Below are 72,089 nucleotides of genomic sequence, written 5' to 3' on the forward strand. Positions count from 1 at the left end.
GAATTATTTTCTTTTCACCTTCACCTTTGGTCAATTTTATTTTTAAAGGTACTGTTTTCTTCAATCTATTTTTCATAATTCTTCTGCATGAATCTAATTTCTTTTCTCAATTCTTCTTTGCTTCCTTGGTTTTTAAAATCCTTTTTGAACTCTTCCAAGAAATCTTTTTAGATTTCAGATCAATTCATAATTCCCTTTGAGGCTTCACATATGGGCATTTGTCACTGCTTTTCTCTTTTGGCATTTTTATCTTCCCTATTAGAATAGTAATTTTCTATATTTAGCACTTTTTGGATTTTTGCTCATTTTGGTAGTTGAGTTCTGATCCTGGGGCACAGAGGATTTGGTCCTGAACTTTTTTGTTGGAGCTTGGGGATTGGTTCTTGGCTTTTCACTCTGGCATCTCATGTGCTATCAGTTTGAATCCTGCCTTAGGGAAGCACAACCCCACAACCCAGTCCTGTCTGCTGCATTAGTTTCCTGGGCTTGAACTGTATCTTCCAAGTTTGGAACCTCACTGCTGGCCAGTTGTGCTGTTGGTCTGCTGAGCTAGCACCTGAACTATGCTGTAGCTAAGAACTTCCCACTGGCTTCCCAGCTCTCCCACATAGTATGGGTCACACTGTTTTTATCCATGTTACTTTTCTTTTTCTTTTTTTCTTTTGATTTCTTTTGATTTTTGCAAGGCAATAGGGTTAAATGACTTGCCAAAGGTCACATAGCTAGGTAATTATTAAGTGTCTGAGGTTGAATTTGAACTCAGTTCCTTCTGACTTCAGGGCCAGTGCTCTATTCACTGCACCACTTAACTGCCCCCATGTTACTTTTCTAAAGTTTCTCCAAGTATCTTGAGTTAAAAGTTGTTTCACTCATTTTTCTTCTAGGTCCTGTTTATTTGAGTCTGCTTACTTCATTGGCTTTATCCAAAGTTCTTTTGGGAAAAGCTCCAGGAGTTTACTAGGTTACCAACACCACCTTGGCTCTGCCCAATAAGTACACTGATTTTCTTTTTCTTGGATTTCCTCATAAATAATTGATCTGGTACTTTTTCCAAATTTTTGTGGAGGAGCTGTGTGAAAGAGCTAGGTTGTGCCATCTTTGATCCTCCCTTAAATCAATAGTTCTCAGAGTGTGTGTTCTGTAGCCTAATTTCCTTTTCTTTCTAAGGCTCCATTTTTTATTACCCAGAGGCATAATCCCAGTCATTCTCTACTTATCACCATCTCTTCCTCCACATTAATCAGTTGATTTTGCTTTCTCCACATATACTTAGTCTCTATACTTTCAAGGCCACCAAAGGAGTTTAGACCCTCAGCTCCTCTCTCTTGGACTTAACTGTGTACCTGATACAAATCTCTCCAAGTCTTTTTCTACAGAGAGGTCAAAATGATATTCCTTGAACACAGGCATGACCTAGGCACTCCTCTGTTCAAAAGACTCCCAGTGGTTTCCTAGTGTTCTAAGATCAAATACAAACTAATCTTTTTAGTTTTTAAAACATTTCTCCTTCTGGCTCCAGACTCATTACCTATTACTAGATTGTTTTAGGGCCCTGTGTAGTTTTAGATATATAATCTCATGATTCTTATGGGAAGAAGATGTCATGAGAGGAGTATAGAATATAAAAAGGTCCTTTGGGAAGGCAGTAGGACTGAGGATAAATGAATTAGGATCAATCACTAATAGGGAGAACTGTGAACCAAAGAAAGACCTTAGGAAAGATAAAGAAAGAGAATAGTCACTCCCCAACTGATAAATAGTTAATGGATATGAACTGGAAGATTTTTATGAAGGAAACAAAATAATTTATAATCATATGAAAAAATGCTCTAAATAATTATTGATTTGAGAAATTCAAATTAAAAAACACCCCCAAGAGGTTATTTTATACCAATCAGATTGACTGAAATGATTTGAAAGGAAAAATGGCAAATATTGGCGAGGATATGGAAATTTGGGAGACTAATTCACTGCTGGTGAAACTGTGAACTGATCCAACCATTTTGGAAAGCAATTAGAATTATGCCCAAAGAGTTATTAAGCAGTCTATATCTTTTGACTCAGCAATACCATTATTTCCCATTAGGGAAATTAGGGAAAGGGATTAGGGGAAAAAGGAAAAGAACCTAAATTGTTCTAAAATATTTAGAGCAGCTCTCTTTGATGTAGCAAAAAACCAGAATTTGTAGGGATGCACATCAATTAGGCAATGACTGAAGAAGTTGTGATATATAATTGTGATGGAATACTACTATGTTATAAGAAATTATGTGTTGGTTAATTTCAGAAAAACATGGAAAGACTTGCATAAAATAATGAGAAGTGAAATGAGAGAATCAAGAGACCACTGTAGACAATGACAGAAAAATTGTCCTAAGAACAACTTTGAATGACTAATTCAGTTTGAATAATATAAATACTCAAATTACCTTAAAGGATTTATGGAGGAAGATGCTATTTACTTCCACAGAAATAAACTGACAATAGTAGAATATATATTATATATATTACTATTATAAGTCTTTTGAGGGAGAGGAAAAAGGTGCACAGCAGAGAACAAAAAATGTATAAGGAAGCACAGAGAAACAGTAGCTTTGAAAATGATGTGTAGTATGTATTATATAGTTGTTAAAAAAAAAGTAAATAGTATGAAAGGGAAATTTAGGATATTTTTCTTGATGTGCTGTGTCCATAGATATGTTCTTTTTTTCTTTTTATATTTAAGTTTAAAATGAATTTCAAAAAAAATTTTTAAAGAGAGAATCCCTTAGAATCCCTTAGTATGTTGTAGCAGAAAGTGAATTTTAGCAGAGCTGGAATTATGAAAATGTAGAGAACTATAACAATTGTTGTCCTAGCAGGTAGAAAAAAAAAAACTGAGTTTATGCCTTGTTAGCAAGAATGTCTCCCTCCTCATACTAGAAGTCTTAGCTTTCTTCAAGACTCAGTTCAAGGATTATCACCTGTCTGAAGCCTTTACTTATTCCATATTCATGTGTAGTTAGGTGGCATCCCTGGAATCAGGAAGGCTAATCTTCCTGAATTCAAATCTGCCCTCATATACCTATTAGCTTTGTGATCCTAGACAAGTCACTTAATCATCTTTGCTTCAGTTTCCTCATCTATGAAATGATCTGGAGAAATAAATTTCAAACTGCTCCAATATTCTTTGCCAAGAAAACCCCAAAAGAGTCATGAAGAATCAGAAAACTGATCCAGCAAGAATAATTAGCACCAGTTTCAGTTTTCCTACTTACTGGTTATTTAATGTTGGGTACTCAACTTTCATTGCTTCTGTTTCTACATCAGCAAAATGGAGGAATAATGCTGGCCATGCTTATTTACCTCCACAGGACTGTCTTTACAAAGCACTAGAATTTGAAATGAAATGGGAGTGGAAGAGTGAATTCATTGTTATAGGAAGCTTTGGCTAAGAAATATTCTTCTACAAATGAATACCAATGTCTTTGCAAACTGATAAGTCTTAGAGAATTGCCAGGAAATTTAAGAGGTGAAGTGATACCACACAGTACATATGTTCTGGTGTTTTGCATATTGTATTTCTTGAGATCCTTTCCTCTATGTCAGGGGCTGATCCCAACTCATTTCATTTTTAATATCTAAAATATATTTGGGGATGAACTGAGACCTGGAAGAGCTCTGATAGGGTCATCCAAGTCACCCCTTCATTTTAAAGATAAGGAGTTAAGGCCCAGAGAAGTTGTAACACACCTAAGGTCACACAGAGAACTAATGATTGGGTCAGACTTGAACTCAGGTTCACTATCTCCAAATCTGTATTTCCCATGGACAATGTATCAAAAAAGTGATCTAAACCAGTCCTGACATTTTTGTTTGCTGACATTGTTGACATTTTACATAGATACTAAAGATTTCCTCTCTTTTGAAATATTGAGTCTTTTTGCTAAGATGAAATGATTTTAAGGGTACCTTTCACTTCTTAAATCTTCCATCCTGTAATTCTTAATACAATTTCTGATTCATTGATCTTTCTTTGGCTCTCAGTTTGATACCAATGAACTCCTTTCCAGAACAAGGTTCTAAAAGCATAAAATAAAATACACAGGATCATAAAGTAAATCACTTATGCTGAAGAACAATTATTAAAATGTAAAACAACCCCAAATTCTTGGATCCCTGAAATCTATTCATTGACCTCCTATGGAACTCAGGTTAAGAACTCCTTGCTTTTAGCTTGTATAATATTTAGAATTCAAAGCTTGATCAGGTTTTGTGGCTGTTAGTAATTCTGGGTTACTGATGATTCATCCTATGATGGTAGTCAGTTTGCCTTTCAATTATTTAAAGGACTGTGTGGCTATTCAGTTTATGGATTACTTAACTTTTTCATATTTCCTCCTTCTCAATACCTGCTTCTTCTTCATTTTGTTCTTATTAGAATCAATTTGGTTAGATGTTGAAAAGAGGAGAAGGAACAACATTAATTTAAAGTCACTCAGTCCTGCCATCCTTTGGTAACTCATGTGAAATTACACATCAATATGTTAAATATATGCAATTTCACTGATGTGGTGGTCTCTCTACACCTTACTTAGTAGATAATTTTTTGGCCACAGTAGCTCATGAAACTTTCACCAGGCAATGATTTATTTTTTATTTTTTTGCCTCAGCAGCTCATGGAAAATCATTTGTCTAAAACTTCACATTAGCATAAGATGCAGTGTAGAGCCTTAATATCATTTTTTCCTGATAACCTGGTCAAGGATTATCAATAAATGAACTTTTGTTAACCTTGTGAGTGGGAAAAAATAGGAAAAAATATTATATAGAGAAAAATTTAAATAGGCTATATATTCTAGAGAGACAGCTTGGTTTAGTTTTAAAAAGAGACAGTCTAATTTAGTTTAACAAAAATAAGGCCATTAGTCTAGTGACCAGGAGACCTGGGTTCTAAGTCTGTCTCTGCTATTTACTGTGCCACAGTGACTATAGCAGTATATTTGGAGTTATACTTGAGTTCGATCCTGACTCAGATACTTAGTAGCTGTGTGAGAGTTATATAATAACCTCTAGTTTGCTCTTCTGTAAATAAATAGCATCTACCTCACAGGTTTTGTGAGCACCAAATATGATTTACACAGAAGTAAAGATAGCTGTGTGACCTTGGATAGTAACTTAATTCCTCTGATCCTCATTTGTAAAGTGTGAAAGCTAAGATCACAGCATGCTAGATTATAGTTGAAAGGGACCTTAGTTATCTTCTAATCTGGCCTCATTGTTGCATGGTTGAGGATATCAAGACACAGAGAAGTTAAGTGATTTGTCCAACATCATATTGGTAGTAGTGTTAGAGGTAGCTAGATTCACATTCAAGTCTTAGAGGACTACTAATATTTTTTATGAAAATTGTACCTTCTTTATTAAATAACCCCTCCCAATAACAAAAGGCAATTCTCCTCTATTCTTATCACATTCAGCATTGACAATGAGTAAGTATTAATTAGAATTTATGACGTGCACAGGAATTATCACTGATATTGATACAGAGAACCATGGGTATGGGAAATATTGAAATCAATTGGAAATAAATATTGTAAATTTTTTGTTTGCACCATTAAAAAATCATCCTTCTGTCTTTATCCCTCTGTTAAATACTCCTCAGTCTAATCTAAGTCAAGGCATGAGCTTCAATCTTATCTAGATTGTATGTTCTTTTGGTAAGGGGCTACCAGGTTGTGCTGGAAACAACATCTGAAACCACTCATACCAGAATCCCAGATCCTTTAACCCCTCCCTAAAAGGCAAACTCTCTAATGCTGGACTTAGGCCCTTCCCAGGTCACCACCTCTTCTCATGGACCTGAAGGGGAATTTAAGGAGATTTCAGGAGGGGCTTGGCCACGCTTCCTTTCCAGACTTCTGCTGAGCCTGGCAGCTGGCCTGCCAAGATTAATTAGCAATCCACATGGCTTTTCCTTAATCTCTTCTTAACTTTCCTATTACTTTCTTTTGTGTTGTACTTCTTTTAATAAATCCCTATTTTCTTTTTACACCTGCATTTCCAGGTCAAAAGAGTGATTCTTCAGGCGGTTAATCAAAAAACAAACTGAAAACAACTTTAAAAGTATTGAGAGAGAAGTTGTTAGGGCAGAGGGGGCCTGTAGGCTTAGCAACCAGGGAGAGTCCAAAGGTCTGCCAGCAGAGGTGGAAATACTAGCTTTTCCTTATCAACCATTCCATTCCTTTTCCAAAGATTATGGCCAAAGATCAGTGCTTCAGGGGAAATCCCATCTACTGACCCAGTACTGGCCAGTCACACACTATGCAGTTATGCCCAATAACATCAGGAAGATAATGTCTTGACTTGCAAATGAATTGGATTTAAGTGAGGGAGGGCTATACAAAATCACCAATATCTCTCCTCCAGAGTCTTTTGGGTCCAGGAACAAGATATAGATAAGGAGGATTAAAGATGACCCAAATGCAATGAGAGATTTTGAACTTTTTAAGCTAGTCTTTCAGAAGTCTCAGTTTGTCTGAGGCAGCACACAATGATAAAGGCTAGGTAAGAAATGAGATAAATGATTGTCTCTTTTACCTACACAAAAATCAGTCTGAGAGAGAAAGATCTTCAGGGTTCCTGGCCAAAACAGAGTTATTTACACTCTGAGTCATCAAAACCCAAACAATAAGCAAGGGAAACTTGAGCTGGGATTTATTATTGACCAATCAGAGAAAGTCAGAATGATTTGGGTTTAAGGCATAGGCATATACTCAAGTAGCTCCATTTAAATCCTAATGGATTTTACTAAAGCCTGTTTTTTCAAGCAAACTACTTTCCACTGGGCAGAGCACCCACATGTAAATCCATGATTTGCCATGTGGACAACAGGAGGGAGGAAGGAAGGAAGGGAGTAAGGGAGGGAGGGAGGGGAGGAAGAGGGAGGGAGGGGATAACTAGAAACTAACACTACTACACTAACTAGGTCTTTATGCTACCAGTAAATCTGGCAATAGATAGAAGCAGACCTTAACGGCACAATGAGAAGGGATGGGGGTACCTCCTTTTAAAGCAGCTTCAAATTTTGTCACTAACAAATGTCTCCTAGTGGACTCAGACTGTAGATGGATGTCACTGATCTTGTATCAGAATATATCATGCTCCTGGGCAAGATTACCATGTCTATTGTTATTTTTGTTTCTGTTTCAGAAAATTGCAAGGAATCTAGGGATAAGGAAAATTAAAAATTCAATTCAATAGACATTTCTCAACTACTATTGCAAGGTACTTTTCTAGGTACTAGAAATATAAAAATGAATAAGTCCCTTAAGTTGCATATTAATCCATTGTAAAATATTTGGGAAGAGTGACTGTGCCACCATTGAGAAGGGATGAGGTGAGAAAGAATGGTTGCCACTGGAGAATAATATATATATACATATATATATATATATATATATATGTAAATGAATAATATAGGAAAGAGAGAAAGGAGCAGTTTTTATCCCAGAGCCTATATGACTTTTCAAAAAAAATGATGATGTTCTTACTTAGTTCTGTCTCTTGTTCCTCACATTTTCCTGCAGGAAATATATCTCTGAGAGCCTATGTTGCCATTCTTAATAGCTATTCTTCTTTCTTTTACACATACACAATTAACCCATCACTCCACATTATTGCAATTATGGACAAATTGAAAGAACCCTAAATTTTGAAATCTGAAGACTTGGATTGAGTTCTAGCTCTGCCACTTTATTAAATGTATGACTATAGACAAGTGATAGACTCTGGAGCTGAAAAACCTCAGTTTCTTCCTCTTTAAAATGGAACTAATGCTTACACTAATAATATTTGTCCATGGTCATGAAAGTAGCAATGAAGGGAGCCAGGACTTCAACTCTGGTCTTCCCTAATAGAATCCACACTATTTCTAATTATATTATGCAGTTTAGTTTTTCCTTTTCCATTCATCCTTTTGATTTCAGTTGGGTGGGGAAATTCATGATATGGAAACTTACCTTAACCAATATAAATGAAATGGGCATTTAAAAAGGTTTGTGAGACATAATTAATGGGTAATTGAATCATTTTAATAAAAGGATGGTTATTTGGTCATCTCTTTTTTATACCAAAGATAATCATGGTGGCCTATTCAAGGATTACATGTTCTTTTGGAACAGAATTTTCAAAAGGACGGCAATCAGTTCTGATTGGTCAATAATTTATGAGAGAATGAATATTACAATGAGGATTGAGCCTGAACTTTGATTATGTCATTTAGTTCTTAAGTCCCCTCTACCTTGGACAATATATTTCAGGAATTTATGTCCCACCCAAGCCTGAGCAGAATCCAATGGCTGCCTTATCTGAGTGGGGATCTACATAAAGTTAGCTCAACCCTCAGAGACTGAACTTTGAAAATTTGGACTTTAGAAAAAAGATAGGATTTCTGGATTTCCCCAAAACATTGGCTATTAATAATCCTTTTTCTCACAACAACTCATCTGTAATTTATTGTATATGAATTGTAGAGAATCACCTGGGGACACTGAAATGTAGAATAACTTGTCCATGTTCACAAAGCCAGCACATGTCAGAGGAACAATTTCAACCATATTCTTTCTAACTTTTTTTTAAATCCACTATGCTCTATAGTTTCATTCTAAATAAAATATTTCAGGGATAGGAGATCATCCTCATATTAATAAGAATGTTTGAACCAGTTGGGAGTTGAGAAAGGATGATGATGAACTTAATTATTTGTCTACACTTTCTTCTTCCAATATGTATTTGGTTTGTTTCTATGCTAACTGATGAGGCTGGTAGACAGACCAAACAGTTAGACATCTTTAGATAATATCAGGATCAACAACATCTGACCTTATCCTTGGATAAACTTGCTTTCCTCACATCAGTCTTCCATTCCCTGTGCTTGCCTCTGACCTTCTGATAACTAACACTGGGAAAATATTGTTTAGTAACTTTAATATTTTGAAATCCATGAATGACATGAGTAGACAAGTTTGATAAGTTTATGTCAATTCCCACATTTTCCTTCCTTCTTATTAGGGGGAGAGATTGGACTAGGCAATCCCTGAGCTCTGCCTTTGATATTCAGACTGTATTTCCAATGATTCTTTCCTTCTCCCTTCTTCCCTCATCTTCACAGGCCTTTACAATTCCTGACAGTAGTCTTGGACTTGCTGAAAAGGTCACTTATTATAGACTCTTCAAGCACCACAACAGCCACCCTGTTCTCTCTAAAATTATTTTCACTTCTGATTGTGAAAGACTAATTTTTATGGGGAGTTCATTCTCAAATTAATAATAGATATGGTATTATAAGACTCAAAAAGTGCTTTATATCCATTATCTCATTTGATACTGAAAGTAATCTGATCAGGTAGGTGCTGCTATTATCCTCATATTATAGATGAGAAAACTGAAACTGAAAAAGACTAAGTGAATTGCCTAGGTCATACACCCAATAAAATTCAGTCCACACTTGAATTCTGAGCTTACTGACTCCAAGACTACCTTTTAATCCATTAGAAGGACCTACCAGCATTAACAATGAAGAGATACTCTAAAGACAGACTTTATGAAGTTTTCAAAACTTTTTGGGAAAATGAGAGAAGGAAAAAACAGAGAAAGGACAGAAAGAATTTAAAAAGGAAGAAGTATAAGACTATGCTAATTCAGTTATCTCTTTCTTTTTCTTTTAAGTGAACTCAACTCACTTAACCTGTACAAAAGAATTCTTGAAAAAGAATAGGGATCCAAAGATTGTCCAGACCCTATTTAAAGTAAGTGACAAGATACCAAACTGTGACACAAATATTTATTAGGTGAGAACAAGACTTAATAAATTATTAAATTAATCAACCAAAGATTTTCGATTAAGGACAAAAAAATCCTGAATGAATTGGTGTGACAGTGAAAGAAGATGGCTAGCTTAAGTGAGAAAACTTGGTCATACCATATGTGACCTACAAAATAGAAAATTAATCCAGAATCCAAGTTATTCTATCATTGGAAAAAAGAAAGGAATGGAATGGGAACATCCAGAGATGAGTCAAAGATAAACAGAAATTCAAGGACAATTAGGGAAAAGAGACAAAGAAAACAAAGATTTGGCTTTGACAGAGATAGGAGATAGTGAGGTGGGTGATTTCTTATATAATTTCCTACATTATTATCATGTTCAGATTTTGGGAGTTGCCCTGTTATTCTGAGAAATCTCTAACTCTTAAAATGTTTCTATCTATCCTGACTTTGAAATCAATATACTTCATTTATATAAAAATCATGTTTTCTTTTAACCTTTTTTAAAATATATTTTTCTTCCACATTGTCCTTCATTTCTACATGTTGGTATTCCAAATCAATTATTCTTTCCTATTTCTTTGGTAAAACTTGTTCATTTGAATTCAAGTTTTTCTATTCTTCCAATAATTTCTGCAGTATAGGTCATAAATTCTGCTCTCCCCATACTTATTACTCTTTTAACCATTAATGAACATTGTGTTTAGTACTTTCTCTAAAATCCACAGATTTTAAATAATTTCTTTACCTCACAATTTTATCCATAGATTTCTAGACTCTTTTAGCTGATTAGGAGTCCATATTCCTTTATGGTTATCTTCCCTATTGGTTCATGTGCATGTCCTCAAGATCTTTTACTGGATTTTCTTCCTTTTGTGATCTTTAGTAATTTCAGTCTTTTTACCTTATATTTCCCTTTTTTCCTCACCTCTTACTCTGTTCCCTTTGATGGATCTTTTTGGTTGGTTGGATCTTAAAGCCATCTGTCTCTTCCCCACCTTGGGAATTCACATTTCACCAATTTAAGTCTCTCTCCCAAATGACTTCTAGGAGGAGAAAACTAGCCCTAATTGGATAGTTGATTCATTCCCTCAGTTTTAGTACAGGGCCATAACACTACATGTGTGCCCTACCTTATTTCCTTCTTTCCTCAGCTCTCTGACTGAGTTATATTGCAACACAGAGAATTATCTTACTGCTGTCCCAATCAGAGCAAGCTTCAGCCTATGCTTTTTCTTAATGGAGGGAGAAGGAAGTGAAGCTGTAGAGTTGAGTTCTAATTAAAACTATAGTTCTGCTTGTATTTCCTTGCTGCCTGAGGGAAATGGACTACATAATGAATGTGTTAAAGGTTAGAATTAGCCTTCTTTGGTGTTACTTCATCAAGTTTTACCTTACTAAATTTCTTGATTTTCTAGACCATGGGAACAGGTGAAACTGCTTTATCTCTTCCCTCAAATTCCTCTTTTGGAGAGGTTTATGAAGTCAATGTCTTGTCATCTATCTTGTTCTTCACATGATCTAGAAGTCACTTGTCATATTCTCAGAGTAAATGATCTTTTGTATAAGTTAATGGATATTATTTGATTAAATGGAGCTGGGGAGTTCATCATTGGCAGCTGAGAGATGGGGGGATAGATATGGGAAAGGAGATACACCACAATGGGAGTTGAGCTGGTAGCCTTATAGAAAGATAACCTCATCTCTGAAAGGGTATTCTATATCCTTGAAGGGGAGATGTTGGCATTCCTTGTTCAGAAAGAGTAAGTCCAGAGCAATTGCCATGTATCCACAACACAAATGACAACCAAAAAGGCACCAGGTAATCCCCAACACAAAATTCTATTGGAGAAAAATATATCAATAAATACATTAGAAAAACAACCACTAGCAAATACAATTAAATACCAAAACGAAAGGCCTACATTTACTTTAAAATGTTATTATCTAAAAGGGTAGGAATGTAAGAAGACATTTGTAATATCTGATTTTTTTTAGTTCAAACAGAATAACTTACAGTCATATCAAGCATATAGAAATTACCTTTTTATATCCATCTGTATAATCACCAGTTTTTCATATCATACTTATTTAAATGAGATTTTATCTTGCAGTGTTTTTTGGCCTGTTGGAGCATAGTATAAATCAAGCCAGGGTCACACAGCCATTCTCCAAAAAATGCAAGTCATTGTCATGCATAATAAGCAAAATAACAAAGATGACAACAGATCTATTGTGCTTTAAGTTTTGCAAAGTACTTTTTGTGTTTGATCTCATTCTATCCTCACAACAGCTTTGTAAATGCAAATAATATTATTCCAAATTTATGGATGAGATAACTGAAGTCACAGCACAGTTACTTGCTTCATAAAAGCATAGAGGGACATTCTTGACATTGGTCCCTAGGAGACCAGACTGAAGAGTACACACTAATCAGTGTGCATATACTCCTCAATACTGAAAAAAAACAAACTTCATTCCAAGTTTATGCCCTTATGCTGGTGGGTCAGTAGATTCCTTTTGTAATCATTGTGAAAATGAGATTAGCACAAAATGGAGATATGCCAGATAATTTTCAATCCTTTATTTATTGAGCCCTGCATGGAGAACTCCAGTGGGAGAATTTTTGGAGTTGCCTTTATTACTCTAAACACCTCCTTTGTGTTTTATAAGTCACACATCAGCTACAGAAAAACCTACTTGAGGTTGAAAACAGAAGGAAATGAAATTTGAAGGGAAGTTGAGTTTTTTTTTAGTTTTGTTCTGAAAATCAAGTTATTTTTAATCATAGAGAGGCAGGCATTTAGGCAGTGTTTGAGTCAGGAAAAAGTAGGGCAACTGAGGTTCAAACAGAACCCTTACACAATTTAAGTATGCTTGGGTGAATCCTATCTTTCCCAGTTTTTTGTCTCACACCATTTCTTACATTTGATGCAGGGAATTTGGGGCACAAAGAAATATTGTAATTGGAAAAAAAAATTTTGTAATCTTTTCTGCATTGCTAAACTGTTTCCTTTTGACCTTTACTTTGAGCCAGGTCATATGTTCATCTGTGGATTAAACTGGATTAGGCAATTGGGATAATATATCACCTTAAACCAGGTAGGAGACTCTCCTAAAATCATTCCTCTTTCAGCAACCTCTCCAATACAATACACTAATCAGTCCCCAAAACACCACCCCTGTCATGGACCCTTGAGGGCACTTAAGGGGGAGTTTAGTGGGTTCCTCTCTCTTTTTACCTCACTCCCTTACTTAACTTGCCTCTCTTTTATGTGAGTTAATCAGTCTACTTAAACTATCCTGCCCAAACCCTACATGGCTTTTAAAGAATTCTTAACTTTTCACTTTCTCTATTTTGTGTTATAATTACCTTTTAACAAATCTGGTTTTCTTTATCTTTATATAACCGTACTCTGGGTTCAAAGGGCCATGAGTTTTTCACTTAAAACAAACCAATCATCTCGTTTCACACTGAGGTAAAACTTTTATTCTCTGATTCTTGAGTTTTTACTCAACCCAAATGTGGATTTGAGGCAGGCAAATAAAATATCTATAATCCATAGTCTGGTGTCCAAAACTCAAGTCTTTCCTGGACTGAATTCAATTTTGGGGCATCTTCTCCCAAATCATGACCTTTGAATTATTTTATCTACAATCAGCACTGAATCTAGGAAAGTTCAACAAGGAACTTGAATATAACTCATCTAAGTCTCCACCTAGTTTTTATATGAACAATGCATGTATTTGATAAAGGATAGCCTTTATTTCATTTCACAGAAAGTAAAAACAATAAAAAGAACTCACAAAAAACATAAATACTTCATTTGATTCCCTTTCCTTCTCCAGGGACTCCCATTGTCCTCACCGGACCCACATAGATCTCCTAAATCAAAGTACCAAAAGGGAAATAAACTTGGAATTGTTAGAAGTAAAATTTCTCAACATCCCAGTCAATCCAATTTCAAGACAGAGCTCCATGTAGTCATCTAGCCTACTGTTATTCTTCTGAGGACTTGGACTCCCTCAGAACAGAAACAACCTCAAAGACTCTTTCCATTAGATCAGCCCCAATCAAAATAACTCAGTGTAATACATCAGTGTAATGATTTCAGGATTATAACCTTAGTCCTTTGTTCATCTTCCTGCTCTGGACTATGTGCTCCATCTTCTCCCTAAAAGGCACTGTAATTGCCCCCCAAATTTGTCTCCTCTGTCTAGGAAGCTGGGGTTGCTACCTATGACTGGCTTACCATGAATTCCCCCTTCTCTCTGTCTCTCTCTAGAAGAAATTCTTCTCTCTCTTGAAGACTGGACTTAAGGAACTCCCACTTCCTGATCACAAAATGGTTTAGGAACAATCAAAGGAATATAGATTTAGAACTGAAAGGATCTTGAAGACCATTTAATGACCTTTCTGTCTTTCTTTAAATTCCAATTAAATTCTACCTTCTACAGAAAGATATCTCCGAACCCTCTTAATTTCATCATTTCCCTCTATTAATTATCCACAACTCATCCTGTCTACATATAGCTTTGTGTGTATTTGTTTCTGTTGTAAGCTACTATGCTGCCTTTTTCTAGCTGCACAAATGAAGGTATGTACAGCTATCATGTTCCTCTATTCTAAGGCAACTGCTATCAGATTCTATGCAGAAAAGTTCCCAGAGGCCAGATTTATATTAAGTTCTGGTATTGTTTCCCAGTCTTGAAGACCAGAGCTAATTTTGCCATTGATACCCCCTTTTTAATAGATTCATCCCAAAGGAATATATGGCTTCTTTTCCAAAAACTTACCCATCAAAGTGCATCAACCAATTCATGAAAGGGAATGTGATACAACATAATGGTCACAAGAGCCTCAGTTTAAATTTTACTTCTGATAATCATTGTGTGAACTTTGTGTAAGTCACTTAAATTCTCTAGGCTTCATTTTTCATATCTTTAAGATGGAAGGACTTGACTAGATTGCCTCTGAACAATCTTCATGATTTAGAGTCATGATTCTATGATACCTCAATCTATCCTTACTGCTCAGAGAATGGTTCCAATGGAATATATATATATATATATATATATATATATATATATATATATATTTATATAAAGTGGGGCAGCAGGATATGATGGGAGGTATACTGATTCTGAGATATTCTACCTTGAATTTTTCTTGTGTGACCTTAGAAAGGTCAAATAATTTCCCTGGGATTTAGTGTCTCAATTTGTAGACTGAGGGAATTGAACTAGGTTCCTTTTGAGATCCTTTCGAGCTCAAGTTCTATGATTCCATTACTGATTCTAGTAAGATATAATCAAAGAAGGAGCTAGACATGCAATGGATAGAGTCCTTGACTTAGATTCAGGAATACTGAGATTCAAACTTGGCCTTAGAGAATAGTAGGCTGTGTGACTCTGCAAGTCACATAACTTATCTGCCTCAGTTCACTTATCTGCAAAATGGGGATAAAAACATAAAAATATGCTTTTTGTTGTAAGGACAAAATGAGATATTGGTAAAGTGTATATAATACAGCACCTGGCAGATGGTAGGTATTTAATAAATGTCTATTCAATCTAAAACAAAGTTCCAAACAAAAGATCATCTTTTCATAAACTAATCAGATTGCTCAAAGAACTCCCTTATCAATCCCATTCATACTACATTGTTTGGGTTCTGATGGCTCAGAATGAGTGTAAATAGCAATTGTTTCTGTTTTGCCAGGAAATTATGATTTTTGAATAGATAAAATACCTAGGAAAGGCCTCAGCTTATAAAGGTCAAGGTCTCCTACTGCATCCATGGTCTTCTCTTGTTTTCATGTTCTATACCTTGCCACTGGACCCAGGATAATTCTGGAGGTAAGAGTGAGGCTGGTGACTTTGAACAATCCTCCTTCACTTAAATTGAATTCACCTACAAGTTATGGCATCATTTTACTGATGTCATGTTCCTCTTTGAAAACAAAGGACAAACAATAGCAACAACATACTACAAATTAATTTGGTTTGAATTTGTTTACAATGGTTGTATCAGTGATATTCAAAGGAGATGAAAGTATGTCTTTGAGAATTCTTTCCAGAACTGAAGTTTTGCTTAATGTAGCATTGATACAGAAATAGAGATCATAAGTTGAAAATTAATTCAATCCCTTTAAACGTACACATCAAGATACTGAAAATTAGAGAGGGGAAGGTAGAATAGTTAGAGAGCTGGACCTGGAATCAGGAAGATTCATTATCCTGAGCTCAAATCTGGACTGAAACATATGCTAGTATTGTGACCCTGGGCAGAAAGAGCACTTCACCTTGTTTTCTTCCTCTATAAATGAGCTGGAAAGGGAAATGGCAAATCACCCCAGTGCCTTTGTTAAGAAAAACCTAAATGTAGTCATGAAGAGTCAGACATGACTAAAAATGACTGAACAACCAAAAAATTATAAATGACAAAACCAGGATTTGAACTCACGTGTCATGATTTTAAGTCTAATAGTCTTTCTACTGAATCATTCTATTCTCAGTTCCACCCTTCATATGAGGTATGAAATTGTGGAAACCTCTTTTTTCTATGACTAACTTTCCTTATCTGTAAAATGAGTGAATTGACCTAGATTTAGATTAATTCAATGAGCATTCATTATGCACCTACTGTACACACCAGTTAGGTCCTAGAGATACAAAGATAAAAATGAAATCCTCCTTCAGTTAGTCAAAGAATTAACCCTAAATATTTATCCAGCAACTTTGATATACCAGACACTGGACTAGACATGGGAAATGTAAACCAAAATAAAAAAGTAATTCCCTTGAGGACCTTATGTGGGTGAAGTTTAAATGACCTCAAAATCCAGTTCAAATATGATATTAATTTTTTTCTCTTATTTGTCAAAAATGCTAAGGGCATTAAATAGAACTCTTCAGGTCTATTCAGAGAAATAATGATGACAACAAAGGGGTGGATTCAGATTGTGAAAGGATAACAATCAGGAAAAAGTAAAAGTAATCAACTTCTGTTGTGTTTCTGTCTTCTCTATCAAGGAGAATAATCTTTAGACTGGAGGAGAGAGAGAACAAACATGGTTAAGTGAAAATTGAAGCATAAGATTGGTGAGGAGATAGGAAGAAAGCACCTAGTAGCTTTAAATGAGTTCAAGTCTTCTTTCCTAGATGAATTACATAGACTTGCTTGTTCACGGAAACACTGGGGGTCATTTTTGAGGAGTTGTAGAGAATCAGACTGGTGCCAGCAGACAGTTAGGAGATAAATGTTCTAATTTTCAAAAAAGGAGGAAAAGGTAGTTTCTAGAAACAAGAGTTTGGAGACCTTGATAGAGACTCCTGGGAAAATTAAAGAACAGATTATTAAACAGATAGATGGTTTGTGAATACTTGTAAGGAAGTAGACTTTTGGCTCAGTATAAGGAAGAATGATTTAATAATTAGTCATTCTAAGATAGAATGGGCTGTGTTAGAAGAGAGGGCTGATGATTCAGATTCTATGTTGGGATGAAATGAGACACTTACAAGTAATTGACCAGTTAATAAAAGGAAGTTTACTTTGCCTTAATACATCAAGGATATGCATCAAAAATACAGTGTCACCTAGCATCTGTAGATATGATTTTTCTCATTTTCATAGGGAGAAGGAGAGCAAAGATGCTGGAGTAAAGGCAGGTACTCCTAGGAGCTCTTCCCCAAACCAACCTTTATTTCCATAGGGAGACATGTCTAGGAAGCTGGGCAAGGTAGGTCTTTAGACATCCATCACATCAGAAGAACCCTAATTTCCTCTTCATGTTGAAAGGACATTTCCCTAGTGACTATGAAGCTTTATAAGGAAGGTAAGGGCCAATCAGATCCTGGTGACAGCTTTGTTGTTTTTTTTGGGGAAAATAAATTCCTAGCACTAGGAAACAGGGTTATTATAGGCTATCTTAAGAGATAATGGACTGCCCATCTTTAGAAGTATTTGAGCAGATGCTGGATGACTTTCTGTGTCTGTTGATATAGAAGACACTCCTGCTTTGTGTGGGAAAATGGACCAGATGACCTCTAAGATCCCTTCCAATTCTTTCAATAGATCTTGCAAAGAATTCCATAGCATTTCTAAGGAACAAGCTGATTTAATTTCTTCAGAAGAAGAGTGATGAATAAAATGAGGATAGAAATAAAGTAAAATGAAATTATGCCCCTGAAGCATTCACTTAGATTATAGAGCAAGAATGTCGCTCCAAAATGAAAACTGTGACCATTTGGAAAACTTATTAAAGAACTATTTATGTACTGTACAACCATCTAAATGAACACAGTCTGCCATGAGTTTGTTACTGATTCAAATGGCCCATTTCATCAGTCATTGAAAGTGCTAGCCTCTGGCAGAAGTTTCTAACTATATAGTATTATTCAGATCACAGCACAAAACCTCCTCTGTTGATATAATTGCCAGGAAGATCAAGGAAAGCCAAGGAAACATAGATGTACATGTTTGTTTTATTTTTAGTTTGTTTTGTATTTTTTCCTTTCCTAATGAATATAAAAAGGACTGATTTGCAATCTGGATGTTAAATCCAGGCTATTGACTCTTTTTGAAACTATCTTCCCAATGGAAGGACCTTTTTTCCTAACTATGATTTACCATTGGATAGATAACCTACAAAATTGATTTTCAGTACATGTATCTGGGGTAGATTCCACAGATGATCAGTGAACTGGGCCCAGAATTGAATGGGAGGGACAGAACAGGCTGAATTGCATTTGGGAAGTTTTGTAGTTCTTTTAATGAACTCCAAATGAAAAGCATTGAAGCAAAGGGTCATCTATTTTAATTTACATTTGACTCATGCCATAGTTTTTATTGCAATCGTATCCCAAAATGCCTCTAATTATCAAGCCATACTTTTAAATTAGAGCCACTTGCTGTGGCAATTGGAATGAGGGCTTTCTGTTTGACTTTAGGTGGTTTAGAAATGAGGAGACTTGATCAAATATAGACCTGATGCAGAGATGTCAGACTTCATTCTAGTCCAACCCCTTCATCTTGTTAATAAGGCACTTAAAGTCCAGGAAGGTTAAATGAACTGCCAGCAACAGTTTGAACTGGATCTTTTGACTCTATGACCAACTTCTTTCTCTTAATAACAATAATTAGAATTTATATAGCATCTTTAGATGTGCAAGGAAGTTTACATATATTGATTCATTTGATGTGCATAATACTGGGAGATAGGTATTGTTAGCTTTCCATTTTGCAGTTGAGGAAACTGAACCTGGAAGGAGTTAAGTGACCTGTTTTAGGTGACATGGTTGGTATGCAGTTGACGCATGAGATCTTTCTGATCCATTACTCTCTCTACTTTGCCACTTAGATGATTTTCCATATTTAGCTGTGAATATCTTTCCAAATGGTTGATTATGGGATAACTCAGCTTTTTCAGTAGAGAGGTGAAAAATAAGAAAACTCCTGCAGAAGATTATATGACCAAAGAGATTTGCTAAATGATATTTTCTGTCCAATCAAGTCAAGACTCAGAGGAGGATTGAATAATTGGCTGAGGGACATGAGAGTATGAAATTGGAAGCTTTCCCAATTTATTCCACATTGTTGTTTTATGCTTTGTTTTCAAAGGGGACCAAGACTGTAGGAGGGAATATGGAGAATCTTATCCTGGAGTTATTTGAGCCTAGATAGACATATCTATGAAGATATAATTGAGTAAGCAGGGGAAGACCTTAGATAGTTTGAGTATGGAAACAGAAGAAAGCAATATTCTATAAACATCCATAAGTATGCTGGTGAGTAGGTAATTCCAAATTCCTGACCAGGGTCAGGAAGATAACTTTGAATTGCTTTCTCCAGAGAGAATCAAAGGTCTAATGGGGTCCTTACAATTTTTTTCCATTAGGCATTTACAAATGGAATCTTAAACTCAGATTCTTTAGGAAAGAAGGAATACATTTGCAATATACAAAGATTTTCACAAAGGGAAAAAGACCTTACTCATGAATATAATTATGAATAGATGGATATATGCATGTATCTATTCTAGCAAGTAATTTACATTCATTTGCCTTCCTCACAAGAAGGAAAAATCTTAAAATTACAAAATTCTGAGAAGCAAGCATATCATGATATACATAAAGAAGGTCATGAAAACTATGAACCAGGCACATGAAATAAATCAAATTATTCACAGTTTAAGAAGTCTTAAAATATCCAAAGAAAAACAACTTAAGCAAAACTGATTGGTAAAAGCTACTACATCGTATAGTGCCTATATTTGGATTTCTTTGTATCTCTTGCATAATGTCTGGTACATTGTGTCGTCTACATGTTCCATTCCACAGTAAGGATTTACCAAGAAGAGATATGCATATTTTGTCATCTGCTCTCCAGGATAAAGACAATTAATCTGAGTTTTGCTGCCTTCTAGTTTCTTTTTTAACTTTACATTAATGTGAACATTACGTGTATTGTTCTCCTCACTGTTTTACTTCCCTCAATATAATTTTATCCTACCATTGAGTCTTCCATGATTCTCTGATTTCCTCACATTAATCAATTCTTATAGCATTATAAAATTCCATTACATTTATATACCCTAGTTCCTTCAGCTGATCCCCAATTAGTGTGCAGCCACTTTGTTTTCAGTTTTGCTGCCACAAAAAGTGCTACTATAAGTATTTCAAAATATATGGGAGTCTTTCTATCTTTGGGAAATTACCTAGTAGTGAAATCAAAAGTATTTCAGTAGTTTAGTGAATTCTTTTTTCTACATAATTCCAAATTGCTTTCCAGAACATTTAGATCAGTTCAGAGGTTCATCATCAGTAATGGATTATATCATCCTTGCCAATTTGATATGTGTGAGACAAAAACTTAGCATTGTTTTAATTTGCATATTTCTTGTCATTAGTGATTTAGACTCATCTTTAAACACAAACATCCTTTTGTTTATACTCTATAGCTACAAATTATGGAGTAATATATTTGAGAAATTAAAGATTTGGCTCAAGCAAAAGTAATGGAGAAATGTATTTAGAAATAAATAAAACACACTTTATAAAGTTTGAAATGCAAATAAGTTATTACTCATCTTTTTAAGAAAGCAACATCAACATAAATCAAAATTATCAATAGCCTCCAAAAGATGAGAAAGGAGAAAAATAGACAAACAAATAATAATAAAAAAAAACAACCCAAGCCATTTCCTTTTTAGTGTTCAAATCACAGTCTTTTGTCTACAATCCTGACCAATGACATCTTGGGTTGATGTCTACCTTGTACATGAATTGGATATAAGTGAGAGAGTTGCACCAAGGCAACAGCCTCACTCTCTCTTCTAGAGTCACTGAGAATCATTGGCAAGACAAAAGTCAAGACAACTAACAATGGTCCCAGGAATCAATAAATGACCTTGTTGTCTCTGAATTCAAAGAACAAAACAAAATTGTATGACATCATAATATTATATAATAAAAATATAATACTATATAAAATAGATAATTAAAAATAATATAAAGGCTTCATTTATAAAGTTCTTTAAATGCATTTCAACTTTACATTAACATTCTGAGGTAGGCAGTATGAGAATTATTTTTTTTTATATCAGACTTAAGATTGTATTGGAGCTCCTAGTGAGGAGCCAACTACCAGTGTAGAAACAATTCTATAATTTCTTTTAGGCAGCTGCTAGAATGTTTAATAGGTTATGTGACTTGTCCAGAGTCACACAACCAGTGGGTGGCAGATGTGACCAATTCTCTATCCTATACCACTCTGCAAGGGTTATTATCTCTATTCAGTTGAAATTCAGACAGGTTAAATTATTTCCCCAAATTCACACAATAAATGACAGGACTTCTAGGAGTCTAACCTCCAGAGCTATGAATAGGGAGAGAATGTAGGAGGGGTTAAAGGAAAATTGGGGAAAGTAAAATTTTAAGGTCAAAGATGTTTTTGTTTTTGTTTTTTTAAATCTATAACTTTCTGCAATTCACAAAAATATAAGTTTATCTTCTGGAACTTTTCTGGATTCATAAGTAAAATTAGTCAGTTATGGCTCCACAGAATGAGAACTTGTTTCAAAAATTGTGAAGGTAAAGTTAAAGCAATCCTAGGAAAAATATTAACAATTGTTTCTCATCTCATAGAATCATAGAAGGATAACAGAAAGGGAATTTGGAGACCACATAGTCTAACCCCATCATTTTACAGAAAGAAGAAAACAGATTAGGAAATCTTAAATGTCTTATGCAAAGTTATACAAATAATAAGTGATAGGACAGAATTTAAACCTGGATTTTATGACTCTGCAACCAATGTTCTGTTATCCTGTATTTCACTAACTTTCTTCCCACTCAACCACTTTTGAACAGAAAAATATCTTTTTCAAAGGGGACAACAATTTGGACTTGACCTTGACTTCGTATTTTATATATTGGAAAATTGAGGTCAGGAAAAGGGAAATGACATACCTAAGAGCCCCATGGAGTAAGCTTCAAAGTTGGAATTGGAAAACACATTCTTTGACTTCAAATGCAGGACTCTTTCTATTATCCTGTGATGGCTTGCAGTTGGTATAGGTTCTTTACTGCCAGATAAAAGTGAAGTAACAGTATTTCCAACAAAATTTTCACTATCCAGCCAGCTCTGTAATGTGTTACAAGTTGTGGGTAACCATTCACTCTTTCATGCATATATACTAATTTTTTCTTCTTTCTTCCAATCTCCCCCCCCCATAATGCTTTTCAATGACAAATGCCTGAAATCCATTAAGACTTCAATATTACTTTTCTCCCATTTTTGTCTGAAAATACTGAGCTCTTTTTGATCTCTTCCCTGATCTCCCAATCATCTCATCCATTCTTATGGTTTCATTCATCATCAGGATGTGGATGACACCCAGGTCTGCTTGTTTCCCCATCAGCTAATCTCACATCTTACTTTAAAAGATATCACTAATTAGATGTGTCAGTGCCATCAACACCTGGCTCACTATAAATTAGTGCTATCTAACTTCAATTGAGTCCTTTCTGCTCTACAGTCTTTTTATTCATCTCTTATTGATTCCCTAGTACATTTTCCAAGTGACTATTTCAAACTTTCTTTAACCTCCTGAAGCACATAATACACTTAACCAACTTATTCAGTCAAGATGACTGAGATCATGTGCAATCAACTCAATTATCTTCCCTACTCTGGACCTCAAAATATTCCTTTCAGTCCACCCTGCTTCTCTTCTGTCACAAAGACCAAACTTATGCCCCTGATCTGATTTGTTTTTTATTCTCATCATTTTCCACCTTCTTCTCCATACTTTCTATCTTTCCTTTTTCCATTCACTGACTCATTCCCCCCTGTTTCAAATGTGTACATTTTCCCCTATAATAGACTTGGAAGTGTCCTTGAAATTGATCTAGTTTGATCTTTTATAGTAGGTTTGTTTTGGCTAACTATTCTAGAGCCAAGTTAAGGGTCAAGGGGATAAGGATGTCTTTTATTTAATCCTATTAACTCAACCTCCTCATCCACTACCCCCCCCAAAATATACATACTGTTAAAATATCATATATGTGATTAGCACTCTATTTCAATTTAAACAATTGATATTGATTAATTCTCATAAGGAGATATTTACTTTGAACATATAGCAAGAATAGAAGTATAAACAAATCCCCTCACACCCTGAAATTCCAAGAGTTCATTGTCCCTTTGGTCTTTGGGAAGAGTTGGCTCAGACTTATCCCCATTTCAATATAGCATTGGTATACTAAAATAAAAGAATAAGGCAAAAAAAATGAAAACTAAATTCTAGGTCATATGTTGCTTTTGGAAGAAGGCCCAACATTTCTCCCCTTACAGCAATGTCCTAGGGGACACCACTGGCAAAAACGTCAAACCAAGTATAGAGGTAAAGCCAGAGAGTCAGAGACTGACTAAAATCTTTTGAAATTGCCCCCATTCTAGTACCACATCAGCAGCCAATTAAAAAACCCCCCCAACAACTATCATTTACTAGTTAGTAAACCAGAACTGGTAATAAAATGTCTGCATATGCTCCAAAGTCTCTCTAAGACACTTCCATTATACGATATCACTATTTGCCTAGACTCAGCCTCCCCAGCCTATTTCAGATGAAAAATTGAATTACTTGAGCCCACTGATGAACTATATATTAACATACTTCTCAAGAGGGTTTATTGACCCCATTCTGCAGGATGTCTTCATTTTTGAGATGAAAAAATTGAAGTCAGAGAGAGAGGAAATAGACTTGTCCAATGTCAAAATGTATGTAAGTAGAAGAGGTGGAAATCAATTAGGTAGACTCCCTAACTCTACACCAAGCATCTTGCCAGTATACCACCATGCTGTTCTGCTAACATATAAAAAATAATTGTTAGACAGGGCAGAACACAAAAATACAATGAGAGGTACCAAAGAAATGGAAGAGAAGTCAGGTTGATGGGAGAATCAAAATTTCCAATTTTGGTGCAAAGCAAGCAGTAGAAAACATGCTCTAAAATGAGTTTGTTTGTTTTTTTAAAGATTTACAAAAGCTTTGAGATGCCACTTCTTTTTTTCAAATTTATTGTATTTTTAATTTATGGAATAAAGCAAGCATTTTCCTAAGCATAGTATAGTAAAAAAGTTGATTACACACAAAACTAAAATATATACAACCTCCTATTCCTTTTAAATATATAATAAAGTTATCCTGTAAATTTCTTTTTTTTTATTTCTCTCTCCATCCACTACTCTTTGGACAACATGGTTGAGGGAAAAACTCCCCTACTAACTTTCTATTTAGCTAATTATTAGATGCTAACCTCAATTGTTTCCATTCTCCAGGAAGAGTGAATGTATTGACAGTATCCTATAAATTTTGATCCCTAGGAGCAAGCCCTGGTAGCCCTACTTTATTTCTCTGACTAGAGAGGTCATGTACATCTTCAAGAATGAATATTTTGTACTGTCATTTAACTTTTTTGAGTGTTTCATTTAATAGATTGTTAACTCCTTGAAGATATCAAGAGAATCATGTTTCTTTTAACTTTCAAAGGACACAAACTGATTTCTTGTTTTAGTTAACTGCTCTATGAATCCCCCTTAAAGTCTATATGCTGTAAAGTCAGAATTGACTTAAGTTACAGCAAGGGCAAGATGTTTTAAAATTTAAAATCAAATTGACAATAGTAAGCAGAATATGAAAAATATTTCAACTTTTTTCATAGTTACTGAAAGGATTTGATTCCCTATACTAGGTCAGTTTTACAAATTAACCCACCTATACAAGATGATCACAAAACAAATCTTCCCAATAACTCAAAATGCAACATAGTTGGATTCATTAAATTTAACAATACTGGTATATTATCAAGAGTATGGCATTTCCATTTTGCAAATGGAAAAAGTAAAATCTGAGGGAGAAATATAATATAGCATTGGTGTGTGTGTGTGTGTGTGTATGTGTGTGTGTGTGTATGTGTGTGGAGAGAGAGAGAGAGAGAGAGAGAGAGAGAGAGAGAGAGAGAGAGAGAGAACAAGAGAATGAGAGAATGAAAGAATGACAATGAGAATAAGAACCCTGCCCTGGGATTCATGAAATTTGGGTTCTTGTCCTTAGTCTATGAATCACATAATGAGTCCATGACAAAGTCTAGAACTCAAAAATAATCCTTCAGGTGGGAAGATGGGAAGAATCTAGAGACAGTTGTGGTTTTAAATGAGGAAATCATCAGACTTTCTGACCCAGGCAGGTAAGAAAAAGTTTAAATTTTAATTCACAGGATACTACAATAGGTTCACAGGTTACTGCAAAAAGTTTACAAGTTAAGTCCCTTGGCAAGGTAAAGAAGGAGGTGAGTTCTTAAGATGAAAGTTTAAGCAAAATAGAAATAACTACAAACTGAGTTGGTGAGAACATAAAGGGCAGCTAATTATAAGGAAAGGAGGAAAAAGGGGAGAGGAGAGAAATACAGCTGTGAATTAACAGCCAGACTGTTATCTAAAATCATCTAAAATCAGTAATTTGGAGAAGGTGAGCAGAACTCTTATAGGAAATGTATCCTATCTCCTGAGCAGGGAGGAGTTAGGATGTCACTAAGAGAGACTAAGTAGTGGGTTATTGCATGATATAAAGTTGTGTTCCTGTGCATGTCTGCAGGAACTAGAGATTATAGATTAACATTAAAATTTTAAATTAAGGTTAAGCATTTATAGGGTGTCAGTTGACTGAGAATTAGAATCTTTGCTAATACAAGGTAGCCTTAAGGAATTTATGATGTATAACTAGGAAAACCTGGTTGAGATAACTTAGAGACACTAGTTTAGATAGGATTACATAGCAGACTGGTACACAGTCAAAAGATCAACTCTTTTAACAGAGAACCTAATTGCTTAAGTACATCCCTTGCTTAAAGGGAAATATATATATATATATATATATATATATATATATATATATATATGTCCCTTGCTTATAAGGAATAATACTGAATAAGGAAATATTTCTATCTGCCCAGAGTTCCCTTGCTTCAGTTGTTTGCTATAAATATAGCTACATATATAAACATCTGTGTGTATGTGTGTGTGTGTGTGTGTGTGTGTGTGTGTGTGTGTGTGTGTGTGTAAAAAGACAGGGAGAGAGGAAAGAAGAGAAAAAGGGGGAGGGAGGGAAAGAGGAAGAAGGGGGAAGGAAGGGAGTGATGAAGAAGGGGGAGGAAGGAACAGAAGAATGGGGGGGGGAGAGAAAGAGAGAATGACAATGGCAGTGACAATGAGAGTAAGAACCCTGTCCTGGGATTCATGAAATCTGGGTTCTTGTCCTCAGTCTGCCAATCATTTATTGAGTGATGTAGGGCAAACCACTGGTTTCCTTCCAATTTTAACAATCTATTGTTCTAACTTGACTTGAGAGTCACAATTATCATCCCTCACAAAGTAAACCTATTGCTACCCATGTCAGGGTTACTTCACATAACAAATTCCAAGAACTGGCCATGATGTACATTCTCCTGGAGCAGCAACATGAATTCAGACAAATATATACTAAACATATTCAAAGGAACTTCTTATGGAGGAAGGCAGAGTCTGGAGGAGTGGGGGATATCAGGACAGACCTCATATAGGAAGTGATGTTGAACTGAGGCTTGAAAGAAGCTAGGCATTTTTGAACTTTGAGAGTGATATTGATTTCTAAGATTTTTTTTTGAAAAGAAGGATCTGCTGTGGGCAATACAACATTAAAGGTTGTCAGAGATTGATTTTCAACATGTTTCAAATAAGGAAAGATCCTAAAATAATGGAAAATCTCACTTCTGCCCCCCCCCATGTCAACTGATGAGAAGATATAGTAAGGACAATACCTGTAAAGAACTTTACATAGAGTATATCAATTGATTCACACAATTCTTTGAGTTACTACTTTAACTACTCCTGAGTTATACTGTACTACCAGCTCATGGGCCCCTTTGTTTCTGAGGCCTTCACTCACTCTCTACCCATTCACACAGTCCCAATTCCATTTTAGTACCATCCCCATTTTGTCTTGCAGGGACTGAATCTCTCCTCAAATGACTATATATTTGCTTATCTGTGTGCTTGTTATAACTTCACAATAAACAGTTTTGCTTCTTTTTTTTGTATACTTAGCACTTAGTATGGTACCTTGTACATAAATAAATGTTAGTCAAACTAAATTGAGTGCTTGTATATCTCTATGAAATCTTTATGAGAAGGTTTAGGAAAATTTCAAGGAGATCCTTGTTGAAAACTTGAGAAGTAAATAGGTCAAATTTCCCAGATTATCTTTTTTTCTGCAGAGATCATAAACTCCTGGTGTGTCTATTCACCATTGATATTTTGAAAGCATTTGAACTGATAGAACAAAATGAAAAAATGCTAAAGGCTATTCTCAAATATGGAGTCCTCTATATATTTGTTAAGATTAGATAAGATCCCTCAAATGATACATGATTCATTTCATCCTCCTGCTCTTTATATGCCTTAAATATGCATAGTAGCATCAATGTTAATATACATATATAAATACAAATATATTTATATATATTATAAGTCCCTCTATTATAGATATTATATATGCCAGTATAGAGGAGGGAGAAAAAGATGAAGAAACAGTGGGTATCTATATAATACAATAAAACAAACAAAAAACAAAACAGAAAAACTTCCTCTGCATTGGAGGCTGCCCTCTGGAGGATTTTCTTACAGAATAGAAGATAGAAGGGTTGACAATCTACATAAATATTACATGAATACATAAAGTTATTAATGTTACTGACATATCTTTTCAGTCATGAACATTGCAAATCTTAGATTTCACAAAAGCTCCCCACTTTCCTTTGTAGATTAATTGACTTGCCAAAGATCACAGAGCTAGTAAGTACCAAGTATATATGAGGCTGGATTTGAATCAGTTCCTCCTGGCTTCAGGATCAGTGCTCTATTCACTGCTCCACCCAGCTACCACCTCCACACTTTCAAAAAAAGGATGGTTAAACAGGTTGATGTACTCAACAACAATAATGATTACAATAACAACATTTATATTGTACTTTAAGGTTTGCAAAGAACTAACTCTACATAGTTTCAACTCTCACAACAACCCTGGGAGGTATTATTATTATTATTATTATTATTCCCATTTTCATAGGTGATGAAACTGAGGAAGACAAGTAAAGTGACTTGCCCATAGTTTGTACAATTACTTCATGTTAGAAACTGGATTTGAATTCAGGAATTCTTGAGTCTTAATCCAATGTCTCTATCCACTGAGTCACTTTGCTATCTTGACATGAAAGAAGTCACTTTTGTCAAATGTAGATATAGAGTTATCTGTGCCTAGAGAGGAGTATTTGTGAATCTTTGTATGCACAGCAACAGATTGATGGCTAAACCCTGGATCCTGGGGAAGAAGTCTAAACAGCTCTTGGACATCAGTAGGATGGTCTGTCCCAAGATATGACCTTTGAAATATATCAGCCAGGATTTCCTTTACACAGGGGTGGGCTACTAATAAATTTTGAACAAATGATTCTCTAAATGTAAAAAAAAAAGTAACATAGGTAATCTGCATTCTCCATCACCTTCTTAAGTCCATAAAGTCAACAAAATAATAAATTTAAGCCCTGATTCATACTATTTGCCAATTTCTGATATTTAAATGCTCATTGGGAAATTTTTACAATTTGCTCTTTCTTGCACCAGGTAAGATGGACCTTTCCCAAAGTCTGGTTTTTCCTCTCTCCTTTGACACATCTCTAAGCCTTGTTCTTTCCCACCAACTCTAGACTTTCCTTGTTCTCCTGGGACAGTGACAAAACAAGTCTTTTAATAATAGCCCACATGATTAGAAATCCACAAATATATGAATTTGATTATATAGTGTATGTAAAGAGGGAGCACTGAGGTCCCTTCTTTGGACTAAATTTTTCATGCTTGGGGTTGTGTCTCAATAGAAAAGTACACAGTGCTAGAGTTTTTGAAAGAAATTCTGGGAAAAATACAAAGAGGGGGCAAAGACATTAATGCACTCAAGGTTCAGTTCCCTGTCTAGAACCAGGGAGAGAGGGCCAATTACTTTTCCCTTGCCTGTAAGGTGCCAAAACAACTGGAAAATAGTTTACCATAGCATCATAAATCTTGAGCTCAAAGACACCTTAGAAGGCATCAAATCTAACCCTTTCAGTTTATGGATAAGGAAATGAAGACAGTGAAAGGTGAAGTGAGTTTGTCCAAGATCACAAAGGTCATACTGGAGGTAAGATTTCAACAAAATCTTTTTTTTTGTTGGCTCCAGTTTTAACAATCTTTCCATTAACAACAACAAACAAACAACTAGTATTTATATAACACTTCACTTATAATTACTTGACAAATATTTTCTTATCTGATCTTCACAATAACAGTGAGAGGTGAGTGCTATTTGTTATTTCTACTTCCTTCAGGTTCCTTCTCAGCAAAATGGAGAGAACCTTACTTCCCAAGGTTATTCTGAGGATCCAGTGAGATCTTAAGGCAGTACACAATTTCTGGTACATAGTAAGCTCTCTATAAATGCTTTTTATTATTATTTTACAGAAGAGGAAACTGAAGCAAATGGAGATCAAATAATTTTCTCAGGGACATTGATAATAAAAGTCTGAAGTCAGGTTTAGATGTATCTTCTTGATTCCAAGAATAGTGTTCTATCCACTATACTACATAGTGGCCACATTTCTTTCCATTTTACCACAGGACCATATTGTCAAACTAATGCAATCAGTCCCGTTTGGGGACCAAATCATGTAGAAGCATCAGTGTGCTCCAAAGCCTTTTATCAGTTGCCTAAATCACTGCCATGAGTGATTGATCTAATCCATTTTTCTCAATCTGATGAAAGACTCACAGACTTATGAAGAAAGAATGAGAACTTGATGTCCTTTTCTATATCATGGAAATGTCACAAGAAAGGAAGTCATATGGCAGAATCTTAGGGAAACTGCAGTATCCCCAGAACTCCCAAGTCTTGACTTAGGGCTTAGATTCAATATGATTTATTCTTTTTTACCTAACTCCATCTTTTTAGACTCTCATGTAACAAATCTGAGGCAGCTAGAAGGTGTAGTGGATAGAACCCTGGATAAGGTAATAAGGAAGATTAATCTTCATGAGTTCAAATCTGGCCTCAGACACTTACTAGTTATGTGATCCAGCAAGTCATTTAACCCTGTTTGACTCAGTTTCCTCATCTGTAAAATAAGCTGGAGAAGAAAATGACAGATCACTCCAACATTCCTGTCAGGTGAACCCCCAAATGGAACCTCAAAGAGGCAGATGTGACTGAAGACAACAGCCTAATAAATCACTTAGACTTGTCATGCCATAACCCAAACCAAACCAATTAGGTAAACTAAAAAGCCCAAAGGAATATCACACAGTGACAGACACAGGTGGTACAAGCTACTGTAGACATAAGCTTCTCTTGAGGCCATGGATCTTCTCTAGCCCAGAAGATTTGGGAGGCTTAGTATAGTAGGAAAATTCATCGCCCTGAAGCCAGAAACCCTGAATTCTAATTGTCTTTTATATTGACTATTGTGTGATTATGATCAAGTAACAACCTCTCTGGACTTCATTCTCCTCATCTGTAAATTGAGGGGGTTGAATTATATCATTTCCAAGGCCTATTTCAGGTCCAAAATCTATGATTCTCTAAGAAAATTTAAAATGGAGTTTTTCTCCCTTTCTCTTCTTAGCCCCGAACGCCTATTCTTTCTTCCTTATAGTTCCATCCATTAATCTTCCACTATCACCATCACTAGAAACTTCTCCAGGTAACATGTAGAGAGGTCATTCACTTAGGATCTGTGAATGAAAAACAGGGAAGAAAAGAGGTTAATAGAGCACTAATGTGATTTTTTTCTCTTCTCCAGAGATTTATTTAGAAGGTATGAATAAGAACCTGAGAAATAAAGAAATGGATAAGGAAAGGCATTAAGGGGTTTCACATTATTTTTTATTGATATTTTATTTTTCCAAATTCATATTATGAAATTTTTTTCAACATTCATCTATATGCATATGTATATTTTTAAGTTACAAAATTTCCTTCCCCACTCCCTTCCCATTCCCCCCCCCCCTCCCCTCAGCAGTGGACAGCCAGGTTAACATTGTACATACATATTTTTTTATAAGCATGTTTACAGATTAGTCATTTTTCAGTATGAGGAATTAAGAGTAAGGCAAAGCGATATAGAAGAGATAATTTTTATAAAGTGCTCATCAGATTCTAAAAGGGTTTTTTTGTTTTACTTTGTTTTTCTTCCTCTAAATGGGGATAACATTGTCCATAGCCAGTCTAATATGGTTGTCCTAGTTCTCTGAACTGCTGAGATGAGTAGCATCTATCAAGATTGATCATCTCATGTTCTCTTGGTTCTGCTCCCTTCGCTCAGCATCAGTTCCTGTAATTCATTCCATGCTTCTCTAGAGTCTGACTATTTATAGTTTCTTATAGAACCTCAATTTCTAATTCTTTGCCACTACAAAAGAGCTGCTATGAATAATTTTTGAACATGTGGGAATTTTCCCATTTTTTATCCTTTCTTCTGGATATAGGCCTAGAATTGGAATTGCTGGGGCAAAGGGTATGAACATTTTTGTTGCTCTTTGGACATAGTTCCATAATGCTCTCCAGAATGGTTGAAACCCTTCACAACTCTACTAGCAATGAATCAATGTCCTAATCTTTCTACAACCTCTCCAACATTATTTTTCCCTTTTTCTCATCTTAGCTAATCTGATAGGTGTGATTTGATACCTCATAGTTGTTTTAATTTGCATTTCTAGGTGTTGCACATTAAAGAAAGAAGGAAAATCCCTAAATCCCAAAAACCAAAATTTCAGAATGAAAATTCAATGGAGAAAGAGTATCAGGAACCTAGGTGGGAAGGTTAAATGTCCTTTCACATTTTCTCTCTGCTAACCTATTCTCTAGTGGCTAGGTGTTATAGCAGATAAGTACTTGTTCTGAATTAAGGGAGTATCATCTTCCTGAGTTCAAATCTGGTCTCAGACATTTATTAGCTGTATGACCATGGGCAAATAAGTTAAATTTGTTTGCATCAGTTCTTCCTCTCTAAATTGATTTGGGAAGCAAACAATTCAGTATCTTTGCCAAGAAAACCCCGAATGGGGTCATATTACTGAAATGACAATGAGTAGCCTATTCTTACCTCATCAGGTACCCCAGAAAACTGTAAATTGAAATATATAATCATTCTTGTCCTTCAACATGTTGCCCCTCCAACATGAACTTTTCCGTCCTTCAGAGCTACATTTTTATGGTTGCTAAGAATTGAAAATAAAGTGGGTATTCATCTTTTGGATTCCATCCAATGAGTTCCAAATAGCCTATGTTAATGTTAAGGAATATCACTGTGTTGCAAGAACTGACAATATGAGGAATTTAGGGAAACAGTGGGGAAAACTTGTATGAATACATTATGAAGTAAACAAAATCAAGAGATTAATATTCCTAATGACTACAAAATTGTAAATAGCAATAACAATAAAATAAAACTTTATGCTGAATAATTATGATGATCAGTCTTGAGGTCAGAGATGAGATAGACAATTGTACTTCCCTTTTTGCACTGAGAAGTGAGTAACTATGAGTGTAGAATGTTGTATTTGCTGACAGGTGTAGATGACTTTGCTTAATTGTTTTTTTTCTTTTAAAAAAAAGAGGAAGGTTGGGAATAAAGGTCAGTATGTTGAAATTATCAATAAAAAGAAAAAAGGCATCAGTTAAACTTAAACCAAAAAAATTATAGTGGGCTTTTGGAGGTGGATTCTGTGTGCAGAGCCTCAGTACATGAACTTCTGGGAACTATGGTCCAGACAGACAGCATTATTTCTTCCTATTCTGGAACAGATGGAGAGTAATGGGAGTTTTTAATGGTATAAGGGTGCAGAAATGTGAGCTAAGAGTTTGGAATGATAGATTTTCTAGTTGAGAAAAAGGTGCTGAGAGCCTATAATTTGAAGACAGTTGAACAATCAAGAGCCTGAAGAAGCAATAGAAACTGCATAAGGGGACTAGAGAGGTGACTTGGATCCATAGACCATTGTCTCTACCTGCCAGCATTCTTATGGCTAAACTATTCCTCTCTGATGTGTTTTAACTTTTCTCCTTTTTTCCTCTGACTAAACTCACAGTGATTTACTCCAAAATTCATCTCTAATTTCAAGTTACCATTGTATTTTATGTTTAAATAATTTGAATTTACCAATTAGATAAAAATTTAGTCCATCATAACTGCTTTTGATTTTTGAGCATCTTTATTTGTGAAACAGCAAACCACAAAAGAGAGAAAACTCCAGGTAATGGTTTAAAGGTCCTGGGTTCAAGCCTCAGTTTGAAATATACTTTCCTTTGGCTTGATATGAATGAAAGGAAAATTTTGCTTAGTTAATATTGGATAAACTTCCCAATTTGGAGTAAAGCTGTGTCAAAACTTGATGTGCCCATGCTATCAATATTGGCTAGGGTCAGAAATGGTGTTGGGGAACTTCAGCCAGGAGCTAGCCATGCTTTCAGGAGTACAGGATTATTTATTAAAAGGCTATTGGACCATTGCTCTTCTTGGGCAGAGTCGGTTAGGCTCCCTCATCCCACTATTAAGTCAGCTTTATTGACCAATGTGACTGGTCTACTATGGCTGACAGCTGGAAAAACCATGAGTATTTTAAATACAATTTTTAGAAGAATATAGTTACGTGTGATAGCAAACAGTGCCTTGGGATCCATAAGCTTTCTATATGAAACATGCCTATAGGATATAACTAGTGGGTATGACTATGAAACTTAAATGCTCTTTTACATTAAGAAAGGAATAATTTTGCTAAAGTGTGGGGAGGGTGGTGGAGGGGGGAAGGCATTTAGATTTCACAGAGATTTCATATGTGACCTACTTTCCCCCTCTTATCAGGTTAAAATAACATATACTGTCATTGCTGATTGAGTAGGGGGAAGTTGGGCCGTCTTTACTTTGCCCCCAGTGAAAGGCAGAATAAGGCATTGACTAAATTAAAGTCATATACTATAACCCCAATTTAGGAAAGAGTTGGGAGAGAATAGGGTTAGATGAGAGGGAGTTATCTATTCATCTGTGATACTGACCTCTTCCAACCCCAAGCTGGCACACTTGGTTACACAATTGTCACTGATTTGTTTGGCCTTGTTTGGATTTTTATTATTGCTTTCATTTTCTGTAAATAGTCCTGGTGATAGGGAATTGGGATCACTTGTTCCAATCTCCTTAGAATTAGACCAGTGTATTATCCTATTTTCCATCCTCAGCAAACACTTCTTACTAACAAGAAAGGGCCAGCTCCTTTTAACTCTGGTTTGAAAGCAATATTTTGATGGGCAAAACTTCATCCTTTAGGGTCTCTGTTTACCACATTCACCATGTATCACATGTGCCCATCTCTGTTGAGTGTGTGCTTGACTTTTCAGAAGTATGCTCTGAGACCAGCATTTCACTATCCATTGCACAGTTACAGACAAGGTGGGGTGAAAAAGTGACAGTGTGTAGTTTTGAATAAATATTTGAGAAGAAGGCTTGGAGAAATCCTACACTGCAGTAGTAATTGTAAGTGATCCTGCTACATGTAGCATGTTATTTCAAATAAGAAATCCTTATGCACCCAAATGATAAGTTAGGAGATGTGAATTCTCTCCCTTTTCAACCTACATGTATTTTTTAACTTGTCTGCAATCCTACAAATTTAACATTGTTCTGGGAAACAGATCTCATTTTTCCATAACTCCCAATATAGTACTCTGCCTACTGTTGATTTGATAACTAATAAATGCTGATAAAATGAATAAATGAATCTTCTAATGCAAAATATCTTTAAAATAAACCCTCAAGTCTCCCAGACAAAATAGGAAAAGGGTCTGAAGAATAATTTCTCTTTCCTCTCAACTTTCAAAAAATATATTCCTTCTGCTGATTTCATCTCAATACTCTAAATTTCGCAATTTAGAAAAGTTATTGTATTTAAGAAAATCTTCTGCAAATAATAGTTTATATGTGGTGTTTCACAAAGTGCTTTTCCCCAAAACAGTTCATTAGATTTAAGAAAAATTTTATCTAAAAGCATTAGAGTCATCAGAATGTGCTTGGAATTGGAATGAGAATGATCTGGTTCAAATCCAGCCTCAGATTTTTTGAACCTGGACACTTCTCTTAATCACTCTGTGCCTCAGTTTTCTTATCTGTAAAATGAATTTGAACTTGATGACCTCCAAAATTCCAGGCAGTTTTAATTCTACAATATTATGATTAATATATTTGGCCACTGACCATCACTGGTCCCTGATTCTCTATTATCACACTGCTGGCTGAAATGGTTCTTGATTTTGGCTTCTCAGATAACCAAGGTTCCAACCCAGGAATGACCACTTCTTCAGAAAGTTGCAGGAAAGGAATAACCTGTAACAGCATTAAGAGTTCTGTACTAAGCATCAGGGGAGCCCTGTTCTAGGTCACTACTGTTCATTGACAACTTTGTGCAAGTCCTTTACTTTTCTTCATTACCATAATATCAATTGCAAAATTAATGAATAATCATTAATTAACCAATACTCAGTGATGATGATGATGATGATGATGATGATGATGTCTCTCCTTCATTCTCAAAGAAGACCATGACATCAAGGAGACAAGCATATGAATTGGATTTAAGTAAGGGGGTGCTGTGTTTAAACACCAGTCTCACTTTCTACTCTAAAGACATCTGGGTCCAATGACAAGATATGAATCAGGATGATTGGAGATGGCTGTGGATGTGAGGAAATCAGGTCTAAGTGACTTGTCCAAAGTCACAGAGCTAGAAAGTGGCAAGCATCTGAGTCTGGATTGAAACTCCTATCCTTCTGACTCCAAGGACAGTGTTATATCTTCTGCACCATCTAGTTGCCCCTTAAGCAATCAATAACCATTCATGAATTAGATGATTTCCTTTTCAAAGAAAATGGTTGCTTCAAGTAATAGGCATTTTCTAAATGCCTACTATGTACAGGTACTGTGCTAAATACTGGAGATATAAAAAGAAGCAAAAATAGTACCTGCCCTCAAGGGGTTCACAATCTAATGAAGGAGATAATAAGCATAGATATATCACCTCCTGAGAAAGAATTTATGGCCTCTGAATATATATTGAAACATACTATTTTTCACTTTCTTTCCTTCTTTCTTTTTTTTTTGGTTTGAGTTTTCTTCCATAAAACCATGAATATAGAAACATTTTTACATAATTGCACCTGTGTAATTTGTATTACACTGCTTATCATCTAAGGGCAGGGGAAGGGGAGGAAGAAGAGATATAATTTGGAATTCCAAGCTTAAAAAAACTGAATGTTAAAAAATTGTTTTTGTATGTATTTAGAAGGGGAAATAAAATATTGTTTAAAAGAAAAATCATTCAAATATATAAAAATAACATATCTAAGATAACTAGGAAATCAGAGAAGAAAAACAATAGAATTGAGAGGAGTCAGTGAAGGCTTCTTGTAGAACATAAAATATTAATTGGATCTTGAAGGAAGCCAGGTTGACCAGTAAGTAGGTGAAGCTCAGTAGGGAGCCCAGAGCAGAGAGATGTAAGTATCTTTTTCATATGATGGCAAGGAGCTATGTGTCACTAGATCAAAGAGTACATGGTGGAAAGTAAGATTTAAGAAGACAGGAAAGGAAGAGAGGGATAAGATTATAAAAGTATTTCCTTACCAAGTCTACCCTCTTTCCTCATTGAAATCACAGATTTGGCTTCCCAATCTCTCCAATTTTTTTTGGGGGGGGGGTTCATATTATCTTTATTTTCCAAATATATCCCTTCTTTCTATTCTCCCCAGACAGTCAGCCCTTGCTACAAAGATTTTAAAAGACAGAGAAAAAAAGCAGCTGAGCAAAACCAAAGGACACATCAACAATATGTGACAGATATGGCTCTTCCACAGCAACAATCCCTCACCTCTACAGGAAGAGAAGAAAGTTCATTTTCTCTACTTTCCTCTTCTACTTCCTCCAGGGTCAAATTTTGTCTTGATAGTTATGTTTCTCCCTAGCTAGATGATTTCTAAAGTAATTTCTCAGTTCTAAAATAGATTTTTTTCCTTTTTTCTTAAGGCAATCGAGTTTAAGTAACTTGCCCAGCATTACACAGCTAGTTAATGTTTGAGGCCACTTTTGAACTCAGATCCTCTTTATTCCAGCCAGGTCAGTGCTTTATCCACTGAGTTACCTATCCCTTAAAGTCTGAAATCTTAAAGTCCCTGTTATCTTACTTTCCAAGGAGGACCATTGGCTTTGGAAAAGTGGTGTGGCATTATATGTATGCTTCCCTTTGGGAAAAGGTCACTGTTATATCTACCCATGGTTGCTGATAAGGAAAGAGACAATGAAACGCCCATTGTCTCTGAGCATTTAGCTGCCTGAGTTAAACACTGAGTTAAAACTAATAACTTTCACCTAAAAGAGGGTAGGAGATGGACTATTCAGGAAGAAAGAATCTGCAAAGGATAAAGGGAACTGAGAACAGTAAATTCTGACTATATCTCTTTGTGCTTCTCCATGCCTGCATGGGGAGAGCTGTGAATGGAGTCAGCATTTTGCTTGCCTCCAGGTCCCAGAGGTTTCAAGATTCTACTTCAAGTGCATTTATCGTTCCTGTTTGCTTTGCTCAGTAATGGCATGTTGGTGCCCAAGGTGATTTCTCTTTGGATTTTTTTTCGACAGCTTTACTGAATCATTTTTCCCAGATCACTCATTTTCTGTGTGATTGTGTTCTGTTCCCTACTTGGGTGCCAATTTTAGATGTGGTACTTAAAGTTGCTGTTGCACTCTGGTATAGATTTTCTAAAACTTGCAGAGTGGGCAATTCAGTGCTCAATATATTTAACATCTTAAAACACATACACATAATTGACCTTTTACTTTCTATTAAAATTGGCCACAGATTCTATGCTTGAAATCATCATTAATTTATCACTAATGTGATTTTTTGTTCATTATAATCAATTTAATTTAATAAGAATTTATTGTTGGTTAGATGGCACAGAGTATAGAAAATTGGACTTCAAGGTGGGAAGACTTCAACTCAAATCCAGCCTCAAACACTCACTAATGGTATGACTCTAAGTTTGTCATTTAACCTGCCTGCCTTAGTTTTCTCATCTTTAAAGTGAAAATAATAAGAACATCTGCCTCCCATGACTGTCACACAAAATGATAATGCAGGATATTAAAAAAAGCATAATGCAGTTTTAAGCTTTAGTAGCTTAAAATTGTATTTCTAAAGGCTTAGAAGACCTTAACATATTACATAAATGCTAGATATTATGAGTGAATACCTACTGCAGACTCTTGGTTAGACACTGGAAATAGAAAGACAAAGAAGATAAACACACACTAATCCTTGTTCCAAAAGAACTTATAAGTGATTGAGAGAAATCACAGGTATGAAGATAAGTGGAGAGCAGTGACTATCCTGATCCCACTGCCTGAAGACCAAACAGTTTACATTTCACCTCTCTCCAAAGGTATCTTAAATGGGTTTAGGTCTGCCATTGTCTCAAACTCTCACTAATTGCATTCCTCAATTTTTAGGGGATCCCCTTAAACACTTAACAGTCATTTTAACTTCTTCAAAGGAATTTCTTTTTCAAAGGTACAGCAAAACCAAACTTAATTCCCTTTAATGCCTTAGAGGAATGCTTCACCCCACCTCCCCCCCATTTCTTTTAAAAAAAGGATTAGAGATTTCCAGCTAAGATGGTGGAGGGAAGATAGGCACAGTGTTAAGTGCTCCTGATTCCCCTCACAAATAACATGAAAGAAACCACTTAACAGAAATTTGATCGACAAAACACAGAAAGAGAAGCTAGGAGAAGAACACCTACCAACAAGGTCTCTCTCTCAGGGGACCATGGGTGAACTGAGAGTGGAGATCAGAGAGACAGCACAAGGATGGAAGCTGGGGGAGGCCAGAGGATTGGCATTAGCCACAGGTGCTTTGGTGTGTGTTGGATGTGAGACCCACCTTTAGCTGTGGAGTCTTTGACCCCTGGGAGAGGAGCTATAGGAGGGTAAGTTCCAGCACAGAGAGTTTCAGAGCATACTGGGAAAACTACCAGCTGGGCTGGGACCTGAACTCCATCCTTTCAGTGGAGCCTTCTCCCCAGAACAAACAGTAAACAACCCCCACCCCCTCAGGCTCAGGTGTGGGCAACAGAATTCACTCAACTGAAAGGGAGATTAACTCTCTCCCTCAGGGCCCAGCACATTGTTCAAGAGCAACTCAGCAGGGTGGCTAGGTGGCAGTGGATATAGTACCAGCCCTGGAGTCAGGAGTATCTGAGTTCAAATACTGCCTCAGCCTCAGACACTTAATAATTACCTAGCTGTGTGGCCTTGGGCAAGCCACTTAACCCCATTTGCCTTGAAAAAACCTAAAAAAAAAGATCAACTCAGACCATGCTGCTGAGGAACAGAGATTCAAGAGAAAGCAACCAGCACCCCCTACTGATCAGCCCTTGGAATTACTAAGCCAAGTTAACAAAGCCTCTAGGATCTTCAAAAGCAAATGTCTAAAAGCCAGCCCCTTCCCCCAACACAAGATTGTAAAAAGATGAAGAAAGGCGAAAAGGGGGGCCCATGCAGAAATACTTAGAAGAAATAGATTCTAACCCAGAGAGATCTAGCACTTCTGAGGAGAATGTGAATTGGTCTCCAGGAGTTTAAAAATCAATTGGAAAAGTTGGGAAAAGAAACTCAAGAGAAAATTAACATGTTGCAATAAGAAAAGAAATCCTTGGAAAATATAATTGGACAAATACAAAAAGAGAATAATTCTTTCAAATCCTCAATTGGGCAAATGCAAAAAAAATGATTCTCTCAAAATTACACTTGGACAAATGGAAAAATCCTTCAAAAAATAGAACTGACCAATTGTAAAAGGAGTTGTAAAAGGTAAATGAAGAAAATTCTTCTCTAAAAAAAAGAATGAAATCTGTGGAAATGAATGACTTCACGAGACAACAAGATTCTGTTGAACAAAACCAAAAGATCAAAAAAATAGAAGAAAATGTAAAATACCTCATCAGCAAAAGCACTGATCTTGAGAACAGATCAAGAAGGGACAACCTGAGAATTATAGGTCTTCCTGAAAACATTGAAGAGAAAAAAGTCTGGCTTTAGTGATGGAAAATTGCCCTGATATTATGGAACCAGAAGGCAAAATACTTATTGAAAGAATATATCAATCCCCTCCTGAAAGAAATCCAAAAATGAAAACACAAAGAAATGTTGTGACCAAATTCCAGAACTATCAGATAAAAGAGAAAATCCTGAAAGCAGCCAGAAAGAAACAATTTAAATACCAAGGAGCCATAGTAAGGATTACACAGGACCTGGTTCATCAACATTAAGGGACTGAAGGGCCTGGGATGAGATATTCTGAAGAGCAAGGGAGCTTGCAATGCAGCCAAGAATCCATTATCAAGCAAAGCTGACCCTTCTCTTCCAAGAGAAAAGAAGGACATTTAACGAAGTGGGAGACTTCCAACATTTCCTGATGAAAAGGCCAGAGCTAAATAGAAAATTTGGACATCAAACAGGAGACTTAAGAGACACATGAAAAGGGAAAAATAGAAAGGAGTAAACAAAAAAACCTGCTATCTAATAAAATGAAACTGGCTATATCCCCACTTGGGAGAAAGATTCTCATAGTGCTTGAGAATTTTACCTCTATTAGAGAGAATATACTTAGCCAGAAGTGATGGTCAGTCATGACTGATCCATGAGACTGTTATCCAATAAGATGAAACTGGCTAAATCCCTACCTGGGAGAAAGACTCTAATAACTCTTGAGAATTGTAACTCTATTAGAGAGAATATATTTAGCCAGAAGTGATGGATACTAATAACTTTTCTGTGACTCATATGGAATGATTTAAAAACAATATCTCTTAAAAAGGGGGACAGTAAGGAGACAGGAGGATGGAGGAGATTGAATGGGGTTAATCTCATTACATTAAGAGGTACAAAAGATCTATTGTAATAGAGGGGAAGAAGGTAGGAGGTGAACACCACCTGAATCTTCATCTCATCAGACTTGGCTTAAAGTTAACTTATACATTCAGTTAAGTTAAGAAACTTATCTTACCTTTCAAGTATTAAAAGGTGAAAGGGGGAGGGGGAAAACAGGGATGGGGAGAAAAAGGGAATTAACAGAATGAAGGGAAGGAAGAAGGGGAAAAGGGAAAGGGGAAAGAAAGGGGGGGGTTGATATAGGAGGGAAAACACATTGAAGGTGGTGGGAGTCAGAAACAAAACACTGGGGAATATGGATTAAAAGGGAAAAAAGAGAAAAATACAAACAGAGGGAAGATAGCAGGGAGTGCAATAAAGAGTTAGTAATTATAACTTTGAATGTGAATGGGATGAACTCTCCTTTAAAACATAAGCGAATAGCAGAGTGGATTAAAAACCAGAATCCTCCCATATCCTACTTACAAGAAACTCATTTGAAGCAGAGATATACATAGAGAGCAAAAGTAAAAGGTTGGAGCAAAATATATTTTGCTTCAGCTGAAGTGAAAAAAGCAAGGGTAGCAATCCTTGTCTCAGACAAAGCAGCAGCAAAAATAGATAGGATTAAAAGAGATAAGGAAGGAAACAACATTCTCCTAAAAGGTACCATAGACAATAAAGTAATTTCAATACTAAATATGTATGCACCCAATGGCATAACATCCAAATTCTTAGAAAAGAAGTTGAAAGAGCTACAGGAAGGCATAGTCAGCAAAGCTCTACTAATAGGAGACCTCAACCTCCTGCTCTCAGATTTAGATAAATCTAATCATAAAATAAACAAGAAGGAGGTGAAAGAGGTCAATAGATTGTTAGAAAAGCTTGATATGATAGACTTATGGAGGAAATTGAATGGGGATAGAAAGGAATATAATTTTTTTCTACAATATATGGCACTCATACAAAAATTGACTATGTACTAGGGCATAAAAACCTAATGATCAATTGCAGAAAGGAAGAAATAATGAACACTTCTTTCTCATAACATAATGCAATAAAAATCATATGCAATGTAGGACTAGGGAGCTACAGACCCAAGACTAATTGGAAACTAAATAACCTCATTTTAAAGAATGAGTGGATCAAGTAACAATTTATAGAAAGAATTATTTCATCCTAGATAATGACAATAATGAAACAACATACCAAAACCAATCAAGGTGGCTTTCAGGGAGTATATTATATCTTTAGATTCTTATATGAATAAATTAGAGAAAGAGGAAATCAATGAACTAAATAAGCAACTAAAAAAATTAGAGAAAGACCAAATTAAAAACCCTCAATTAAATACCAAATTAGAAATTCTAAAAATTAAAGGAGAAATTAATAAAATTGAAAGCAAGAAAACTATTGAACTAAGAAATAGAACCAATAAAATTGATAAACCTCTGGTGAATTTCATTAAAAAAGGAAAGAAAAAAACCAAATTGCTAGTATCATAACTGAAAAAGGTGAACTCCCAAACAATGAGGAAGAAATAAAAGTAATAATTTGGAATTATGTTGCCCAACTCTATGCCAGTAAATTTGACAATCTAAGTGAAAAGGACAAATATTTACAAAAAATATAAGTTGCCCAGATTAAATGAAGAGGAAATAAAAAACCTAAAAAACCCTATCTCAGAAAAAGAAATTAAACAAGCCATCACTGAACTCTCTAAGAAAAAATCTCCAGGGCCAGATGGGTTCACAAGTGAATTCTATCAAACACTGAAGAAACAATTATTTCCAATTCTATATAAACTCTTTGCAAAAATAGGTGAAGATGGAACTATGCCTAACTCTTTCTATGACACCAATATGGTGCTGATACCTAAACCTGGAAGAGTCAAAACAGAGAAAGAATATTAGAGACTTATCTCCCTTATGAATATAGATGTAAAAATCTTAAATAAAATCTTAGCAAAATGTTTACAGGAAGTTATCACTAGGATAATACATTATGATCAAGTAAGGTTTATCCCAGGATTGCAGGGTTGGTTCAATATTAGGAAAACTGTTAGTATAATTAATTATATCAATAACAAACCTATTAGAAATTATATGATTATATCAATAGATGCTGAAAAAGCTTTTGACAAAATACAGCACCCATTCCTACTAAAAACACTAGAGAGTCTAGGAACAAATGGATTATTCCTTAGAATACGAAGCAGTATCTATCTGAAACTATCAACAAGTATTATATGCAATGGGGATAGACTAGCTAAGATTGGGGATAAAACAAGGATGCCCATTATCACCACTACTATTCAATATTTTATTAGAAATGTTAGCCTCAGCAATAAGAGAAGAAAAAGAAATTGAAGGAATTAGAATTAGGAAGGAAGAGACAAACTCTCACTCTGCAGATGACATGATGGTATACCTAGAGAATCACAAAAAATCATCTAAAAAACTACTAGAAGTAATTAGCAACTTTAGCAAAGTCTCGGGATATAAAATAAACCCTCATAAATCCTCAATATTTCTATATATGACTAGCAAGTTACAGCAGAAAGGACTAGAAAGAGAAATCCCATTCAAAGTAAACTCAGACAATAAAAAATACCTGGAAGTCTACCTGCCAGGGAAGACTCAGAAACTTTTTGAACAATTACAAGACGTTTCTCACACAAATAAAATCAGATTTAAATAGCTGGGCAAACATCAACTGCTCATTGATAGGTTGGGCTAATATAATAAAAATGACAATCCTACCAAATTTATACTACTTGTTTAGTGCCCTACCAATCAAAATTCCAAAAAATTACATTAATGAGTTAGAAAAAATTGTAAGTAAATTCATATGGAGAAATAAAAAGTCAAGAATTTACAGGGATTCAATGAAAAAAAGTGCAAAAGAAGGTGGCTTAGCCTTACCAGATCTAAAATTATATTATAAAGCATCAGTCATCAAAACTGTCTGGTATTGGCTAAGAAATAGAGTGGTGGTGGAATAGACTAGGTGCAAATAGTGGCATTGATTATAGTAATCTACTGTTTGATTAACCCAAAGAGTCCAGCTATTGGTATAAAAATTCTCTCTTCAATAAAAACTGTTGGGAAAATTAGAAGTTAGTATGGAAGAAGCCTGGATTAGACTAAGACCTCACAGTCCATAGCAAGATAAGATCAAAATGGATATAGGATTTAGACATAAAAAATAATATTATAAGCAAACTAGAAGATCAAGGAGTAGTATACCTTTAAGATCTATGGAAACGGAAGCAATTTATGAGCAAGGAAGAGATGGAGAACATTATTAAATACAAACTAGATAATTTTGATTACATTAAATTAAAAAGCTTTTGCACAGTCAAACCCACTGTAACCAAGATCAAAAGAAATATAGTAAATTGGGAAGCAATTTTTACAGCTAGTGTTTCTGACAAAGGACTCATTTCTAAAATATACAGAACTCTGATTCAAAGTTTCTTTTTTTTAGGTTTTTTTGCAAGTCAATGGGGTTAAGTGGCTTGCTCAAGGCCACACAGCTAGGTAATTATTATATGTCTGAGGCTGGATTTAAACTCAGGTACTCCTGACTCCAGGGTTGGTGCTCTATCTACTGTGCAACCTAGCTGCCCTCAAATTTAAAAGAAAAAGCCATTCCCCAATTGACAAATGGTCAAAAGATGTGCTAAGGCAATTTATAGCTGAGGAAATCAAAGTGAAAAATTGCACTAAATCATTACTTATTAGAGAAATGCAAATTAAAGCATCTCTGAGGTACCACCTCACACCTTTCAGTCTGGCCAATAGGACCAGAAAGGACAATGATCAATGTTAGGAAGGGATGTGGGAAATCTGGGACATTAATACATTGTTGATGGCTCTGTGAACTCATCCAACCTTTCTGGGGAGCAATTTGGAATTATCACTAAAGGGCAACAAGAATGTGCATACCTTTTGATCCAGCAATACCACTAGTGTGTCTATACCCTGAAGAGGTTATCAAAAAGGGTAAAAACATCACTTGTACAAAAATGTTCACAGCAGCCCTATTTTTGGTGGCAATGAATTGGAAATTAAGTGAATGTCCTTCAATTGGGGAATGGCTTAACAAACTGTGATATATATATATATATATATATATATATATATATATATATATATATATATACATATGTGTATATATATGTATATATACATATATATATATATGTATGTATGTATGTATTCTATTAGAAACCAGGAGGTATGGGAATTCAGGGAAGCATGGAAGGATTTGTATGAACTGATGCTGAGCAAGGTGAGTAGAACCAGAAAAACATTGTATAACCTAACAGCAAAATGGGGTGATTATCAACCTTGATGGACTTGCTCATTCCATCAGTGCTACAATTAGGGACAATTTTGGGCTATGTGCAATGGAGAATACCATCTGCATCCAGAGAAAGGACTGTGAAGTTTGAACAAAGACCAATGACTATTACCTTCAGTTTAGAAAAAAAAGTTATCTCATTATGTAATTTTGTTATCTCTTATACTTTATGTTTCTTCCTTAAGGATATGAGTTCTCTCTCATCACATTTAACTTAGATCAATGTATACCATGGAAACAACATAAAGACTAACAGACTGCCTTTAGTGGGGGGTGGGGGGAAGCAAGAATAGGGGAAAAACTTCTGAAACAAAGTAAATAAACTCTTTCTAAAAAAGAAATAATGGATAGAAGTTGTAAAAAGAAAAAAAATAAGTTTGATGTAAGGGAACAATTCTTAACAATTATAATTATTCAAGAATGGTTTGTAATATGTGGGAAATAATGAATTTTTCCTCATTTGACATCCTTTTTTTTCAGAGGTTTTTTGACAACTTCTTGAATATAGTACAAGGTAGAATCTTTTCAGGTATGAGATGGATTAGTTAGTCTACTGATATGCCTCAGGACTTTAACATTGTGTACTGAATTTATCACTACCCATAATTGTTAATTGTATTACCATGTGTATTTTATTTTATTTCATTTTAGTTTTTATAGTTTTTGTTTTTTGCAAGGCAATGGGGTTAAGTGGCTTGCCCAAGGCCACACAGCTAGGTAATTATTAAGTGTCTGAGTGTGGATATGAACTCAGGTACTCCTGACTCCAGGGCTGGTGCTTTATCCACTGAGCCACCTTACCACCCCTTACCATGTGTATTTTAGACACACACTAATTCTATAGTGCAATTCTTTATAAAGACAATTAATTTCCTGAAGTTTCTGGCCTTTTCCTATCATAGAATATGAGAGTTGGACAGACATCCTGCATTTATAATTCTTTAGAGAAAACAGAATTGCTTCAGTGGTTATTACCTGTGAGAAAAATAGCTTCAATAAGGATCACTTTAACTTTTAAGGCACTTTATAACCCAATAAATCAAATAAATATTGAAAAAAGGAAGATTGGGTTCTCAAATTAACTCAATTCTTTTTTTGAATTTTTTTTTAGGTTTTTGCAAGGCAAATGGGGTTAAGTGGCTTGCCCAAGGCCACACAGCTAGGTAATTTTTAAGTGTCTGAGACCGGATTTGAACCCAGGTACTCCTGACTCCAAGGCTGGTGCTTTATCCACTACGCCACCTAGCCTCCCTAACTCAATTCTTAAAGTACCAAATTCAACTTCAAAGCCCCCCCCCCCCCCCCCACTGTGGTCCATTTTGAGAACTTTAGCATCTTGAACAGAAAATGATGATGAACAGAACAGAAAAAAACAAACAAACACAAGTCTGTTTCTTGGGGCAACGGGGTCTAAGAGAGGTGGAGGAGAAAGCATCTCTCTCCTCACCCATGTGGTATCTAAACTTCAGAGAAACAAGGCCTTCCCTTTATTATTTGCCTCCAGAAAGAGTGAGACTTTCTCCACCTGTGGTATAGAAGTTATAGTGCAGGATGCAGAGTAATAGAGTAATAGAGACTCAAGTTCAAATCCTGCCATATTTGGTGACTGTGTGATAATGAACAAATGCCCATTTCCTTGTGTATAAGACAACAGAAACTTAATGCATTTGCCTCACAATTATTTTGAGAATCAAATGAGATAATTTATTCAATAAATGTTTATTAAGTACCAATTTTGTGCTAGTTTGTTGTTGCTTTTTTTTTGTTCTTCATTCTCAAAGAAGACTAATGACATCAGGAGCTTAATGTCTTGACCTGCAAGTGAATTAGATTTAAGTGAGCCAGAGCTGTCAAAAGTCATCAACCTCACAATGAGCCAGGCACTATGCTAAACACTGAAGACAAAAAGAGTCAAAAGATAGCCCCTGACCTTGAGAAGCTTACAATCTAATAATGTAATGATTAATAAGTTATTATTATGGAACACATATACATATAAAGTGCTATATATAGTAAGCACTTGATAAACCTTTTTTTTTTGCTTGTTGCCTAAATGCTTTTGTTTGCAATTATTATTGAATTAATAAATCCCACTTCTTGACATTAGCTCAGAGGTTCAATTTCTTTTTATATAAAATAAAGATAACAATAGGCCTTAGGACTGTTATGAAATTCAAATGGCATAATGTATGTAAAACACTTTGCTAATGTTAAAGCATCATGCAAATGCCAAGTAATTATTCTGAGACTCAAATAAGATCAAATATTGGAAAGGTCTAGGGCTTTGGGAAGCATATCATACATATGCAAGATAATTAAATGATAAGGAAATATCTTTGATACATTTGTATTATGGTGTCAACTATCATTTTATCTGGTCTTAGGAAATCAAAATTACCATTCAGAATCCTGGCACAATAGCCTGTTACAATCACTGGTTATTAATAGTTACTCTTTGATACTATCAATATAAAGTAACAGAATTTCTTATAATTTTAATTCAAATTTTCCATGAGAACTCTGATTTTGTCAGATAAGACTAGTGATTCTTAAACTCCTTTAAATATTAAAAATTTTTTGAGGACCGCATTCAAAGAGCTTTTTTTAATGTGGGGTACTGCTGCTGATATTTGCCATGTTAAAATTAAGCTCTCTCTGCTGATTCTTGTCCTTCATTATCGAAAAAGACCAAAAAGACATCAGGACGTTTGAGACAAATTACAGTGTGTCTGACTGTGGCTAATCAGACCAATACTAGCATGGGATGCTCTACCACAAGGTGCATACAAATAGTTCATGTGAACCCCTGGGGTGGGTACGCCAAACTTACATATGTCACATTTCCTTTGAGCTACTTCAATTCTTCCTTCATCATAGAGAGCAGCACTCTCACTGATGAAGGCATGCCATGCTAGGCAATCCTGTGCCAGTGTCTCCCATGCTGTACAACAAATTCTAAATTTCTTCAATGTGATCTTCAAGATGTCTCGGTATCTCTTCTTCTGACCCCCTTGTGAGCACTTGCCCCATATGAGTTCTCCATAAAATAGCTTTATTGGGCAAGTGTACATCTGACATTCTAATAATGTGTCCAGCCCATTGTATTTGCACTCTCTGTAGTAATGTTGGAATGCTAGACATTTAAGCTCAAGAAAGGGCCTCAGTGTCTGGTATCTGCTTCTGTCAGGTGATCTTCAGAATCTTCCTAAGACAAATGAAATAATGAAAATAGTTTCGACCTCATTTTGAAAGGACCCTCCAAGCAGTCTCAGAGCATACCTTGACAGATGCAAATCCAAGGAAATGGACTAGACCTCCTAAGAAACATATATGGTATAGGTATTTGACTACAAATCAACATTTTCTAGGAGCTTCCTATTGCAATTCTAAATATTTTCATTTTCCTTCCTTTCATTTTGAAATGTTTCATTACTTTTCTGTAACAAATATATCCACTCTTGTAGGATCATAGATAACATAGCTGGAAGAGACCTTAGTAGTCAACAAATTCAACTCTCTTTTGCAGCTGGGGAAAGTGAGACATAGAGAAGTTGTATGACTTTCCCAGGGTCATACAGCTAGTAAGTATCTGAGATAGGATATTGAGTTAGATCTTCTTCAAGATTGTAGCTATAGCCACTGTACCCCCCTTACTGGCCCTTAGCAGAATGAATGGTTGATTCAAGAAGAAAGATCTGGGTTCAATCTCTGTCTCTTATGGTCCATCCTCAGTTGCCCAAAATTGGATTAGACTTGTCTCAGCTAAAAACATAAAGGCACTGGATAAAAATAACAACAGTATTACTTTAGAGTGTCTATGGTAATAGGAAATATAATCAAAAACTCATCTTTCTTGGCATGAGGGTTCTGAGGAGACCCCTCTGTGACTTTTTTGTAAAAACAAAACGATTTATTTTTGTTCACATGTGTTGATTTAGAACATTCAGGCATGGAGGTTGGGAAGGATTTTGGGTCTATCAAAAAACTCTGGCAAGAAGCTGTCTTGTAAAATTAGCAGAAGATTCTGAGACCTGCAAAGGGTCATTCTTTGGAGATGAAAATTTCATTAGGAAGGAGGGGGAGTTGAGGGAGTCAGCTCATGCTGCCAGAGAGATCTGTGACTAGAAAACACCAGTCATGTAGGATTCATACTGGTGCAGAAGCACATGCTGTATTTGCATCGTAAACCATGCTGGTTCCTTCTTTTCTGCTAGCTGTGGGAGAAATGCAGTACAGAGAGCTGGGGGAGGAAGGAAGTATTAGAATTTGACAGAAAGAAATGAAAGTGTGAGAGAGGCCAACGATGCCATCTCTCTGATGAGCCGTAAACAAGTAGCAATAGCTACTCAAATTCATGTGTAATACAGTGGAAAGAAAACTCGATTTGAAGTCAGGAGACCTGAATTTAAATCCTTGTTTTGAATCCTCTATTTTCTTACTATCTGTCTGATGTTGAGCAATCAAATAACTTTTCTGGACCTTAGTCTCCACATCTATTAAAAAAAAAAAAGATTCTTAGATTAATTGGCCTCAAATTCCTCCTTGCTCTAAAATCTATGATAAGGTACATTTGTATTCAGAAAGTACTTTTCTGGTAACTGATATATGCAATAGGAAGTGTAAATATAATCATCCCTGTTTTACAGATATGGAAACTGAGACTAAGTAAAATAAAATGATTTGCACATGGATAGAGAGCTTGAAAGTATGAGCTAATATTTGAATTCTTGATCTAATGCTCTTCCTAAAAGCTAGAGTTGTTTTATTTAGAGGTTTTCTGATCAAGAGGTGTCCTGCACTTGGGCTAATATTAGAGACAAAAGAATTTTTTTTGTCTTTCCTACTCCTTTCCCCACATTTAGCAGCAAATGTTTTCCAAATTGACTATTAGGTCATAAAACTCATAAATTTAAAGTTGGAGGAGACCTCAGAGTTCAATTGCCTCATGTTCTCATGAGAAAATCAAGGGACAAAGAAGTAAGTTTGTATAATAATGTCACACAAGCAAAAAAAAAAGCAGCAGAACCAGAATTTGAACCCAGATCTGTTCTTTCCAAATTATTTGCTTTTTCTATTGTATCATACTGCCACACCACTCAGAAGTGAATATATATGACTGATGTTTTAAAGAGGTGTTATTAAAGGACAGTAAAGTGGGTCTCAAGGTCATGGAGAAGTATGCTGAAAAATGAGTACTTTCCTGTCTTATCAGCTTCCATGTTGGTGAAGGTCAGTCAGTTATGGATCTTTACCAGAAGTCCTCTTCAGCAGCTGTACATTTATCAAAGTGTCATTTAAAGTTAAGCTCCTCATGCTGTATGAAAGAGCAAGTCTGACTTCTGGGTCTCACCTTTCCTCTGACCTTAAAGATTTGGGGAGCTTTTATTGAGAACATATGACTGAGTTCATAGACAGTCTTTCTGAGTTCACAATCAACTTGCCATGTGGCTTTAGCATACATTTAACTGCTACCTATAGCAAGCCCTAGACAAAAGGCAGCTATTATCAGTATGGGAGGCCTCTACTGGGCATTTTCTCATAATTAGCTCAAAGATGACCCACATTCAGTAACCTTGGGAGGTAGTCATTGTTTCAAGATAGGCAGCCTGCCCAGAACAAGTGCTAATAATTAGCTTGAGAATGAACTTAGAAGAAGCTACTATTATCTTGGCAGGAGGGCCAATCACCAGAGAACAATGCTTGAGCAATAACATTTCTCAAAAAAAAAAAACTTAGAAAGGGAAAAAAAGGTCAAATTTTTAGATAGCCATCTAAGAGGTTATATAAGCCTAAAATTTATAACTTCAAAGAAAAACTATACCTTCTTCATGTATTACCTGAAAGATTTCCTTAGACTACATTTAATGTAAGCATTTTTTTCTACTTGGGAAGGGTACCTCCTAAAAAAGAGTTGTATTCATAGTGACTTTAGGATAAAAAAAAATGATTGAATTCACCCCAGAGCAGCTTAGTTCATAGTTTAGCATTACTTATATAGGCAGAAGTCTATATTTCAATGACAACTTGAAACATGATATGGATGACAGCAATCATATAAAGCCCTGGTCAAGAAAAAATGGTTACCCATTAAAGCAACCTCATCATCTACTGAAGCATTGATTAAGCCAGGAATCTCATGAAGGTAAAAATAAAAAATTATAGGAGAATTTGCTATTAATATTGTAAAAATACCAAGTTACATTAAGCAAAAACAGAAAATAGTTTGCTAAAAGGTTCTGACTAGACTGTACTTAGGGGGTTTTAATTTGTTCAAATTTCTCTGCTTTATTTATCATTTTCTTATGTATTTCATATAGTGTATTTCTGAATAATATAGACTCAGGTCTCAATATGTACCCATTTAACTTTCATGATTTTAAGGATAAATGTGATTTTATCAGTAAATTCATTTTCACTTTGGCATTGGTATTTATACATATTTGAGGCTATGCACAGTAGAGAAAAAAATGAGAAGTATGATGCATGCAAGTTGTGGAGTTGTTATTATTCTACTAAGCACTTCATTGGTCTTGTTCATCATACTGTAGTAAAGATCTCCCCATGAATTAATAACATATTTTCATTATTTTGCCTTTAAAATTCAAGCTTAAGTTTTCCTTAAAACCTAGAGCAAATCCTTTGGGCTCCAAACCCAAACATGCAAAGATAGAGATGCAGCTAAGTGAGAAAATAAAGGTGTTAAATCAACTTAGTACTGGAATGTCTGCAATTGCTGTGCTCAAGTTTGGTGTTACTTAATCCATGATTTCTTATATCCCTAGAAATAAGGAAAGTATTTGTCAAAGTGTTCATCAATCTGTTCTAGAAAGCGCTAAGGGAATCTCTCAAGTACATTATGAAGAAATTGGGGAAAAAATGAAAAAGTGGTTAAATTTGTGAGTAAATGAGATGGTGCTCACTCCATCCTCTCCCCAGTGTCCTTGCAGCCTAGCAAGTATCCTGCCTCTCTTACTGCCAGTATGAATTCATTCCCAAGTGAGCAGAGCAGAGTGATCTGTCCCCACTGGGTGAGGCTCTTGGTGATCTGTATTTAGGAAACAGTTCAAACTTAGACCTGAGATTTATCAGATTACTCCTCTCTATTTTTTGTTTCAGGACATTGTCACTTCTGCTTCTCACCATTCTCTCCGGAGTTGCCTTTCCTCTTCACTGTATTTTATGTGTTATTTCATGAGTACTATTTTAGGAAAAGTTCATGTGAATAGAAGTAATGTTTTGTTATAAAATAACTGTTTACAGAAAAGTGTATTTTCAGCAATCTCTAGTGAAAGATTACTACAGGTTTTGGTGGCCATGGGAACCTAACTCCCTATTTCTTGAAGGTTCAATGTATCACCACTTACATTCTTTACTTTTGTACCACTTTCTAGGAATGTTATCCCCTTGAAAGTTATGAATTGACTGGATACTGTTATTTGAAGATAATGATGATGATGAGATTATGTTTTTCTAGAAATTTAATATTTCTACTCTATTATCTATATTCTGGTTAAGTTCAAATTTCTGACTTAAGCAATCAAAACCAAGTACTTCTGCTCATATGGTGGTGATAGTTGTCCAAGTTGCAGGTACAGTCACTGGAGAAGACTAGTTCTTACCCAATAATATGGCACTTTAGAACCAAAAAAGTATTTTCCTAAAACAGCTCTGTGATATAAGTAGTATTATATTATTATTATTATTATTATTATCATCATCATCATCATCATTAACATTTTATAGATGCATATACTGATACTGAACTTACACACATATCTGAGAAAATATGGTGGTCTGGAAAGAATGTTGAATGCCCTGGGATCAGAAAATTCCCCAGCATCACAGATCCCAGATTTCAATCTTGCTCTTCTCATTTCATCCATTCAAACTCTTATTACTCCATCATATTCAAATGTCACTGGAATTGAACTGAGTATTTATACCTACAGTAAATAAGTGTAGTTTTGGCAATTCACTGGTTCATTATACATATAGCAACTTACCCTGAAAAATTTACGACCCTAGAATCCTTATTTCTCCACCAACCAACCTGGAGACTTCATAGGGTGAATCCCCACCCTGCCACCCTTTACTATCACCCTTCACTTCCCCAAACCAAATCCTAAAATATTGCCTAATGATATGGAGTATATGTCTGGCTCAGCTCCTGCTTCCTAGGAGTCCTCATGGACCTTCAACCCGACAATACCTTCACCTCTAATTGCTCTGATTGGTGAGTGTGTCCCCATCCTCCAAGGCACTCACACCAACCATACACATTACAGTCCTGGTTGAGTCCATGACATTTTATACTCTTTCTGGTACAACCTTCCCCTTTCATCTACCTTTCTTTATGTGTTGACTTTTCCTCAATAGAATATAAGTTCCTTGAGCTTTTTGCTTTTGATTGTATCCCCTATGCCTAGCAGAGTGACAGGTGCATATTAAATGCAGAATGAATACTCTATCTTTGAAGAAGAATCTATTTATTTACATATCTACAGATAATATCTTTACAGAATTATCAATCCCTCCTCATTTCTACAGAACCTTGGAACTCAGTTTGCTGAGGATTAATTACTTGTTTGATATTGGTCTACCTGGGAGAAGTACAAAAGATAATGGAGAACAAGCTAGAATCTACACAAAGAGGATTTTTTCCTGCTGGTTGCTTCCTCTTTCCTTTCAGTTTCTTTTTTTCTACTCAATATTCTTTATTTTATGATTATTAAAGATAGAACCAAACCCAAAGCAACTAGTACCCACTGAAATTGAACATGATTTCACTTGTTTATAAGTTATACATTTGATTCATCCTTCCATATTATATATTATCACCAAAATTTTAGGATAGGAATTTGACCTAACAATGAATCAACTCTAAAACAAGAAATTCTAAGAAATGAAGCCACTTTCCTGAGAATTGTGACTAGTACCAGTGCTTGTTCATGCTAGAACAAAAGCTAAATTTTAAGTTGAAAGATTTTCAATTTCCAAAGGGCATAGTTACTGAAATAATATTAGGCCATTTGCAAGATTGACCTGTTCCCTATATACCCAGTGTTTCTATGAATTGAGTAGGATAGAGCAAATGTGTTTGCCTCCTTTTTCTTTTCATTTCAAAATGAGCCCATGTACATGCTTGGTAGTTTTTATTTTTGAAAAGTGCTCACTTGAAAAAAATATTTTTAAAGTGCTTATTTGAATTTTTTTCCATAGAAAATGAAAATCTTCTGCAGTAGCAAGGAAAGAAAAATGCAGTCAGTTTGAGAAAGTCAGAGCTAAGTAATCTACATTTAGAAAAAGTTTTGGTTTATTAGGAGACAGTAATTTGACCACTTGGCCTTAATGAAATATAGGCAGTAAACTTGCACATTTTAGAAAAGGAGACTTATTCTGACAAACATTGTACTTCATATAATTTTGTCTGTATTGAGCAGCTATGAGAGTCTCAGAAAAGTTAAGTGACTTGTCTCCAGCTATACAGCTACTAGAAGTTAAGGGTAAGATTTGAACACAGGTCTTCCTGATTCTGAGACAAATACTCCATCTACACTGTCTTTCTATTAAAGCTCCTAACAAATAGGATTCCACATACTATTCAAGGCAATAAATTATAACTGTAATTACCTTCACCATGTGGAAGAATGTCCACATATTCCTCTCAGGAACAGGTATGAGCAGTATTAGCAGGCAAAATATCCCTGTTGTCCTCTGTAAAGCCAACATGTACTGCCTAAATTTCTAATCCTACAAAAGAAAACGATACTTGTGAATGAATTAGTTCTACTAGGTAGAATGGGGGGACTGTTTCTTGTAATGATTGGAAAGGATCTTAGCAATAACACTGAAATCAATCAACCAAGTAGAATTTGTTCAGCACCAACCATATTCCAGGCATTGTTCTTTGCCAGGGTCCCAGATCATGATTCAACATGCCACTTATATATATGGAATTTTGCCTAGGTAAAGCTGACTGAGATACTGAGGCAGTTACAAAGACAAAAATAAAGCTTCAATCCTTAAGGAGCATTGTTGGGGGCGGGGGGAAGAGGCTTGGCGGTCGCTTAGCGGGGGAAACATAATCACCTTATAAGGGAATGTTACAGAACTCGGCCCCTCATTGGGTAAGAGTTCATGGGAGGGAGGACAGAGGGGATAAAAGTGTCTGCTGAGAGGTTGGGGGGGAGCGGAATGTGATCACAGAAGAATAAAGACTCATTACCCACCTCAGGCGCTCTGTCTGGTTCTTCCCCCATCAAAGAGTGGGGGCCGGAGGTACCCCGAAGACTCATCACACGTTGGACTGGTGAGTAAGAGGACGGACTAGCATAAAGAAGCCGGCGTTGTAAATAAAACCCCGGCAGAGCATATATCATCAAATCAGAAGAGACAAAATGTTCACAAATAATTGTATGTGTGGCACCTTCTCACTCCATCATATTCAAATGTCACTGGAATTGAGCTGAGTATTTATATCTACAGTAAATACATGTGGTTTTGACAATTCACTGGTTGAATCACTAAATTTTCATTATACATATAGCAATGACATTCTCCTGACTGTCATTAGCAATGCCAATTTAGGTTCCTAGAGAGGTACAGGTAAACATAGGTTCTTAAGGCAAACTTGCAGGTATCTAAGTACTATAGCTCATGGGCCCCCACCAGTGTTTTCTATTAGCATCTAGCCAGTAGACTCAGATCTTAGAAAAGGCATTTATTCAAAAGGATAGATACAACAGCAATTATAAAGCATTCCTCCAAAAATCCTGAATTGAGTTCTCCCACAAAGAAGCAAGGTTCTTTCCACAGATACAACTTAAAAATATAGTGATAGGGAAGTATACAGATAGGGAACATAAATGACCAGGAAAACTCATATATTTAGAACTGTAGAACTGCAATGTTCATTCTTTCTCTAGAGAGTTTTCATGTAATTCAAAATAAGGCAGAACAGTTGTTTCAGTTGATTCTTCCCAAAAATTAATGTTTCAGTTTGACAGGTGACTCAGTCAGGTTTGCTCCTTAGAAAGTAAAATGCCTCTATTGAACAAGTTGATTGGTCTTCTGGAAGGCCAATTGACAACTGGACTGGCTCCTCAGAGAGTATGGATTCTTGTTGGAAGAACTGATATGCTGAACTTCCTAGGGTACTGTCTTCAATGGATAGCTATAGTCTCTATCAACTCTAGCCTCATTTTTGTCTGGGTATTCTGTGGATTTTCAGCAGATTTAATATGATACTCTTTTCTTAGTTAGAACACTATCTTACAGAAAGGAGTGAGAACCTAAGCTTAGAACTGGCAGAAGACTCTCCTATTAGATTTCCTCAAGGTCTATCCTCTGAGATTTGTTATGTAGATAAAAATGACCTCCTCTCTGGATTGACATTTCTTTCAGGTCCAGAGATGGGTCTCTTCAGTAAATTATTCCTCAACTTATGGTATTCTTCCAGTTTCCTTTTCCAAACTCCAAGTGGATTTTATGAAAAGAAATGACTGGGGACAAAAGTACAGAGGCAGCCTCTTCCCTGGGTCAAGTTCATTGACTTTTTGATATGTAGTTGTATTACTCAAAACCATGATCTTTTCCAGTGTGGAATGAAATATTTACACTTGAAAGGAGATTGGTTAAATCATGTTGAGGGCCTCATACCCATTGGTAAATTAAGAATGGAATAATCTACCCTAAGCTTATGAAGACTGTCCCTAGTGAAAAGGTTTATGAAAGCAGATGAATAGGGCAATATAGAGCCTTTAGAGAGCTTGGACAGATATCAAAGATGCAAAGATAACCACCCACTGATTCCTAGGCTATCTTTAGTCTTATTCCTTTGTTTATCTACTGGACTTCAATGATTTTGGAAGAGTGAGACTGATAACTTTGTGCAACTATCTCACTTAAATCCAATTCAACTTTAGACATGATATCACAGTGTTAAGGTCATTGGTTACCTTCTAAATGAAGGATAAACAACATCTCTTAGTCTTTGCCCCAAGTCCTTCAATTTTGCTGAAATCTTATAACTATAAAACTATCCAAAATATTACAAAGAAATTTTGGTTGAAAGTACTGCAGTGGTCGGGGGGAAGAGGGTATGGAAGCAGAGCAGAAAAAGGCCTCAATTACAAATGAAAACAGAGAGGAATACAAATAAACTAATAAACTAAAGAATTTTAGTTAAGATCCAAGGATTATCTTGAGCAATGATGCAAGCTCAAATACCATTAACGATGTTGGTTTTAAATGTAATATTTTCTATGTTTTATTGGTTTTTAATTTTGTTAAATGTTTCCCAATTTAATCTTAATGTGATTAGCTGCATGCCTGTGTTTGACAACTCTGAGGAAGGGTAGACAAACTAGACCTGGGAGGATGGGAGGACAAATGTAGCAACATTCTGCTTTAGTTAAGACTGGTTTTTATATTTTCAAATAAAGTTTTATTAGATTTTCTTATAATTACTTATGGTTAATATTATAATCTATTCTATTTAGTAATATATTTATATCTGATATAGTTTTATTTAAAAATACAAAAACCATTTCTAGTTCATTGGTAAAAGCAGATTTTATGCTGAACTCAGTCTTCTCACAGTAGTTTACAGATTCTTTATCTAAAATTTCCTGTATTTCTTTAGATCTGGGATGAAGATTAAAACAGAAAATACGTTATTTCAGTTGTAAGTATTTTCCTTTCATAGATTGAGTTAAATTTGATTAAAAAGAAAAAAATAAATACATGGTAAATATTTGGGATCAAAATGTAGAAGGAATTTTTTATTAGTATTTTATTTCTTTTCCAATTATAAACAATAGTAGTTTCTACCTATCATTAATTCTAAGGTTTTGAATTTTACAATTTTTCATCTACCTCCCTTCCCACCCCCAATAGAAGGCAGTCTGATAAACTTCACATTGTTTCCATGCTAGACATTGATGGAAACTGAATGTGCTGAAAGAAATCACATCCTTGAAGAGAAAATAAAATATTAGAGGTAGCAAAATTATGCAGTACACAAGACACTTAAAAAATGAAAGTAATAGCCTTTTTTGTTTAAATTCCACAGTTCTTTCTCTTGTTACAGATGGTATTCTGCATCACAGGCAAAATTGTCCTTGATAAATTGCCTTGATGGAATGAGCAAGTCCATTAAGATTGATCACCCCCCATATTTCTGTTAGGGTATACAATGTTCTGATTCTGCTCATCTTGCTCAGCATCAGTTCATGTAAGTCTTTCCAGGCTTCTCTGAAATCCCATCCCTCTTGGTTTCTAAAGAACAATAATGTTCTGTAATGTACATATACCACATATATGTTCAACCGTTCTCCAACTGATAGACATTCACTCAATTTCCAATTCTTTGCTATCACAGACAGGGCTGCTATGAATATTTTTGTTAAGTGATATTTTTACCCCTTTTCATGATTTCTTCAAGGTATAGACCCAGTAGTGGTATTGCTGGATCAAAGGGTATGCATGTTTTTATTGCCCTTTAGGCATAATTCCTGATTGCTCACCAGAAAGGTTGGATGAGTTCACAGCTCCACCAACAATGTATTAGTGGCCCAGATTTCCCACATCCCTTCCAACATTGCTCATTGTTCTTTCTGGTCATATTGGCCAGTCTGATGGGTACGAGATGGTACCTCAGAGATGCTTTAATTTGCATTTCTTTAATCAGTAATGATTTAGGGCAATTTTTCATGACTATGGATAGCTTCGATTTCCTCATATGTACATTGCTTTTGCATATCCTTTGACCATTAGTCAATTGAGGAATGGCTTCTTTTTTTTTTTATAAATTTGACTCAGTTCTCTATATATTTGTCAGTAATATTAGTTGTAAAAATTGTTTTCCCAAATCACTACAATTCTTTTGGTCTTGGCTACAATGTTTTCCTTGTGCAAAAGCTTTTTAATTTAAGGTAATCAAAATTCCCTAATTTGTTTTTAATGGTGTTCTTTATATCTCCCTTGGTTACAAACTGCTTCCCTTTACATAAATCTGATAAACTATTACTTGATCTCCTAGTTTGCTTATTATATTGCCTTTTATGTCTAAATCCTGTACCCACTTTGATCTTAGCTTGGTATAGGGTGTGAGATGTTGGTCCAATCCAAGTTTCTGCCACACTAATTTCCAATTTTCCCAACAGTTTTTATCAAAGAGAGAATTTTTATCCCAATAGCTGGACTCTTTGGGTTTATCAAATGGCAGGTTACTATAATGATTTCTTGCTGTCTCTTTTGCACCTAATCTATTCCACTGATCCACCACTCTATTTCTTAGCCAACACCAGATGCTTTTGATGACTGATGTTTTATAAGATAATTTTAGATCTGGTAAGGCTAAGCCAACTTCTTTGCACATTTTTTTCATTAAATCCCTGGATAAATCCCTGAGAGGACTCTATCCAGACTCCAATTTAGTTACAATTTTTTCTAGCTCATTTAAGCAATTTTTTTGGAAGTTTGATTGGTAAGGCACTAAATAAGTAGTTTAATTTAGGTAGAATTATCATTTTTATTATATTAGCTTGGCCCATTCATGAGCAGTTTATATTTGCCCAGTTATTTAAATCTGATTTTATTTGTGTGAAAAGTGTTTTATAGTTGTTTTCATAGAGTTTCTGAGTCTGCCTTGGCAGATAGACTCCCAAGTACTTTATAATTCTCTGAAGTTACTTTAAATGGAATTTCTCTTTCCAGCTCTTGCTGCTGTATCTTACTAGTAATATATAGAGATGCTCAGGATTAATGTGGGTTTCTTTTTTATCCTGAGACTTTTCTAAAGTTGCTAATTGTTTCTAGTAGTTTTTCAGATGACTTTTTTAAGGATTCTCTAGGTATACTATCATATCATCTGAAAAGAGTGAGAGTTTCATTTCTTCCTTCCCCATTCTAATTCCTTCAATTTCTTTTTCTTCTTTTATTGCTGAAGTTAACATTTCTAATATAATATTGAATAGTAATGGTGATAATTGGCATCCTTGTTTCACCCCTGATCTTATTGGGAATGCCTCTAGCTTATCCCCATTGCATACATTACTTGTTGATGATTTCTGATAGATACTGATTATTCTAAGGAACAATCCATTTCTTCCTATGTTCTAATGTGTTTAGTAGGAATGGGTACTATATTTTGTCAAAGGCTTTTTCAGCATCTATTGAGATGATTATATGATTTCTGTTAGGTTTGTTATTGATATAGTCAATTATTCTAACAGTTTTCCTAATATTGAACCAACCCTGCATTCCTAGGATAAGTCCTGCTTGGTCATAGTGTAGTTTCCTAGTGATAGTTTGCTGTAATTGCTTTGCTAAGATTTCATTTTAAGATTTTTGTATCCATATTCATATAATTTTCTTTCTCCATTTTGTCTCTTCCTGGTTTAGGAATCAGCATCATAATGATGTCTGTCATAGAAGGAGCTGAGTAGCATTCTGTCTTCACCTATTTTTCCAAAGAGTTTATAGAGAATTGGAGCCAATTGTTCCTTAAATGCTTGACATAATTCACTTGTGAATCTATCTGGCCCTGGAGATTTTTTCTTAGGGAGTTCAATGATAGCTTGTTGAATTTCTTTTTCTGAGATAGGGTTATTTAGGTATTTAATTTTCTCTTCACTTAACCTGGGAAACTTATATTTTCATAAATATTAATCCATTTCACTTAGATTATTAAATTTAGTGTCATACAATTAGGCAAAATAATTCTAAATTATTACTTCAATTTCCTTTTCATTGGTGGTGAGGTCACCTTTTTCATTATAATACTAGTAATTTGGTTTTCTTCTTTCTTTTTTAAATCCAAGGTTTATCAATTTTATTGTTTTTTTCATAAAACAGAATCTTGTTTTATTAATTAGTTCAATAGTTTTTTTTGTTTTCAGTTTTATTAATTTCTCCTTTAATTTTTAGAACTTCTAATTTGGTATTGGGGAGTTTTGATTTGTTCTTTCTCTAATTTTTTTAGTTGCATGCTTAGTTCATTGAGTTCCTCTTTCTCTATTTTATTCATGTAAGCTGTTAAAGATGTACCCCCTAATAAATGCCTTGACTGTATCCCATAAGTTTTGGCATATTATCTAATTACTGTCATTATCTAGGATGAAATCATTAATTCTATTTAAAATTTGTTGTTTGATCCACTGTGGAAGGAATTTTTAACTTGAACAATTTGTTGTAGATCTTCTCAAGGTATTTTCATTGATTTAAGCCACTATAAAACTTCAGTTTAGGACAGGGTTCTTGATCATTTTGTGTATCATGGACTATTTTAGCAATCTGGTTAAGTCTATGGTCCCCTACTCAGAAGAATTTTTAAATAAACAAAATAATATACATAGGATTACAATCACATTTATTGAAATATAGTTATCAATATATATGCATAGATAAGGAATATATGAAAATTCATTGACCCCAGCTGAAAAATATTTGGTTAGAATATTAAAATTATACCATAAATTTGTGGTAAAGGGAGAAAATGCTAATTCATTGAAATAAGTCTCCTGTCTGGTTTCTTGCCTCTTGCTGACAGAGGGGAAACATCATTCATTTCATTTAGCAGAAGATTCCTCTCTTCAGCAAAGAAGAGAAAGGACCATTCATGTCTCCAGTCTACTCTACTGCCTTGAGGGAAGTGAATTAATAACATTTCATCTGCTTTTCAAACTTATCCCTTAACCTGATCTTCCTAAGATCCTGAGAGGACTCTACCCAGACACCAAACCCCTATGGACAATAAAAACCTACCAGAAATCATTCCTCAATGATGAACAAACTGTTCCCCAGAAGAGAAGATGTCCCCCCACCCCAGCAAAGATTCTTAACCTGAGGCTATGGATTCAAATCCTTTTCTCCTACTGCCTCTTTCCTTATTCTACTTCCTCTCAACCCAAACCTCCCCTTGATGTCCAATTTTAAAACTACTAACGCCTTCTATTATACTTTCTGGAATGCCTGCTCCATAGATAATAAATTTACTTGCATCTTAAAACATTTTTTATTCCATATCTTCTATCTTCTTGCTCTCATGAGAAATGGCTCCCTCTTGAAGACACAATCTCCCTGACTGTCCTCTCCATCTTCACTCATTTTCTAACTTGCTGGTTTAAGATTTAAAGTTGGCATACTTTAACTCTGCACCACCATTTCCAGATTCTCTTTCTACCACTATCACTCAGTAGGTCTTTTCCTTTGAGATTTATTCAATCTAAATCTACTCCCCAGTTAAAATTCTGGTATTCATTGACTTTCTACCTCCAGGACAATTCCCCTCTTTCCCCAAGGACTTTAGTCCTGGATTCACATTTTTTTTCTTTTCCTCATCTTCTGCCCTATACTAGGGAACTTCAACATGCATGATTTTTTTCAACATACATGAGGATTTAGTTTGAAGGCTCTACTTGACTTATTTACTGAATTTATCAACCTTTTCATCCTCTGAAACTAATATTAATGCAGAGGTAGCAATTATTTTCAATGAGGGTATGGGTTCATGTTTTCAAAAACGAAATCCTAAATTATTATGTATATAATTTCTTATATTAGTTTGATAGATAAAACATCTTCCTAGATAAATGAGCAAATATTTACATTCAGTATATTTCATTACATATACATGAATACCATATAATTATACATAATTTCATAATTCAAGATAATTTATCTTCTTTGAAAATAAGTACTTCAAAATAAATATTGATGTTCTCTAAAGCACCCTATCCTCCCAGTTCCTCAAGTCATTCATATCACATGATCTATTTCTTTATCTTATTTCATTCACACAAAAATGATCATACTTTTGATCTTGCCATTACTCAAAAATGCATCATTTCCATGTTCATAAATTCTGAAATTCCCTTATCTGAACAAATCTATGTCATCCCACTGAACTTGGCCCTCAACACCTTAAAACAATCCTTTATAACTCCCTATTTGTCCACTGGTAGTTAGGTGGCATACAGTGGACTTCAGCCAAGCATGAAGTCAGGAAGACTCATCTTCCTATGTTCAAATCTAGCCTCTGACACTTATTAACAATGTGACCCTGAGCAAACTACTTAACTATGTTTGCATCAGTTCTTCATCTATAAAATGAGTTGGAGAAGGAAATGGAAAACCATTCCAGTATCTTTGCCAAAACAATACAAAAACAAACAAAACTCAATGAAGTCACAAGGAATCAAACATAATTGAAACAACAGTTAACTCATTAGCCCAGATACCACAAACTTTTTGATCTCTTCTTAAACCTTCCATTGTCCTCCTATTCCACTTTCTCAGCCAAGAACCTTGCTTCATACTTTACTGGAAAAAATTGAGGGAATTAATTGAGAGCTCTCTCTTTTCCCCTTATGTCCCCTAGATGCCTTAGGCAACTTTCTCTTCCTTCATGCTAGCTTTGCTCAATGCAGTAGCTATTCTCCTTAATAAGCAAACCCCACAGCATGCACAAGTGATCCCTTTACATCTTGCCTTCTTTACCAGACTTCCTCTTCCATTATCTCTACCCTTTAATTTATGTTCAATTTCTTCCTGTGTACTGGAGTTCCCCATATTGCCTATAAATATGTCCATTCCTACTCCATCTTTCCATCCTTTATCTCTTCTATCTTTTATGGCTAAATTTTTTTCTTTCTTTTTTTTACATAAATGATAGTGGTTTTTTTTTTTTCTAATTTTAAGGTAATAGACTTTGGTCTTTGTTCAAATTCCACAATTATTTCTCTGGATACAGATGGTATTCTCCATTGCAGATAGCCCCAAATTGTCCCTGGTTGTTGCCCTGATGGAATGAACAAGTCCATCAAGGTTGATCATCACCCCCATGTTTCTGTTAGGGTGTACAATGTTTTTCTGGTTTTAATCATCTCACTCAGCATCAGTCCATGCAAATTCTTCCAGGCTTCCCTGAACTTCATCCCTCCTAGTTTCTAATAGAACAATAGTGTTCCATGACATACACATACCACAGTTTGTTAAGCCATTCCCCAATTGAAGGACATTCAATTAATTTCCAATTCTTTGGAATAGCAGAGCTGCTAGGAATATTTTTGTACAAGTGATGTTTTTACCCTTTTTCATAATCTCTTCAGGGTATAGACCCAGTAGTGGTATTATTGGATCAAAAGGTATGCACATTTTTGTTGCCCTTTGGGCATAATTCCATATTGCTCTCCAGAAAGGTTGGATAAGTTCACAGCTCCACCAACAATGTATTAGTGTCTCAGATTTCCCACATCACCTTTCAACATTGATCATTTTCCTTTCTGGTCATATTGATCAACCTGAGAGATGTGAGGTGATATCTCAGAGATACTTTAATTTGCATTTCTTTAATAAGGTTTGGAACAATTTTTCATATGACTATGGATTGTTTTGATTTCCTCAGCTGTAAATTGTTATGGCTAAACTTCTTGAGAAAGTCATCTAGAACAACATATAACATCTATAACAAGTGCTTCAACTTCCTTTTCCCTTACTCTTCTTAACTCTTTCCAATAAAGCTTCAAACCTCATCATTCATCTGAAATTGCTTCCACTAAAATCACTAATGATCCCTTAGATGCATACTCTAATGATCTGTTTCAATCGTCATCCTTCCTGACCTCTCTGCAAATTGACACTGTCAATCATTGTCTTATCGTTGATTACCTGTTCACTCTAGATTTTCATGATCTTTCTTAGTTTTCCTCCTCCCTCTCTGACCACTTGTTCTCATCTTCTTTGCTTGAATTCCATCTAGATCACATGCTAAAAGTAGATCTCTCCTAGGTCTCTGTCTTGGGCCTTCTTCCCTTCTCCATCTATATTCTTTCACTTGGTATCCCATTACTCCCATGGTTTCAATTACTGCTATATTAGATTTCTAAGATCTCTTTATACAGTTCCAGTCTCTCTCCTAACCTCCCAATAGGCATCTCCAACTGCCTATTGGATATCTTGAACTGGATATCCTTTAGCCATATTAACCTCAAAATTTTTAAAGTTGAACTCATTTTCTTCCCCACAAAACCTCCTCCTTTCCAAACTCCCCTATTACTATCTCGGCTCCATCACCTTTGCAGTCACTCACATTGACAAAGTAGGTATCATCCTTGACTCCTCGCTTTCTCACATCCCTCATAGCTTCTAATCTGTTGCTAAGTCCCTCATTTCCAGTCAATTTTACCTTTATACCATCTATACTATATGACCCCTTCTCTCCTCTAAAACTGCCACCACCGTGATGAGTTATTGCTTGGGTTATTGCAATAGATGACTGGTTGGTCTCCCTGCCTCATCTCTTCCTATTCTAGACCATCTTTCATTCATACATCAAATTAATCTTTCTAACATGCAGGTCTGATCATGTTTTTGCCTCTGTTCAATAAACACCTCCAGGATCAAATATAAATTCCTATTTTCTGTTCAAAGCCCTTCACAATCTTGTCTTATTCTAACTTTGCAGTCTTCTTATATCTTGTTCCCTAACTTCACTTTTTATGCTGTGTGATCCAGTGACACTGATTTTCTTTATGGAATAAAAAGTTCTATCTCTTCATTATGGACCTTTTTCAGGGACTCTTTACTATTTTTAGAATTTTCCTCCTTACCTTGCCTCCTTGAAGCCTTGACTTCCTTTAAGTCCCAGCTAAAATCACACCATCTATGAGAAGCCTCTTAAAGCTAATGTCTTTCATCTGTGATTATCTACAATTTATTTTGTATATATCTTGTTTGTACATAGTAGTTTTCATATTGTCTCCCCTTTGAGCTTCTTAAGAGCAGGGATTGTCTTTTATCTTTATTTTTATCCCAGAACATCCCCACACAATATGGTGCCCCTCCCTCAACCTTTACTTAACCTCCCAGTAGATTTATTATTTTGAATTTTTATGCACTAAATGACTTTATTCCTTAGAAATTTGAGAGTATTGAAACTGGGGTATGTACCCATTAAGAAACTGCTCAGACAAAAGCTATTGTGAATCTGTCTCCTGATCCCCTCTTACCACTGTAGGAAAGCTTCATTTTTCTTTCCTTATCCCTTTTATCCTTTCTTTAGCTATCTAGACATCACAAAGACACTCACTAACCCTTGCAATAATGAAATGTCATTTAAATTTTTTCTTTTTTAGATTCTAATAATGAATTTAGAGTCAGAAAGCTGGGTGGGAGTCTTCATGGGGTCACTCTCCTGTCTTTCCATCACCACCTGTGCTCCTAAATCTAGGCAAAACCTTGCAAAACAAACAGAACAGTTGAAGTGAGGTGTATCTCATTTCAAACCAAGAGAATAGCATTTTAAAACCCTTTTAATGAATACATAACTTGTGAGAAGAAAGGAACTAGAAACTCACTGGACTTCTGTAGAATACTCATGAATGCCAGACTTTATAGACAAGGACATTCATAACATTTTAGATATGGAGTCAGAAGAGCTCTAAGCCAGTTAATCAATTCCTTTTATAGAAGAGGAAGCCAAGACAAGGGAAAGAAAATGATTTACTCAAGTTCACACAGATAAAGTGTCAGATGTGGGATTTGAAACCCCCACCCCCTCCACCCCCCAACCAGGTTCATGCTCTTGCCTTTCAATTAAACATCAGTACCATCACCCACATGGAAGCAAAGTTCAGGCAACTCAGTACTCTAGCCAGCATCCCCCAAATCCCAGTGAACAAGACTTAGATATAATATTTTCTTGTTAATGGACAATATCTTTGAGGTTCCTTTCCAGGATCCTACAAAATAAATCTCCTGGAACTCACTGGAAATGATAAAGACTAGGATGGGATCTATGATTTTGTAAGCTATAGAATTACCTCTACTGGTGTACAGGATTTTCTCTGCAACTTGGTCATAGAGGGTTATCTAGAACTATGATTGACAAACTAGACCTCTTGAATCAAATCTTGCCCTCTGTTCTTATAGAGTCTACAAGCTAAGAATGGGTTTTACATTTAAAAACATAGAAAAACCTTAACTATAATGTAAAAATGATTCTAAACTTACCTCCATGCAAAAACAGACTCCAGATCAAATGTGTAGATGGGCTGCGATTTGAAAGCACTAACCTAGTGCAGTGTAAGATGAAATGAATTTTTCCAGGGACATATAATGTGGGATAGAATCAGTACTTGAACTCAGTCATGAACACTATAAAACTTTTTAAAATGAGTATGCCCTTTGAGATGTCTAGTTATGTAAACTATTTTTATTAGTATGTATTTTAAAAATAAATTTATATTAATATATTTTATTTTTATAATACTTAAAATCCTGCTCACAGAGACATCTTATAAACAAAGAATGCTTTATAAAAATAATAAAAGCAATGAAAAAGCATTCAACAAAGTTTATCAATCCAACCACAACAACAACAAAAAACCCCCCCTAAAGTCACATGCAATGTTCTATCCCCATGAACTTCCCACCTTTGCAAAGAGGAGGGAGGTATCTTCTCATATCTCTTTTGAGGACCATGCTTACTTCCACTCTTGATTTTGGGGGGGCTTGTTGTTCTTTCTATTGACATTGCTTCAGTCATAGTGAATATTGCTTTCCTGTCTTTTGATTACTTCACTTTGCATCAGTTCATGTAAGCCTTCCTATAGTTCTCTGTAGTTTTCAGGTATAGCAATGTTCCTTTGCTTTCAAGTACCATCAAAGGGAAGTTTTTAAATGATATTTTACTTCTTGGCCTATAGAAGACCCAAATCAGTAGGAATATAATTGGGGTCTTCAAGCAATTGAAGGATTGCCATATGGAAGAGGAAATCAATTTTTTCTTCTTATCCCCATAAGGTAAAACTAGGAGCAATCTGGAGAAGTTGTAAAGAGGAAAATTTAGACCTGCCTAGCAGTTAGAGTTATCCAGAAGATGACTAGACTGTCTCAGGTAGTGCTAGTTCCCTCTAATTGGAGATCTCTGGTCCATTTGAACTCTGAGAAAGTGCTGTGATTTTTTTTATAAATACTTTCCTTACTTAACACCTCCTCATTCTTTACCTCCAAAATTTAATTGGACAGCTATTGATTTTAGGCCTTTTTTCCCCTTTCTAAAAGTGCTGAAATTTTTGGATCATTAGTTGGGATCAATTTACAAGAAGCTTAACATATAAAATAAATACAAACTTTTAAAAATATAAATGATTATTTTCATATCTTTGTTTTTTGCATAGCCTTGACTTCCTTCTATATCTATTTTTCCCAGATACAAATATATATTATTTATTTGACTTGGTACAAATTTATGCATAATAAGTTCTCCACAAATGCCTTTCATTCATTCATTCACTCAAATTTAAGATGTCATATCAACAAATCAATAGACAAGCTATGTAGACAGATGATTTTCTGATTCAGGTCTCTTTTCTAGTTGTAAAGTACAGTTCTGCCACAGAGGAAATGATGGCTTACTTCATGTAGTAATGAGAGCAAGTCTCAACCCAATAAAGAGATCAGGAATAGCACCAAAGGGCAAGAAGATTTTTTTTTTTTGTTCTTACTATTATCTTTGCTGAACCAAATACAAGAACTATAGATTAAAAAGAGATGAGAAACAGAGAAATTGTTTAAAGGAATGCTTTGTGGGTCTCTGAGCCCAGGGTTCATCTATAATTTTTAATTACTTTGGTCACCCCAGTTTTTCAGCTTGAAATGAAGCCAAATCCAAAGATATTCCTGTAAATGTTCTTGGTCTTATAGTCAAGGTCTTATATGTCCAGTTCTAATTCTGTAATTAGTGACCCATATAGAATGGAACAGAAAGGAGTTTTAAAACTCTGACTATGTCTTAGGCAGGTATGGTTCTGAAAATTTAGAAGATTAGCTCACTGTTCTAATAAGTGAAGATAACACATATAATAAGGTTTAACTTTAGGGCAGATCATAAGACCTGTTGGACCTTAAAGAATGAAAGAATAAATGAAGTTTTTTTTTTATTAAGTTCCTTTTAGGCATATGGGGTTTAAGAGGACTAGCACACCTAGGTAATGGCTTGCTGAACCTTTTCAGATCTGTTCATCCACTTTTGCTTTCTATCTTTCAACCAACTCTCATCTGTGACTTCAAGAAACTGTAGCAGGCCCAATAGCCACACTCCAGTAAAATTATCTTGGTATATGAGCTAAACCAAATTGAGGATAACAAATAGGTCTCAAATTTATTGGTGAGGTAGGGGAATATCTACCCCAAGCATATGAAAGCTTTTCTCAAAAGGAGGGGCAGATGAGAAAGATGATCATGAAGGTGACTAAAGCCTTGATGGCTTAGCAGGGGTGAGTAACCTTTATTCTTCCAAGCACCATTTGGATATTTATAATATCATTCGCAGGCTATACTTAATCAAACATTTAATTAGTTCACCTCCAGAAAATTCCTATATATATTGCATTTCAAGTCCTGCCTGCAGTTACCTTGGCAACGCTAGACCAATAAGCCCTGGACATTCCCCTGGCTAAGTGCTTAGGCAGACACAGAAGATTCCAAGGCCATACACTGTTTTCCAGATTATCACCAGTCATCCTGATTTTTGCCTTACTCCTGAACATCAGATATTCAGGAGAAGAGAGTGAGGCTGACAATTCTATATACCTGTGCCTCACTTAAAATCCAATTCAGGAACAAGTCAAGACATCACCATCATGCCATTGGTCCTATTCAACAAGGAAGGATACAAATTACTTTATGTAGCAAGTCCCTTAAGTGCTAAAGATTTAAATACTAAAGAGAAACACACTCTACCTTCAAAAAGCTTATAGTATTATGCAAACAATTATGTGAGTGAAGTGGTATAAAAAGAAAGAAGTTAAAATCTAATTGGGGGGAAGGGGGAAGGGGGAAGGGGGAAGGGAGAAGGGAATTTACATTGACCCTACTATGTGTCTGGCTCTTCATCATTTTTTCCTAACAGCAGCCCCATTTTATGTTTGAGGGAATTGAGGCAAACAGAGATTAAGAGACCTGCCCAGGGTCACACAGCTCAGAGATATCCGAGGCTGGATTTAAACTCAAGTCTTCCTGACTCCAGGCCTATCTCTCTATCCTTGGTGATTGAATAATTGTTATCTTTCATAATTGAAGAAGATCATGGCATCAAATGAATATGTACCTTATATTGATTATAGTGAAGGGAATGTTATGCAAAGACATCCTTCTCACTGCCTTCTCCAGAACCATTATCACCCCATGACCTAATTTAATCAAACACATGACTTCTGGTTCTGCCTGGACACTGGGAGTCCTCATCCTATGGATGTGCATCACTCCCATATCAGCGAGGCACCATGGTGCTCCAGCGGTGGCTTGCAAAGTGCCAGTATGTGATTTTTCTGGCAACAAATTAGCAACAATGAGGTATATCCACACCTGTCTCTCCACAGTCTAATTGTTAGTACAGTGATTTTATGATGCTAGTCTTTGGTCAGTAAGCTAGTATGGTGCAATTTGGGAGCAAGCTTTGGACAAAAGGACAAAGTTAACCCATCAGGGTTGGGTCTATTCATCTCAGATCTGCAGATTCACTATCCCAAGATTATCTGATGCTTTTGGAACTGCTATGCTTTCCAAGGCTCAGGCCCCTCTTTTGGGGCAAACCTATTCCAGACCAACCTTGTCCTTTATGAAGTAAAGAGAACTCTCCTGGGGGCTCCTGGAGCCTCCTCCAGATCAATCATATTAATATCCTAGATGCCTTATGATCAATTCAAAGGCCTGAACTGGAACTTCCTTTCAATCTGCCAAAATCAATTGAGTCCATTGCCTGTCCCTTAGGAATGGCACTTGCCCCTCTCTCAGGACTGACTGTCCTATATTCAAGAACTATTCACAGGGAGCCCTTCTCTACCTTTGCTTTCAAAGTTCTCATAACAAGAGACAAAGATGAAGGAAAAGCCAATAGTGCTGTCCACTGGTAGTTATTTCCAGAGGCAATAATAGTGTTAGGTGATTTGAATGTATTTCTCAAAGAAAGGAGTAGAAATTGTGTGTACAAAAATAATGTAGAAATGGATAGGTCAGAAAATGACTGAGAAGGCTAAATGGTCCCAAGGAGTACCCACATGAGTAGCTGAACTTCTAGGTATAGAGAACATTGATAAGCAACATGGTCTAAATTGTTGGCAAGGGTATAGTGGAACCCAAACTTGGGAAGGAGTAGAGACATTAAGTTACCTCAAATTAAGATAGAGATGGGGAGAGGATTCCACAGCCAGCTGAGAGGGGCAGTGTCTGACCTGGTGGGTAATAGAACAGGAGCAGGGGAGGGAAAGGGCTTTTTGAGCTCCGTTCTTCCTGAGATCTCTGATGTTCACTAG

At 35.5% G+C, this 72,089-nt stretch overlaps 1 long non-coding RNA gene across 1 annotated transcript; it reads right to left on the minus strand.

Annotated features, from left to right (window-relative positions):
• Nucleotides 1–30,798: 30,798 nt before the first annotated feature.
• LOC141499982 (uncharacterized) lies at nt 30,799–51,116 on the minus strand. The gene is made up of 3 exons (XR_012471813.1): nt 48,602–51,116; nt 47,502–47,586; nt 30,799–31,168 (listed from the first exon to the last, which is right to left on the minus strand). It is a non-coding gene; the product is annotated as an uncharacterized LOC141499982 (long non-coding RNA).
• Nucleotides 51,117–72,089: the final 20,973 nt, after the last annotated feature.

This window comes from Macrotis lagotis, chromosome X (assembly GCF_037893015.1).
Source record: "Macrotis lagotis isolate mMagLag1 chromosome X, bilby.v1.9.chrom.fasta, whole genome shotgun sequence".
Lineage (NCBI taxonomy): Eukaryota > Metazoa > Chordata > Mammalia > Peramelemorphia > Peramelidae > Macrotis > Macrotis lagotis.